We start from the raw sequence: 72,089 nt of genomic DNA on the forward strand, positions 1-72,089 counted from the left end.
CTATTCCAAAGGTTAGGGCTTTTCTTATCTCCATTCCAGGGAGTAAAGATTATGTAGCTTAAGCATGATTGTTCATAGTTAAAGTGATTAATTACCCACCTGGCACTTAGTTAAGGGGTTTTATTCCCTCCCTAACTTCAGGGGAAAATCCCTACCTGGGGAAACAACCTTTCTCAGAGAGGTGACCTTGGTTAAAACACATAGTGCCAAGAAGGTGAGCAAACATATTAAGAACAGTATGCCATATATGCCAGGTCCCTTGAAACAGCAAGGATGGACCGGCTCCCGGCAGGCATCTATAGCAAAGAATGATTTGTCTTTTGAGAGACAGCTCCTGGCATTGTACTGATTTATAACAGTGACAAAATTCTATACTGTAGGGCACCAAATGACCATGCATCCAGAATTGCCAATTATAAGACAGGGCTGTTGGATTTACCAAGTCAAAAATTCAGACAGATGCAGCAGCTGTCCATCATAAAATGGAAATTATCATTTTGGAGTCAAGTCTGAGCAGAACCAGAGGGTATACATAAGCTGAATAAATAGGTAGCACAGACCTCTGTGTTATGCAATGTACTTGTATCAGCACCTTTCCTCAGCTTGTACCTACCTATCTATCTAATAATAGACAAACATGGTAATTAACTGTACCTCCGACATGCTTCCCATTGGCTAATCAGGGCAATATGTGAAAGGGCGAGACCTCAACCTAGAGGCCCTGATGCCCAGCGCTCCCCGCAGTCGGTCCCGGCGTTCCGCGCGGCGGGCTCCCGCCAGCCTGTCCCTGCCCGTGTCCCGGCATCGGTGCTGGGTTGGCCGCCCCCGGTCTAGTTTCCTGCCCGGGAAGGCCGAGGGCAGTGGAGAGGGGGCAGGCCTGGGGCTCTAAGGGAGCAGGGGTGGCCCGAGCCCCCTCCAGCAGGGGAACGGTGCCCCTGACTCCTGGGTGCTGGGGAGCGGCCTGCGGCCTTTGGGGAAGGACGCCTATCGAGGGGCGAGGAGGCGGGCTGTTGGCACCGGGGTTGTGGTGCAGGGCCAGGGAGCTCGGGAAGGGGGGAACAGGACAGTTTGCCGGAGGGTCGGTGCACTAGGCTCCCACGAGCGCTTGAGCTGGGAGGCCCCGCATGGCCCTGCGGACAGGGGGACGGTGGGGACCGCCCAGGCTGCAGACGCCCAGAGCTGCCGGCCCATCCCAGGACGGCCTCCTTTCCCATGCGAGCGGAGACCTGCGGACGCATGGCCCCTGCCCTTCCCCGCATTCTCAGTGGAGGGGCGAGGACTGCGCCCTCCATCTTGCCCTGGGTCCTCCATTTTTGGGCAGAGCCATGTGCTCAGCAGGGCTTCTTCCCAGAGGCCTAGGCCTCTGCTGGCCACGCCCAGGATTTCTCTGGACTAACCAATGATAATCAAGGGAAGTGCACACCATCAATATGACTACATCCTGTGTAATGAGACACCGACTCGTGCCTGGCCAATCGGCGGGGCCCACAGTCCCCTCTCCTGCCCTTACTCCACCCCCCTATAAAACCCCTCATCCCATCAGGCTTCGCTCTCTCTGCCACTGGGCTTACCGTTGCATCGGTGAGTGTGGTTGGGGAGCCGAACTAGTTCAAAATAAAGGAATCTTTGCTTTTGCATCGGACTCGCTGGCTGCCTGGTGGGCTCTTGGGAATCTTAAAATCTGGGCATAACATATGCAAATTAACTGCAGACCAAGATGGTGGCCGGCAGCCAGGCAGCTGAAGCAAACAGGAGGCTTGCGTGCTCCAGTGATGGAGGAAGCCAAGGTTCCCCGCCTGCCACTGCCGGCCTCTGAGCTGCAGTCTAAGAAACAATGTTGCAATTATAGAAGCTAAACAAACCCCAGAAACCTGCTTTCAGCCAGCCGGGCCTCAGAGCTGGAGTTGCAGCAGTGTTTCAATTATAGAAGCCAAACAAAGTGAGGTCTCAGAGCTAGAGCCGAGCCTCAGAGCTAAAACCAGCTCTCAGCTCCAGTGAGAGCCATAGAAGCTAAATAAATCCCAGAATTAAAAAAAAAAGAAAAAAAGGAGAGTTTGGGAGTTTCATTCACCCGCCAGCCTGAAAATGGCCCTCAGCCCCTCACCCAGACTGGCCAGGCACCCCAGTGGGGACCCCCACTCTGAAGGGGATGTGACCAGCTGCAAACAGCCATCAGCCCGTCATCCAGGCTGGCCAGGCACCCCAGTGGGGACCCCAACACTGACGGGGGTGTGACCAGCTGCAAACAGCCATCATCCCCTCATCCAGGCTGGCCAGGCACCCAAGCAGGACCCCCATCCTGATCCGGGACACCTTCAGGGCAAACCAGCCAGCCCCCACCTGTTCACCAGGCCTCTATCCTATATAGTAAAAGGGTAATGCGCAAACTGACCCTAACAGCAGAAGGACTGGGAATGACTGGTCACTATGACACACACTCACCACCATGGGGCAGACGCTCAATGGAGGAGCTGCCCTCTAGTGGTCAGGGTGCTCTCACATGGGAAGAGCTCTGTTCAGCCACAAGCCAGGCTGATGGCTGCCAGTACAGAGGTGGTGGTGGGAGCCTCTCTTGCCTCCTCAGCAGCACTAAGGATGTCCAACTGCAGTTTAGGCCTGCTCCCCGCTGGCAAGTGGACATCCCCCAAGGGCTGCCGGGCTGCCAGAGGGATGTCTGATTGCCATCTTAGGCCCAATCCCCTGGGGAGCGAGCCTAAGCCAGCAGGTAGTCATCCCCTGAGGGATCTCAGATTGCGAGAGGGCACAGGCAGGGCTGAGGGACCCCCCTCGCCCCCCCGAGTGCACAAATTTTTGTGCACCAGGCCTCTAGTCTACACTAATAAAAGAGAAACATGGTAATTGGTGTACGACCGCTACCCTTCCCATTGGCTAATCAGGGCAATATGCAAATTAACTGTCAGCCAAGATGGCGGCTGGCAGCCAGGCAGCTTGAAACTAACATGAGGCTAGCTTGCTTCAGTGATGGAAGACTCCAACGTTCCCCGCCGGCTGCTGCAGGCCTCTGAGCCTGCAGTTTAAGGAACATTGTAACAAATATAGATGCTAAACAAAACCTCAGCCAGCTGGGATCTCAGAGCTGGAGTTGATACAGAGTTTCGAGAAATGAAACAAACCAGATACCTGCTTTCAGGAGCCGAGGCCTAAGAGCTGGAGCCTCAGAGCTAAAGCTGGCCCAGAATAAAAAAAGAAAAAGAAAAAAAGGAGCAGTTGGGAGCTTCAGTCCCAGCCTAAAAACAGCCCTCAGCACCTCACCCAGACTGGCCAGGCACCCCAGTGGGGACCCCCACTCTAAAAGGCTGTGAGCCCAGCTGCAAACAGCCATCATCCCCTCATCCAGGATGTCCAGGCACCCCAGTGGGGACCCCCACCCTGATCCAGGACACCCTTCAGGGCAAACCAGCCTGCCCCCACCTGTGCACCAGGCCTCTATTCTATATAGTAAAAGGGTAATATGCCTCCTAGCACTGGGATCAGCGGAGCTGAGAGGCCTCCCATCACCGGGATCAGTGTGACAGGGGGCAGCACCCAAACCCCCTGATTGCCCTACGGCTCTGTGTGTGACAGGGGGCAGGGCCACAACCTCCCTATCAGCCCTGCTCTGTTCGTGACAGGTGAAGGCGCCCCAACCCCCCTGATTGGCCCTGCTCTGTGGGTGATAGAGGGCGGCCCCCCCTCCCCACGGGCCCTGCTCTGTGTGTGATGGGGTAGAGCCATAACCTCCCCATCAGCCCTGCCCTGAGTGTGACAGTGGCGGTGCCCCAACCCCCTGATCCACCCTGCTCTGTGTGTGACAGGGGGCAGTGTGCCAACTCCCCTATCGGCCCTGCTCTGTGAGTGACAGGGGGGAGCTCCCCAACCCCCTGATGGGCCCTGCTCTGTGCGTGATGGGGCGGGAGCTCCCCAACCCCCTGATCGGCCCTTCTCTGTGCGTGACAGGGGGCAGTGCCCCAACCCCCTGATTGGCCCTGCTGTGTGCGTGACAGGGGGTGGCGTGAAAGCCTCCCCATCAACTCTGCCTTGAGTGTGACAGGGGGTGGTGCCCCAACCCCCCAATCGGCCCTACCCTGAGCGTGACTGAGGGTGGCATTGCAACCTCCTGATCCACCCTGCTCTGTGCATGACAGGGGGCGGTGCCCCAACTCCCCAATCGGCCCTGCTCTGAGCCCAACCAGGGGCTGCACCTAGGGATTGGGCCTGCCCTCTGCCACCCGGGAGCAGGCCTAAGCCAGCAGGTCGTTATCTCCCAAGGGGTCCCAGACTGCGAGAGGGCACAGGCTGGGCTGAGGTCCCCCCCCTCCCCTCCGAGTGCACAGATTTTTGTGCACCGGGCCTCTAGTATATATATAAAAGCCTAACAACCATTACAACCAAACAACAGGAATGGTCAACCAGTTGCTATGATATGTACTGACCACCAAGGGGAAGACACTCAACACAGGAGCTGCCTGAGGGTGGTCAGTGTGCTCCCACAGCCAACCTCCGATGCTCCCCCCACACCCTCCTGGCCGCCTGGCCAACCTCCCATGGCCCCTCCCCCCCCACCTAGTCAGCCTTCCTGATCAGCCCCGATTGGGGGGCAAGCTGGCCAACCTTCTGTGCTTCCTATCCCCACCTAACCAGGCCCCCATGACCCAATTGAGGGGCCAGCCAGCTTCCCAGGACCCCCCTGCCGGCTGGCCAACCTTCCACAATCCCTTCCCCTGTTCGGCCAAACTCCTACGGCCCCCTGCCCCTGCTGGCCAGCCAACTTCCCAGGGTTCCTCCCCTCTGCTGACTGGTCCCTCAATAGGCCTTGATCACTGGCCAGGCCAAGGGACCCCACCTGTGCACAAATTTCTGCACTGGGCCTCTAGTGAACATATGGAGGAGGAGAGAAAAAATGGCCTTGATTTATAAATAGGTTGGCTTGGTGGGTTCAAGCCAAAAGTGAATTGCACTTACATTACAGCAGCACATAGGTTACCTTAATGAGTGTAGTATCTGACCAGTGTATCCACTTCACAGTAAAGGATGTGTGGGAGTGGGCAGCACCTGATCATACAATTTGCTGGATATATTGCATATTGCACTCTCCAGAAGCAGTGGCCTTAAAGAAAGCTTAAATGGACATTAAATGTATGATGAGTTGCTTGGATTCAATACAGGGCAAGATTGGTTCTATCTTTTTAGATGCAATATATGCTTTAAATCAAGAGTCTTCTACAGGAAAAAAACAAACAAAAAAAAACCACTTGTACCCAGAAACCTAGGGGTATGCTCAGGAGTGGCTTCACTTACCATCACTTCGAATGATTAACTGGTGGCTTGTGTTCTTATACAATCAGTTCTGGTCCCTGCAGAGATTAGATCTTGATCCCCACAAATGGACATATTCTTGCCAGGAGATCAAGCAATAGTCCCAATGAGTATAAGTTTTGGCTACTGTCAGGACACTTTGAATTTCTAAGCCTAGAGGCTAGCTGTTATGAAGAAGAGTCACCGTCTTGAAAGGGTAATTTAACCTGATGAACAGGAGGTAGAGTTGCTTTTCACAATATGAGATGGAAGGAATATTTGTGGAAGTAAAAGTAACATGATCCATGTGGGCATCTCTTGGGCACCTCTTGGTGAATGGAGTTTGAGGAGGGTATGCTTACTAAAAGATCTGACCCTTCAGAAATGAAGTTTGGAATCATACTTTCAGGTAAGGCATCAACACCTGTAGATGTTAGAATGGACAGTGTAGAAGGCTGACCAATTGTGGCCCTAAAGTCAACTTCAGTAATGGAAGATAAGTTTTTTTCACTATCCTTTCTCTTTTAATTTTCTTCTAAGGAGGAGAAGCCCTTGGGAAATTTGGAGGAGTGAATATGGATAGAGAAATGGATCTGTGTAGTGACAACCATGGGAGCTTGCTGCTTAGCTCTCACTTAAAAAGAGATCCTAATGTGAGGAAAGTAATCACCTGACAGCCTCTATATTCTGCAAATTTGAGATCCACCAGCATGCAAGCTGGGGACACACTCACACTAGATTGCCCCAGGTCAATGATTGAGCATTATGCATTACTAAGGCCAGGTTATCCCTATACAATACAGACTCCTCTAAAGAGCAATGTTTGTTCATGGCTCCTCATTGGCCTGCTTGAGACTTTCTCTGAGCTGTAACATGTCTGAGGCTCTTCTTACCCAGCTTTCCATTATTCTCTTTTCTTCTTTCACAGGGGTCAGAATTGCTTGGGAGTCTCAAAGCTCACCCCACGACTCTTGCTCCCTTCCTCTTTCACCCTTCACCCATGTTTTCTTTAAAAAAAGTCTTTTATATTTCTCATTATGTTTTATCTTTTGATACCTAGAGGATCCCTGGTGTTCCAGGGGAGAAAACCAGAGTGACACTTAAGGCGGAGGGTGAATTGTATAGTTGCCATTTACCAACTGTTTGGGAAGTACAATTAACCGTTGAACAACACAGGGGTTAGGAGACCCAAAATCCCATGCAGTTGGAAATCCACATATAACTTTTGACTCTTCCAAATCTTAACTACTAATAGCTTATTGTTGACTGGAAGCCTTACTGATAACATAAACTGTCAATTAACACATTTTTGTTATATGTATTATATATTGTATTCTTTAAAAAGTATGCTAGAGAAATGAAAAAGTTATTAAGAAAATTGTAAGGAAGAGAAAGTACATTTAAAGTACTGTACATATTTATTGAAAAAAATCCATGTATAAGTGGACCCATGCAGTTCAAACTCATGCTGTTCAAGGATCAAGTGTATTTTATCAATCAGTACAGCTCTATCAATTCATATTGGATTAATATCAGTATCCTTCCAGAGCTTCTTTAAACAAAGACAGGATATGTGTGTGCATATATATATATATATATATATATATATATATATATATATATATATCTCCTATATAATAAAAGCATAATATGCAAATGCAAATTGACCGACAGTGGAATGACCGGTCGCTATGATGCACACTGACCACCAGGGGGCAGACGCTCAATGCATGAGCTTCCCCCTAGTGGTCTGTGCACTCCCACAAGGGGAGCACCACTCATCCTGAAGCCAGGCTTACAACTGGTGAGCCCAACAGTGGTGGAGGGAGCCTCTGCCCTCTCTGCTGCAGGTGGGTGGTAAGGAGTGAGGGGTCCCCAGGCTGCGAGAGGGGTCAGGCCTAAAGTGGCAGGCAGACATCCCCCGAGGGGTCCCAGACTGTGAGAGGGTGCAGGCCAAGCTGAGGTACACCCCACCCAGTGCACAAATCTCATGCACAGGGCCTCTAATATATATATCCTATATAATAAAAGGTTAATATGCAAATAGACTAGACCTAATGGAACAACTGAGCAACTGGTAGCTATTACGTGTGCTGACCACCAAGTGGCATATGCGAAACATGGCAGCTGTTGGCTGTGGCAGGATAGTGGGACAGGTGAGCAGGGGCGCCAGACCAAGGCGGGGTGCTGGTCGCTGTCATCAGGGCAAGCCTCTGGGGGTTACTGAAAATTATTTGCTCCCATGTGCCATGGTCATGCCTGGCTCTCTCACCTGCTGCTGGCACTGGACCCAAGCATTCTGTGCCGTCAATGGGTGCGAACGTGGTCAGTGCCAACAGCACATGGGAGCGACAGCGATGGGGGCAGGGCTGCTGGCAGACAGGGGACCAGGAGCTGTGGCGGGAGGGACTGGGCAGGGGTGTGGAGGATGGGCCGAGACCTGCTGCTTTTTCTACTGCAGCCTTTCAGCCCACAGTTTCTTTCAAGGTGCACAATTCATGCACTGGGCCTCTAGTCCTATATAATAAAAGCCTAATATGTTAAGTGTCCGGTCGTCCAGTTATCTGTTCAACTAATCAAAGTGTAATATGCCAATGAAATGCTAAGGCCACTCAGCCGCTTACTATGATATGCACTGACCACCAGGGGGCAGATGCTTCGACCAGTAGGTTAGCTTGCTGCTGGGGTCTGGCCAATCGGGATTGAGACGGGCCAGACACACCCTGGAGCCCTCCTGCAGTCCCTCCTGCGCTGGCCAGCCTCCTGAATCCCTCCCTGGCCCCAATTGTGCAATCTGGGACTCCTCAGGGGATATCAGAGAGCCAGTTTTGGCCTGATCCCACAGGCCAGGCTGAGGGACACCACTGGTGCACAAATTCGTTCACCAGGCTTCTAGTATATACAGTATATAAAAGTCTACGCGACTGTTACAACCAAATGACTGGAATGACAGGAACGACTGATCACTATGATGCACACTGACCACAAAGAGGCAGATGCTCAACTCAGGAGCTGCCCCCTGGTGGTCAGTGCACTCCCACAGCAAACCTCTGCCATCTGGCCAACCTCCTGTGGTCCCTAACCCCTGGCCAGCCAATCTCTCATGGTTCCTCCCCCTGGTTGGCAGGCTCTGATCACCCAATTGGACCCTGAGCTGGGATGGAGAACTGGGGGTGGGTGGTGGCAGACACAGCCCCTTTCCCAGGGGTCCGAGGGTCAGCTCTCTCCTCAAGGCTGGTGACCAAGCTTCCATGCCCTATCTCTCCCCCTGGCCAGCAGGCCCCTATTGATGCCCACCCACTGTGGTGGTGGCATGGCGGTGAGAGAAGGAGTAGGGTGGGAGGCAGGGTACCATGATGGTGGCATCGGCATTGGGCGTCCGTTCCTTCCTTGCCCAGACCATTGCCTCCTCTCTCGACCCCACTGGGGCCTTTGGGCCCCAGGCTGGGTTGGGGAACTGGGGATGGGTGGTGGTGGATACAGCCCCTTTCCCAGGGGTCCAGGGCCAGCTCCTTCCTGGGGCCAGCAGCCAACCTCCCGTGGTCCCTTCCCCCATCTCTCCAGAATATATATGTTCTTCACCACCTTGATTTTTTTTTTTTTACTTAAATTTATAATGGAGATCTTTTCATCTCACCACATAGAGAGCTTCCTTATTGTTTTTCACATTCACATGGCATTCCATTGTGGAGAATTACTATTATGTTTTCAATCAGTCAGTTATTGACAAACAATTGGATTATTTTTAAACCTTTTCTACTTATAATGTTGCAATGAAAAACATTTTATTTGTAAATTAGGACATGTGTATGTGATCAAATGGGCTAGAAAAATGACACCTCTTTAAAATTATTTCAGAAATGTAGTCATTTCTGAGAGTAATTAGATTATACCAAAAAGGCAGAAAACAGACTTGGTGAACTGAGAGGTTTTCATATTTATATCTAGCTTTGTCTCTGTATATATTATTGCTATAGATTAAATATTTATGCCCCCCCAAAATTCATATGTTAAAATCCTAATGCCCAATATGTTGGTGTTAGATAGGGCGTTTGGCAAATGCTTTGAGAGGGTGCAGCCCTCATGAATTAGATTAGTGTTTCTATAAAAGAATATCCACTGAGATCACTAGTACTTTTCTACCATGTGAGGAAACAGTGAGAAGGGCTGTGTATGAACCATGAGGTGGGCTCTCATGAGGCATTAAATGTCCTGGCTCCTTGATCTTAGAATCCCCAGGCTCCAGAATTGTGTGAAATAAATTTTTATTTTTACAAGCTATCCAGTTTATAGTACTTAGACAATAATCTATGACTTTTCTTTCTTTCTTTCTTTCTTTCTTTCTTTCTTTCTTTCTTTCTTTCTTTCTATCTAGCTATCATCTATCTATCTATTTATCTATCATCTATCTATCTTCTATCTATCATCTATCTATCATCATCACCTGTTATTTAGCTTTCTTTCCAAAGTGCTTTCCTGATCTCAGGAAAGAATATGTCAAGCATAATCATGGAAATATGTAAAATAATTGACAAATGTCTATTATTATTTTAGGGACACTTTTAGGTTATTATTTAAAAAAGTAATAAACTAAAGGGAAATTGTATAAATGTAAATTATTACACTGAAAACTCTGTATGTGCATATGGGAAGTGAGAATTGCTATATACATAAAACTCTATTTCTTTTTTTAATATATTTTTATTGATTTCAGAGAGAGGAAGGGAGAAAAGAGAGATAGAAACATCAGTGATGAGTGAGAATCATTTATCGGCTGGCTCCTGCATGCCCCCTATTGGGGATTGAGCCCACAACCTAGGCATGTGCCCTTGACTGGAATTGAACCTGGGACCCTTCAGTCTGCAGGCCAATGCTCAATCCATTGAGCCAAACCAGGCATTGGTTCTCAACCTTCTGGCCCTTTAAATACAGTTCCTCATGTTGTGACCCAACCAAAAAATTATTTTCGTTGCTACTTCATAACTGTAATGTTGCTACTGTTATGAATCGTAATGTAAATATCTGATATGCAGGATGGTCTTAGGCGACCTCTGTGAAAGGGTCATTCGACCGCCAAAGGGGTCGCGACCCACAGGTCGAGAACCGCTGACTAGGGCAAAAAACTCTATTTCTTTTAAGGGTATGAAAAATATGCTCACTTCCTTCCATTCTATTTACTCTTTTTTAATTGTTGTTAATCCTCACCCAAGGATATATATTTTCCATTGAATTTTAGACAGAATGGAAGGGAAGGAGGGAGGGAGGGGAAGGGAGGGAGGGAGGGAGGGAGGGAGGGAGGGAGGGAGGGAAGGAAGGAGGGAGGAAGAGAAGGAGAAGGAGAAGGAGAAGGAGAGAGAAACATCAATATGAGACACATTGATAGGTTGCTTCCCACAGTTACCATGACCAGGGCTGGGATCAAACCTGCAACCCTTCCGTGCATAAGAGGATGCTCCACTTAGAAAAACTGTGTAGGGCTCTATTTACTCTTTTTAATAATAAATAGAAGAGAAATTTAACACAATATAAAAGGAAAATCACTAAGTTTTAACCTAAACTGAGAAATTGCTTCCAACTGGAGTTTCAGAGCATGGGGTAAAATACTGCAATACTTTAGTTCAGATATTTAATGAATAAAGTACACACCTCTACAAAGACTTCTATAAATTACACGCAAAAAATCAGATCCTGGTAATCACAGAAGACTTGTTTTTATTTATTATAGTCCCACAGAAGTATAAATGCCCATTTGAGAGTAGCTGGGGTTTACTGTGGTAAGGTCATTCTGTGAAACCAAGCGCTCAGTTGTTTTTTAAAGCAGCTTATGAATCCACTTTGCTTCAGGCTAAGAAATAAAGTAAAAGAAAAAAAAGAAATGGAAAAGATAAAATGTTATTCATCTATTCATTATAGAGAGTTTCTGGTGTGTTAAGCACTGCATTAAAAAACAGAGTACCATAGGTGGAAGAGAACTTGGATATAAATTTTAGTTATTCCTAATTAAATATACAGGTCCATGGACTCCACCTCAGACCTAGCAAGTTAAATTCTGAGATGGAGTTAGCAATGTGCATTTCCAACAACTTTCCTGGGTGAATCTAAAATCCACTGAAAGCAGAGAAGTACTGAATTCTAGTCCCACCACCAGCATTTGTGTAAGAATCCAGGCCCTAGCAATATTACATTATAAATCTGAGGTTTCATAATTATTTTAATATATTAAAACTTTTGAAATTGATAGTGAACAAAACACAAAAAATACATTAAAAATAGCTGATAGTCACTCTAAATTACACCACACTAGTACAAATATGTCTATATTTGCATGTTTTTGTCTATTTTCTCCAAAAATAGGCAGATTTTTGTTTAGTTGCAACATCATAGTATTAAATTTCCCCTCAAATTATCAAGGATTCATAATTATTTTTTCAATGAATACATACTACTCTGTCTTATGTTTTACTAAACCATTCTCTTAATTTTATACATTTAGTTTAAATTCAAAGATTTTTCTTATCATTTTTATGCCTAGAATTTGTTTTTCCTTCTGCTGATTTTTTCATTATAGTACATTTCTAGTAATGAGATTACTGAGTCAAATAGTACTGATCAAATTAGGACCCTTCTTACATAGTTCCATATAGGCCCAGAGGAAAGTTAAGCCAATTTATGTCATTCCTCTTCCACAGTCAGCAGTGAATAAATGTACCACTGACCCCGAAGTCTCAACAATTCTACATAAAATCTATCTATCCATCTTTATACAATATATCTTATATACTTAATACATATAAAAATTATATACACAATTTTTATATACATATTTACTGCATTATTAGAAGAAAAATAATCTCATGGGTTTTATTTGATTACTGATACTACATAGTAAATATTTTTCATTATTTTCTTTTTATATTTATCTCATCCTGCATAAATTCCCTATTCCTATTTCTTTTTCATTTATTATAAGGATCTTGATTTTATTCTAATATATGTGTTTTATCACTAACATTCTTGGTTCATAGTTCAATGTTCTTTCTTTTTAGATGACACTTAACAAATATTTGGATATATGGAACAAACTGACAGCTATCATAGAGAACTGATTTTTACAGAAGACCATTAAAAGAGCACTTTTCAAGAAACAAGACTATTGTATATATGAACCATTCTTTTTAACAAACCTAAAGGTAACCACACACATAAAAACACCCTGAGATACATAACTTAAAAAAAGAGGAAACAGAGGAAAATGATAGAATATCACCAAACAAAAACAACAGAGAAACACAAAGGAAAAGAACCAATGGAGGCACAGAACTGGCACAAGTAAGAAAGAGAAATGACTATTGGAAATCCTCATACACTGAATAATAACCTTAAATATAAATGGGCTGAATTCACCAATGAAGAGGAACAGAGTAGCAGATTGGATAAAAAACAAAACCCGGCCATATGTTGTCTTTAGGAGAAATATCTAAGCTGCAAATGAAAAGATAGACTCAAAATAAAAAGGTAGAAAATGATTCTCCAAGTAAATAGCATCCACAGAAATGCAGGTGTAGCCATACTTATATCTGACAAAACAGATTTCAAGAGAACAAAAGACTAGCAAATCATACACAACAATACATTAAAAAATATATCACAATCAAGTGGATTTATTCCACAGGCACAGGGATGGTTCAATATACCCAAATCAATCAATGTGATACATCACACTAACAAAACAAAGGGTAAAATAATCTTATCAATAGATGTAGGGAAAACATTTAATAAGATATAATGTCCATTTACGATTAAAGCACTCAATAAAATGGGTATAGGAGGAAAGTACCTCCACATAATAAAAGCTATATATGACAAACCTTCAACTAATATCATACTCAATGGTGAAAACCTGAAATCTTTTGCTCTAAAATCAGGAACAAGGCCAGGATGCCCACTTTCACCACTCATTCAACATAGAACTGAAAATTCTATCCAGAGAAATCAAACAAGAAAAAGAAATACAAGGCATCCAAATTAAGAATGAAAAAGAAAAAGTGCCACTTTTTGCAGTTGACATGATTCTTTATATAGAAAACCCGACGCCCTAACCGGTTTGGCTCAGTGGACAGAGCATCAGCCTGCGGAATGAAGGATCCCAGGTTCGATTCCGGTCAAGAGCATGTACTTTGGTTGTGGGCACATCCCCAGTAGGGGGTGTGCAGGAGGCAGCTGATTGATGTTTCTCTCTCATTGATGTTTATAACTCTACCCTCTCCCTTTCTCTCTATAAAAAAAATCAATAAAAATATATTAAAAAATAAAAAAACCCAAAAGACTACACCAAAAAAAAAACAACTATTAGAAACAATGTACAAATACAATAAAGTTGCAGGATACAAAATCAGTTTATGAAAACCCACTGCATTCCTATATTAACAATGAAATTTCAGGAAAAATAAATGAAAAAAAAGAGTTCCTTTTGAAATTGAAACAAAAAGAATAAAACACATAGGAATAAACAAAGAATGCGAAATATCTATATACTGAAAACTACAAAGCATTATTAAAAGATATTTAAAAGGACACAATGAAATAAGAAGATGTTCCATGTTTATGGATTGGAAGAATCAACATAGTTAAAACGTCCATGTTACCCCAAGTGATACACAGGTTTAGTGCAGTCCCCATCAAAATCCCAATGACATTATAAAAATAGTGTAAAAAATCATCAGATTTGTATGGAACTACAAAATACCCCAAATTGCCAAAGCAATCCTGAGCAAAAAGAACAAAATTGGAGGTATCACACTATCTGATTTCCAATTATACTACAGAGCAATGATAAACAAAACAGCATGGTATTGGCAGAAAAACAGACACACAGATTAATGGAATTGAATTGAGAGCCCAGAAATAAATTCACATGTATATGTACAAAAAATTTTTGAACAGAGGAGCAAAAACATACAATGTAGTAAGGAAAGCCTCTTCAATAAATGGTGCTAAGAAAATTGGCAGGCCACATGCAAAAGAACAAAACTAGACCACGGTTTTTCCCCATGGAAAAATTAATTCAAAATGGATCAAAGACCTAAATATTAGATCTGAAACAATATATTATATAGAAAAAAAAAACAAGTACTAAATGTATGGGTATTGTTCTTAGAGAAGATTTTATGAATTTGACCCCAAAGGCAAGGGAAGTAAAGGCAAAAATAAATGAATGAGCCTATAGCAGCCTACAAAGTTTCTGAACAAAAGAAATTGCTAACAAAACAAAAAGGCAATCAATTAAATGGGAGAAGATATCTGCAAACAACAGCTGCAACAAGGGGTGAATATCCAAAATATATAAAGAACTCATACAAGTCAAAACCAAACAAACATTTATCCCAAGAAGACATAAAAATGGCCTACAGATATATAGTATGAAAAATACTCAAATTCACTAGCTAGGGAATGCAAATCAAACTACACTTCTTAGAATGGCTATTATAAACAAGACAAGTAATATCAAGTTTTAAAGAGGTTGTGGAGAAAAAGGAACCCTTATTCACTGCTAGTGGGAATGTAAATTGGTATAGCCACTATAGAAAACAGTAAGGAGAGTTCTTAAATTTTGAGCATAAATTTACCATATGACTCAGCAATCCTTCCTGTGGGTATCCACCCAAAAATTTGAAAACATTTCTCAATGATATATATGCACCCCTATGCACATTGCAACATTATTCATGGTGGCATCCATGAAAATGCATAACACACACAATGCCAGATACTATCCAAAGCACTATACATGCTTCAATTTCCTATAAGAAAGGTTTTATCGATGTCTTATTTTATACTTGACAAAATTAATGTCTAAATAATTTAGAAAATTCCCCAAAGATATCTGGTTGTTAAATGGTAGATTAAAAATTTAAATCAAAGTTGTCTGATTCCAAAATTGTAGATAGAAGCTACTCGATTATACAACATACATGAGGCTTTCCATTTTCAAACAAGTTATTTAGTTCTTTTGGAAGACGTTATGGGATCTCTTTTTTAAAAGAGTACAGTACAATAAAACCTTGATTATCACAATACTTGGAGTTGGGGAGTTGATTAGAGTTTATTTTTTTCTAAGGACTAGGGTTTTTTTAGGCCCTGTTGAAAACTCCACCATTCGGAATATAACTTTCACCACTGTAGAAAGCCAAGAATAAATAAAATGAATTATATGCATACTATTTAGTTATATACATTTTAAAAATCATTGCACAGCAAAGTAAATCCTGAAAAAGCCAATAGACACATGAGACTTGAGGAAAATACAACAAAGAAGATAGATGAAGTGATATCTATAATATGAAGATAATATTTTATAAATTGACAAAAATATATAAATAACTCATTAGAAAAATGGATAAAAAATATAAAGACATAATTCTCAAGCAATCAAAACCAAGTGACCAAAATATTTCACAGGATATTCAAAATCACTAGTAGTAAGGGAAATGCAAATTAAAGCCTGAATGAAGTACCATTTTGCATCCATGAATAGCAAAAGGAAGATATTTAACATCTATTGCTGGCTGTGATGCATAGAAGTATGTATTATTTCATGGTCTTTAAATAACACAGTAACACAACTTCATTCTCTCTCCTGTTTTCTGCACCACTCTCGTGTGTGTGTGTGTGTGTGTGTGTGTGTGTGTGTGTTTAAGGGTTTAATATGGTAAAGAAAATCTTGGAGAAAAGTATAGAATAATAAAAAGTATGTTTTTAAAAAGTGTTATGTGGGGCGAAGATAAGAGATAGCAATGGTGAGTATAGAAATGAGGAATGTTCGTTACATGTATGAGTCTATTTCTATTTTGTTTGTTATTTACGAATGTCACCCCAATAAATGTAATCCTTAAAAAAAAAAAACAAAAAAAACAGGAAATGAGGAGTGGAGATACAAGCAAAAATAAAAAATAAAGTACTGATGTAAAACTAATCTAGAATGTATGGTGTCCTGTTATATGAAATTATGTGTGTGTTTTCATAAATGAGTTGGCAATAAGAACAATAGCATTAATTATATATGTACTGACTTATAAGGATGAGCAGGATATTGTCAAGTGAAAAGACAAGATATAAAATACTGTCACCATGCCACAAAATGCATTTTAATTTTATTCAAAACAAATTATCTATATGTCTATCTGCTTACATATTTTGTATGTAAGACATTATAAAAGAAAAATAGCAAGCTGTTAACATTGCTTACCTCCAAAGGATGGAATTTTAGGGGAGTATGGAGAGAAGGAGTGGGTACAAGGATCTAAATAATTTTATTTACACTTTTGTATTGGTTCAGTTGTTATAAAAATTGTAACATTTGTTAGTAAAAACTACATATAGAAGTTAATTGTATAGACAAAAAAAACAAACTATAAGGAATCATTGTCCTTAAATTACACATTAAACCTTATAGACTTATCAAATATATACAGAAAATTCCACACACAAAAAACAAAATCCACATTACTCTCAAATGCACGTGGAACATTCTCCAAAACAAGTCATATGTTAGGCCATAAAATAAGTGTTAGTAAATCTAAAAAGATTGAACTCATATAAAGCATCATTTCCAACCACAATAGTATGAATCTAGACATCAATTACAAAATAAAATCTGGGAAACCTAAAATTGTGTTGAGATTAAACATGCTACTGAATAACCACTGTGTCAAATAAAGAATCAAAAGGAAAATTAATCTATCACTTCAAACAAATCAAAATACAACTTACCAAAACTTATGAAATGCAGTAAAAGCAGTTCTAAGAGAGGTTTATAGCAATAAATGTTAGCCTCAAGAAGCAACGAAATCTCAAATAAAAAAATTAATTTTATACCATAAGGAATTATTAAAAAAAGAAGATATAAAGCTCAAAGTTTGTATAAAAGGGAAATAACAAATATCAGAGCATAAATAAATGGAATAGAGACTAAAAGGCAATAGGAAGAATCAATAAAATTACATTGAAAAAATAAAAACTGTACACCTTTGGCTACCAGTGGTTCTCAACCTTCCTAATGCCACGACCCTTTAATACAGTTCTTCATGTTGTGGTGAGCCCCAACCATAAAATTATTTTCATTGCTACTTCATAAGTGTAATTTTGCTACTGTTATGAATTATAATGTAAATATCTGATATGCAGGATGTATTATCATTGTTCGCGACCCACAAGTTGACAACCACTGGGCTAGACAGTCCAAAAAAGGAAGAAATGAAACAAATAAAAATAGAAATAAGAGAGAAAATGTTACAACTGATGCAACAGAAATACAAAGATGATAAGACAACTATGAACAATTACACAAAAACAAATTGCACATCATGGAAGAAGTAGAAAATCTTAGAAACATACAACACAGCAAGACTGAATTGTGAAAATATAAAAAATCTAAACAAGCTGATTACTAGTAAGTAAATTGAATTAGTAACAAAAAACCACCCAACAATCAAAAGTCCAGGAAAACAGGGCTGTCATATACTTTAAAATTAATAGAACAGAATAGAGAGCCCATAATTCTAGCAAACAAAAATTACTACTAATCCTTCTCAAACTCTTACAACATATTGAAGAAGAGAGAACACTTCTAAACTCATATCATGAGGCCAACATTAACCTGATAAGAAAATCAGAAAAAGACACCACACAAAAAAATCGTAGGCCAATATACCTGATAAACATAGACATAAAAATCCTCAATAAAATATTACCAAACCAGGGAGAACCAAGATGGTGGCATAGGTAAACACCTGTACTTGCTGCCTCTCACAACCACATCAAAATTACAACTAAAAAACAGAACAGCTATCATCCAGAACCACGGGAAAGCTGGCTGAGTGGAAGTACTACAACCAGAGAGATGAAAAAAGTGCAATGAGACTGGAAGGAGGTGCAGAGGCGCAGGAAGGGCTGGCACCTGCGTGAGCTGCTTTTTTAATCAGGAGGTAGATACAAACTCCCGATTGCTCTGAACTCCAGTTCTGGGTGAGACTCTGGGGGACCCAGACACATATGGGAAGAAACTGGACTGTCTGACACTGGGGCAGGAACACGAGGGTGGCTTTCTTTCAGAAAAAGGTGCTCACAGCAGTCATTGTTCCTGTGCTGGGACCTCCCCAGTGCAAGGCTGACTGACAGCCACTGCTGTTTGTTTCGCCCTGGTGATCCCCTTAGACCTCACCCATCCAATTTACAACCCAACCCAAGCTGTGTGCAGTGGCTTTTGCATATGACTGGCCTGTCCTTTCTCAGCCTAAAACCTGTCAAATAGGCAGCAGCTGGGTCAGGGAGCCCCAAACCTATTAAAAGAAGGCCCAAGGCCAGCAACAGCAGCCTGCCTTGCTTCACAGCTGGGCCTCATCTGGGCACTTCCAAACCCCAAACAAAGAGGAGGAATCCACAGATCTCTCTGTAGCTCCTGATGGGTGGTCCCAGGCAGTGGCTGACTTTGCAACTCCTTGGAGATCCAAGAGTCAGAGTACCCAGTGGTCAATATGAGACCATACCAGATCACAACTCTTCACATCCATAAGTGACACACTCAAGGGGCAGACTCAGTGAGCACCAAAGCCCCACTGAAGCAAGTCCTGATGCAAAAGTTTTTCTCCTTCACAGCAGCTCTTCCATTGTAGACAAGGCTGGTCCTCACAGCCAAGTGGCCTGGAGGTCAATTCCTCCCAGTGATACCAATAGCAATCAAGGCTTAACTACAACAAGAATGTGCACACAGCCCACAAAGGGGTCCACCAAGAGTGTCCACCTCAAGTGATTGGGGAGGCTTAGCCACTGGACCCTATAGGACACCTACTACACAGGCCACTCTATCAACTCAAGGAGACCTAGCAGCTACCCAGTACATAAAAACAAACACAGGGAAGCAGCCAAAATGTGGAGACAAAGAAACATGTCACAAATGAAAAAAATGGAATAATACAAAATACTGGATAAAGAATTCAAAACCACAGTTATAAGGTTACTCAAGAATCTTCTAGAAACCTCCAAGGAACTTAGTGAGACCTTCAAGTATCTTAGTGAGAATGCCAAAAAATAGAAAAGGACCAGTCAGAAATTAAGCATACACTGATTGAAATAAAGAATAATATACAGATATTCAATAGTAGACCAGAGGATCCCAAGAATCAAGTCGAAGATTTGAAATACGAGGAAGCAAAAAACACTCAACTGAAAGAGAAAAAAGAATAAAAAAATATGAATATAGTATGAGCTTCAAGTGTACCACCATCCGAATTATGGGGGTGCCAGAAGAAGAGAGAGAGCAAGATATTGAAAACCTATTTGAAGAAATAATGACAGAAAACTTCCCCTACTTGGTGAAAAAAAAATAGACTTACAAGTCCAGGAAGTGCAGAGAATCCCAAACAAGAGGAATCCAAAGAGGACCATTCCAAGACACATCATAATGAAAATGCCAATGGCAAAGACAAAGAGAGAATCTTAAAAGCACCAAGTGAAACACAGATAGTTACCTACAAAGGAGTACCCTTATGACTGTCAGCTTATTTCTCAACAGAAACTATGCAGACCAGAAGGAATTGGCAAGAAATATTCAGAGTGATGAATAGCAAGAACCTACAACCAAGAATACTCTACCCAGCAAAGCTATCATTTAGAATTGAAGGTCAGATAAAGAGCTTCACAGATAAGAAAAAGCTAAAGGAGTTCATCACCATCAAAGGAGTTCATCATCACCATCAGCATTATATGAAATGCTGAAGGGTATTCTTTAAGAAGAGAAGGAAGAAGAAAACGGTAAAGATAAAAAATTATGAACAAAGTGATAACAAATACATATCAACAAGTGAATCTAAAAATCAAATGAATACAAAATCTGATGAACCGAATAAACTGGTGAATGTAATAGAATTACGGGTGTGGAAAGGGAGTGGGCTGACAATTCTCGGGGAGAAGGGGGTGTGGATGGTTTGGGAAGAGATTAGAAAAGATCTTACACCTATGGACGAGGACAGTGGGGGAAAGGGCCTGAAATGGGGTGGGAACAGGGTGGAGGGGAGCTATGGAGGGAAAAAGAGGAACATCTGTAATAATCTGCAAAATAAAGATTAAAAAAATTACCAAACCAAATGCAACAGTACAGTAAAAGGATCAAACACTATGATCAGGTGGCATTTATTCAAGAGATGTAAAGATGGTTTAACATTTGTAAATCAATACATTAGATACACCATATTAACAAAATGAAGGATAAAAATAATCTCTTTAAATCCAGAAAATGGATTTGACAAAATTCAACATTAATTTATGAATAAAAATATTTCACAATAATGTGTATAAAAGGAATGTACCTTAACATAATAAAGGTCATATATAACAAACCCACAGTTAAAATAATACTTAATGGTGATAAGCCTTTTCTCCAAGATCAGGAACAAGACAAAATACTACTCTCACCAATTTTATTTAATATAGAATTGGAAATTCTAGCCAGAGCAATTGGACAAGAAATAGAAATATAAGGCATCTAAATCAGAAAAGAAGTAAAACTGTTACTATTTGCAGATGACATGATATTATATATAGAAAACCCTAAAGACTCCCCCCAAAATTGTTAGAACTAATGATCACATTCAATAAAGTTGCAGGATACAAAATAAATATACAAAATATGTTGTATTTTTATACACTAAGAACAAATTAGCGAAAAGGAAAATTAAAAAAAATATTTACAATTGCATAAAAAATGATAAAATACATAGGAATAAAATTAACCGAGGAGCTAAAAGACCTGTACACTAAAATCTATGACATTGATAAATAATTGAAGACACAAATAAATACAAATATAGATTGTGTTCATGGTTTGAAAGAATTAATATTGTTAAACAGTCCATTCTACCCAGGAAAAACTGCACATTCAATGCATTCATATAAAAATGCCAATGGCGTTTTCATAGAAATATAACTTGCAAACTTACAATTTATATAGAATCATAATAGATCCCAAGTAGCCCAAGTTATCTTAAGAGAACAAAGCTGAAAGCACCACACTCCTTGATTTTAAATTATATTCTAAAGCAATAATCATCTAAATGGCATATTAAGAGAATTAAAAACAGACATGTAAATTAATGAAACAGAATGGAGAGCCTAGAAATAAATCCATATATGTATGCTCAATCAATATTTGACAAAGGAGCCAGGAAAATACAAAGGTGAAAGGACAGTTTCTTCTGGTGTTGAGGAAACAGGACAACTACATGTTAAAAAATGAAACTGGACTGTTATCTTATACTATACAGAAAAATTAATTAAAAATAGATCAAAGATTTGAAGATATGAAACCATAATAGTCTTAGAAGAAAATATAGGCAATAGCTTTTGTCTGGTAAGCTTCTGAGACATCATTGGTGTTGGTAGTGAGTTTTTGGATTTAACACCAAAAGCAAAGATAACACAATCAAAATAAAAATAAATAAGTGGGACTATATCAAACTAAAAAAGTTTTATAGAAGAAGAAACAATTTACAAAATGAAAAAAAAACACCTAGTAATTGGAAGAAATTATTTGCAAATCATATATAAGATAAGGGGTTAATATCAATAATATATAAATTATTTTTCCCCTTTCCAAATGCCTTGTTCATTTTAGTCTGATATTGCTGGAGGAGAAATGATTGGAAAAATGGACGTCAGAACGTTTACCAATGTGCTATGATCTGCAGCTATTTAGAGAGACCAAATTCTTAGCCAGCCAAATGTAGCCTAGTTGCTGATTTTTGGAACTGGAGATACAGGAAAACAAAACAAAACAAACAAACAAAAACATATACTTTTTATTGCTTGGATGTAGCCTGAATCCTATTGGTGAACGTAATTAATAAACAAATGAATATATAATCCTATATAATAAAGAGGCAAAATGCAAATTAACCCTCACACCCTTACAAGATGTCTGCCTACCACCAGGCTGGCATGGGGATTAGTGAGAGACAACCAAATGGCTGAACAAGCAGGCTGTGTGGGGCAACCAGAATGGCAGGGGGGTTAGTAAGGAACAACCAAATGACTTAACAAGCAAGCTGTGTGGGGCTACAAGGCCAGTGGGGAGGGGGGCATGGTGAGCGATTACCAGGCCAGTAGGGGGGGCAGTTGGGGGCGACCAAGCTAATGTGAGGGAAGCAGTTAGGGACGACCAGGCCAGCAGGGGGGTTAGTGAGGGATGACCAAACGATTGAACACCAGGGTGTGTGGGGCAACCAGGCCAGCGAGGGTGCAGTGGGGGCAATCAGGCTGGCAGAGGGGGGCAGTTAGAGGTGACCAGGCCAGCAGAAGGGGGCAGAAGGGGGTGACCAAGCTGTTAGGGGAGGCAGTAAGAGGTGACCAGGCTGGTGGGGAAGCAGTTAGGTGTGACCAGGCCAGCTCAGGGGGGGTACAGTTGGGAGTGACCAGGCTGGCGGGGAGGGGCATTGGGGGCAATTAGGTTGACAGGGGGCCAGGGAGGAGCGACTAGGCCATCAGAGGGGCAGTTGGGGGTGACCAGGTTGGCGGGGGTAAGTTAGGGGTGATCAGGCCAGCATGCAGAGGCAGTGAGGGGCGATCAGGCTTGCAGGCAGGTGAGCAATTAGGAGCCAGCAGTCCAGGCTTGTGAGAGGGATGTCCCACTGCTGGTTTATGCCCAATCCCTGGCAGTCAGACAAACCCAAGGGGTCTCGGATTAGAGAGCATGAAGGCTGAGCCGAGGGGACCTCACCCGTGCACAAATTACATGCACCAGGCCTCTAGTCCTATCTAATAATAGACAAACATGGTAATTGACCATACCTTCACTATGACTCCCATTGGCTAATCAGTGAGATATGCAAATTAACCCAACCAAGATGGTGGCCTGCAGCCACACAGCTGAAGGGAGCAGGAGGCTTGCTTGCTCCAGTGATGGAGGAAACCAAGGTTCCCCATCTGCCGCGGCCTGGCTCTGAGCTCCGAAAGCAACAAAGTTACCATTATAGAAGCTAAACAAACCCCAGATACCTGCTTTCAGCCGGCAGTGGCCTCAGAGCTGCAGCGAGCAGAAGCCTAGCTCTCAGCTCCAGTGACGGCAACAAAGTTTCAATTGTAGAAGGTAAATAAATCCCAGAATAAAATAAAGAAAGAAAGAAAGGAGAGGCTGGGAGTTTCAGGTGCCGGCCAGCCTGAAAATGGCCTTCAGTCCCTCACCCAGACTGTCCAGGCACCCCAGTGGGGACCCCCACCCTAAAGGGGGTGTGGCCAGCCTGAAAACAGCCATCAGCCCCTCATCCAGACTGGCCAGGACCTCAGCGGGACCCCCACCCTGATCTGGGACACCCTTCAGGGCAAACCAGCTGGGCCCCACCTGTGCACCAGGCCTCTATCCTATATAATAAAAGGGGAATATGCAAACTGACCCTAACAGCAGAAAGATTGGGAATGACTGGTCACTATGACACACACTGACTACCAGGGGGCAGATGCTCAATGGAGGAGCTGCCCTCTGGTGGTCAGTGTGCTCCCACATGGGGGAGCTCTGCTCAGCCACAAGCCAGGCTGATGGCTGCCAGTACAGAGGTGGTGGTGGGAGCCTCTCCTGCCTCCTCAGCAGCGCTATGGATGTCCGACTGCAGCTTAGGCCTGCTCCGTGCTGGCAAGTGGACAACCCCCGAGGGCTGCCGGGCTGCCAGAGAGAGGTCTGATTGCCAGCTTAGGCCTAGTTCCCCTGGGAGCAGGCCTAAGCCAGCAGGTGGTCATCCCCTGAGGGGTCCAAGACTACGAGAGGGCACAGGCTGGGCTGAGGGAACCCCCGCCCCCGAGTGCACAAATTTTTGTGCACCTGGCCTCTAGTTTTAGATAAAGATACATTCTATGAAGAGAAACAAAATAGCATCCAGGGTCTGGAGAATGACTGGACAGTTATTGGGGGAGGAGATTGCATAAGATATGGAAATCAATGAAAGCTCTTCTAAAGAGATAATATTTAAGGTTAAAAAGCAAATGACAAGAAGGACTAGTAATGCAAAGATCTGAGGAGGAGCATTCCAAGCAGAAGAAGCAGCCTATGCAATGACTTTGCAAGAAAACAATCTTGGCATGTATGAGAAACACAAAGGATGCAAGTTTAGCTAGATCAGTGATGGCAAACCTATGACACAAATGTCAGAGGTGACACACAAACTCATTTTTTTTGTTAAATTGCATTTAAATATATAAAATAAATATCAAAAATATAAATCTTTGTTTTACTATGGTTGCAAATATCCAAAAATTTCTATATGTGACATGACACCAGAGTTAAGTTAGGGTTTTTCAAAATGCTGACACGCCGAGCTCAAAAGGTTCGCCATCACTGAGCTAGATCTTAAAAGAAATGGGGGGAAGTGGTACAGATGAGGTGGAAAACAGATAGGCATTGAAAGCTTGGAAAAGAAGTTTTAGTTTCTTTCTGAATGTAATAGGAAACTTCTATAATGCTTTAAGCATAGAAGAGTAGAGATAGCAAGTCTACTTAGTGACTTGCAGAATTTTCAGGAAAAATGGTAGTGATTGGGACCATAAGGTAGTAGTTGTGATTGAGTTGGAGGAAAGTGGGCTGATTCAGGATAACTTTGGAAGTAAGTGATATTAGTCTTACTAAGGAAAAGAGAAATATATATTACTAAAGGCACAGTGCACAAAAATTTGTGCACTTGGGGGGATCCCTCAGCATGGCCTATGCCCTCTGGCAGTCTGGGACCCCTTGAAGGATGTCCACCTGCTGGCTTAGGCCTGCTCCCTGGGGATCAAGCCCAAGCTGGCAGTCAGTCATCACTCTGGCAGCCCGGCAGCCCTCGGGGGTTGTCCACTAACCAGCAGGGAGCAGACCTAAACTGCAGTCACACATCCTTAGTGCTTCTGAGGAGGGGACGGAAGTTGAAACTTTAACTGGCTAAGGGTCTGAGTCTGGTCTGCCTTTGAAAAAGGTAGAAGAGAAGCATACCTAGGTAATTTTCTACTGCCTCTGTTCAGGGACTTGTTCTGTATCTCTGCACAATTGAAACTGATTTGGTGAATGCAGGGTATTCTGTGTTGTAAATATGGCATGCACTGGTGTAAAAGTGTTTATTTTTATGTTTGTTTCTGTTTTGTTTTTAAAAAACCCTTCTAAACCTCTCCCACATTTCCGTGGTGATTCAAAGTTTTTAGTGGGGAATGTTATCTGTCTTTATTGTTTAAATATGTCTCTTTGTTGTTTGTTTAAATTGTTTGGCTAGTAAAATTTCTGTTTGTGTCTCTTAAAAATATGACATGTCACCTAAAAATTAAGGCTTAAGAGTTCTAACTGGAAAGAAAGTATGGCTTTGGTGTAATGGAGAAAGGTAAAGAGAAATGTTGAACGAAAGTTGAATGGATGACAGGCCAGTAAGCCAGGACAAGTAGAATAGGGAAACTGAGGAGAAATCCTGTCTTCCGTAAGTCTTGTAAACCATGTCTTCCCTAAATCAAGGCATCTTGTGTACCCTGTCTTCTCTAAATCAAAGAGCCATATTGTAAATCCTGTCTTCCCTAAACCAAGCACACTTGGGAGTCAATTATTTGCATTTTGCCTCCTTAAACAGAGGTTAAATAGCTTATGTCAATGTACTCAGGGAGACTGATAGCAGAAATCTGATTAGTGCTATTTTCTGTCCACACCGAGAACAAATGAAGTTAGAAAATAAGTCTTATTTTGATTAATTCTTTTATTTAGCTATTTTTTTTTAAGAGGAGGCAACCCAGTCCCTCCCTGCAACATGGGTAATAGCTCCTCCTCAAACTCTACTGTCATAGAATGTATGTTAAGAAATTATAAAAAGGGGTTTATTGGGGACTATGGGTTAAAACTAGTCCCCTGGGAGTTAAAAAGGATGTGTGAAATAGACTGGACATTTTTAGGGTAGGATGGCCACCGGAGGGCACATTGGATGTCCTCACTATCAGGAATGTTCACAGAATTATCACAGGAGACCCGAGTCATCCCAAACAGTTCCCTTATATTGACCAGTGGCTAGAAATAGCAGAGCTTAAGCCATTTTGGATTCGGTTTTGTGTATATAAGGAAAAAGGGAAGGCCCCTCAGAAGGAGAATAAGCTTCTTATTCTGCAGGAAACCCCTGAGGAAGCCCTGGCAATTCTACCACCTCCATATGTGCCTCAAGTAGTACCCAGTACCCCTTTGCCTAGCCAGGGAATCTTAGATACACCACCTCTTCTATCTCCCGCCAACCAGACCCTCTAGAGCATCAGTTCTCAACCTGTGGCTCCCAACCCCTTTGGCAGTCGAACGACCCTTTCCCAGAGGTCGCCTAAGACCATCCTGCATATCAGATATTTACATTACGATTCATAACAGTAGCAACATTACAGTTATGAAGTAGAAACAAAAATAATTTTATGGTTGGGTCACAACATGAGGAACTGTTTAAAGGGCCAGAAGGTTGAGAACCACTGCTCTAGAGCCAGTTGGATGATGTTTGTGATCAGCTGATCAGGGACCCAAACCACTCCTAGCTTTCCAGATGCCTCTCTGAGAAATGTGGAGTCCTCATATAATTGGAGAAAATGGGATGCCACAAGAAGGGAGGATCAGTCTTTTAGTACGCAGCCTTTCACTATGACTGACCTCTTAAATTGGAAGCATCACACTCCCACTTATTCTGAGAAACCTCAAGCTATAGTTGACATTCTGGAGTCAATTTTTCAGACCCATAAGCCCACATGGGTCAACTGGAAGCAACTCCTTCTCATGCTTTTTAACACTGAGAAGCTCAGAAATGTCTCCAGAGCCAGGCCCCACCAGAGACAGACAGATGGGCCAGGGAGGCTCTCCCAGATGTGGAACCCAAATGGAACCTGAATTCAGAAGGCAAGAGGGCCAGTTTAGAGAGATATTGCCTGGCCTTCCTCCAGGGGCTCTGAGCCCACTAATATGGCCAAGACCTCTGAGGTTTTCCAGAGGCCTGATGAAAGTCCAGCAGCCTTTTATGAGACACTCTGTGAACCATATCAACTTTACACTCCCTTTGACCCAGAGGCCTCAGAGAATCAAACTATGGACAATGCAGCCTCTGTTAGTCAGGCTCAGCCAGACATAAGGATAAAGCTACAGAAGCTTGAAGGTTTTGTGGGAAAGAATGCAACCGAGCTACTAGAAATAAATAGCAAATAAGGTTTTCATTAATCAGGACAATGCAGCTAAAAAGGAGGCTGAGGATAAACTAAAAAGGAAAGTGACTCTGATTGCTGTGGTTGTTATAGAAGTTAGCTCCCAGAACAGGAAAGGGAGACAGCAAGGAACCAAGTTAGGAAAAGGGAGGATGGATCTTAAATGGGACCAGTGTGCCTATTGTAAAGAATTATGACACTGGAAGAATGAGTGTCTGAGCTGCCAGAAGAAGCAGGCAAGGCCATCCAAATCACTCAGTCGATATCAGCCAGAGCCACCTAAGGCAGACCGAATCGGACTGGTGGCAGTGACTCAGACTAGGACAGATGGGGCTCCTTCCAACTGGGCCCCCATGAGCCCATGGTCAAAATGAAAATTGGGGGGCAGACTGTGAACTTTATGGTTGATACAAGGGCAGAGGACTTGGTAGTTACTCAGATAGTAGCTCTCCTCTCAGGACAGGAAGTCACCATTATCAGAGCTACTGGGGACCACACCTGAAGACCATTCTACCACCCCCACCAGTGTCAGTTAGGCAGCCACCAGGTGGTTCATGAATTCCTGTACTTGCAAGATTGTCCAATCTCTCTAGTGGGCAGAGACCTTTTAGCCAAAATGGGACCAAAAATCACCTTTGCCCCAGATGGCTCAGCACAACTGCGCTTAGGTGAGGAGACCTCTCTAATGATCCTGTCCATCGCAGTGCCCAGGGAGGAGGAATGGAGACTTTATACCTCCCAGTAAAAGGACTCACCATTAAAGCCTGGACTAGAGAAGGAATTCCTGCTGGTCTGGGCAGAAGACAATCCCTTGGGTCTGGCTAAGAACCATGCCCCAGTGCTAATTGACTTGAAGCCTGGAGCACAGCCTGTAAAACTTTGCCAGTATCCAATTCCAAGGAATATATGCCTAGGTATCTAGGGCCACCTAGAATTACTGCTTCAATGGGGACTTCTTAAGCAGTGTCAGTCTCCATGGCACACCCCTCTCTTACTGTCAAGAAGCCTGGGACCAATGACTACCACCCGGTACAAGACCTGTGGGCTATTAATGAGGCTGTTATAATCCTGCATTCGGTGCTGCCAAATCCATACACCCTCCTGAGACTCCTTCCATCAGAAGTGGAATGGTTTACATGTCTAGATCTAAAATATGACTTTTTCTGCCTTCACCTGGCACTCTCCAGTCAGTCCCTGTTTGCCTTCGAGTGGGAAAACCAACCATAGGGGCTAAGGAATAATTCACCTGGACCAGACTGCCATAAGAGTTCAAGAACTCCCCAACTTTTTTAGTGGAGAATTAGCAGCAGATTTGTCCAAATTTCCAGAACAAGACATAGGGTGCGTTCTACTCAAATATGTAGATGACCTCCTACTGGCTAGCTCCATGTGAACTCAGCATTGGTAAGACACATGAACCCTTCTTAGATTCTTAACTGAAACAGGTTACTGGGTGTCCAAAAGGAAGGCTCAAGTCTGTCAGAGGGATTTCTGAATTGCCCAAGGGAAATGAAGACTAGGGACAGAAAGAGAACAGGCAGTATGTGCCATACCAGTCCCCAGCACCCGGCAACAGATTCAGGAATTCCTAGGGGCAGCAGAGTTCTGTCAAATTTGGATCCCAGGATTCTCAGATCTAGCTAAGCCCCTCTATGAAGCCTTAAAAGGAGAGGAAAAGGCACCCATTAACTGGGGTTCTGAACAGGAAAAAGCCTTCGCGACCATAAAGATAAAGCTCACCGAGGTGCAGCCCTAGGGCTCCCAGATATGACATGGGACTTCAAACTTTTCATTCACGAGAACAACAGGGTAGCCCTAGGAGTTCCGACTCAGGAGTTGGGACCTTGGCAAAGGCCAGTAGCCTACCTCTCCAAACAGATTGACCCAGTTGCCTCTGGGTGGCCCCCATGCCTCAGGGCCTTTGCAGCCATGGCCTTATTAGTGAAAGAGGTAGACAAGCTCATTCTGGGACAGAACTGAAATGTTAAAGTGCCTCATGCTGTTGTCACCCTAATGGAAGCTAAGGGGCAACATTGGCTGACTCATGCTTGAATGAGTCAATACCAAGGGCTCCTATGTGAAAATCCACAAATAAGATTAGAGGCAATAAGAACTCTTAATCCTGTCACTTTCCTACCCATCACAGAGGGACACAATCCCTAAGCATGATTGTTTAGAAGTCCTAGAGGAGGTTTACTCCAGCCAGCCAGATCTAACAGATAGGCCTCTACAGAATCCAGACTTAGTATTATTCACGGACAGCAGTAGCTTCCTAGATGAAGGAAAAAGATGAGCCAGGTATACAGTGGTATCAAACTTTGAGATAATAGAGGCACAGACCCTGCCTGAAGGTTAGTCAGTGCAGAGGGCAGAACTTTGGGCCCTAGTCAGAGCCTTAAATCTCAGTGAGGATAAGTGCACCAACATCTACACTGATTTGTGCTAAGCCTTCACTACCCTGCATATCCATGGGGCCATATACAAGGAAAGGGAGCTCCTGATGGCCGGAGGAAAAGGAATAAAAAATCAGAATGAGATCTTGAAGTTACTAGAAGTAGTCTGAGACCCCAAGGAAGTAGCAGTCATCCATTGTGAGGACACCAAAAAGGAAAAGACTCAGTGTCAGAAGGCAACCGTCAAACAGACACAGTGGCAAAGCTAGCTGCTAAGGAGTGGGCAGCGCCATTGCGGATCATGCTGGTTCCTGAATTACCTGAACCTACGAAATACACCCCTCAAGAAAAAAAATGGACCAAAAAGAAGGGAGTAAAAGAATGAAGGAGGTTGGTGGATATTCCCAGATCATAGGGTCTACGTTCCAGAACAGTTAGCTCATAGAGTAGTCCTCCAGCAGCATGAACTTTCCCATTTAATGAACACAGCTCTAGAAGCTTTGTTAAGCAGATACCATCTAATTGCCTGTCTCCCCCTCCTTATGCACCTCAGTCTCTCGGGGCTGCCTCCTCTGTGCGCAGAACAATGCAAGGCAGGGTCCTGTAGGACCCATAGGAATTCAGCGCTGTGGGCAGGCTCCCTTTGAAGATCTAGAGGTAGACATTACATAAATAGGACCTAGTAGAGGAAATAAATATCTTTTAGTTTTTGTTGCACCTTTTCAGGCTGGATTGAGGCATATCCTATCCACATAGAGAAGGTGAGAGAAATCACTAAGGACATAATTCCACAGTATAGAATGCCATTAACCATAGAGTCAGATAATGGCCCAGCCTTTATAGCTGAGGCAGTATATCAGGTAGCTAAGGCCTTAGGAATTAAGTGGAATTTACATACAGCCTACAGGCCCCAGAGTTCAAGGAAAGTAAAACACATGAACCGGACTCTTGCAGGCTATGGCTAAGCTATTCCAGGAGACGAACTTATCCTGGACAGATATCTTACCACTTGTGCTCCTATGGGTGCACTGTGCCCCGAGAGCCAGGGTAGGGTTCTTTCCAGTTCAAATTCCATATGGCAGACCTCCTCCCTTAATTCAGCCAAAGGGAGATTTGGGGAAAATAAGGAACTTAGAAATTCAGAAACAGCTACAAGGATTTTTGAAAACTATTCTTGAAGTCCACAGATGGGTTACTGATCGATTGCCCATCTCTCTAGGAACAGCTGTGCACGCTCACAAGCCTTGGGACCAGGTTTGGGTAAGAGATTGGAAAAAGGAACCCCTTAAGCCAACCTGGAAGGGACCTTATCCAGTCAATAGTAATTACTCTCTCAGCTCTCAAAGTTGCAGGACTAAACACCTGGATCCACCACTCCCAGATAAAAGCAGCCCACCAGCTAGACAATCAGCATCCAGAGTGGAAGGGGACCTCTGACCTGAACCACCCCCTGCAGATCATCTTCAAGACGGTGGATCCAGCTGACCGACCTGAATCTTCTTATCCCTTCCTATCTGGATAATTATTGGTGGTTTTTTTTTTTTTTTTCCTAACAGTTTTATTCTGTTTTCATACAACTGCTGCCAGAACCTCAGACTGGTACAGGGAGGAGAACTTCTCTGCCCTTGCTACTCCGATGAACACCTTGGGGAAGATGGTGAATACTTGGGATACTGAACCCCCTTTTTCATCACCCCCCTTCAGCAGAAAGTAGCTAGAGTGGTCGTTGACCTTATCCCCAATTCCTGAGTCTTTTGCAATCCCCAGGGCTAAGAATAGCTTGTGGAACAAGAGAGGGGAATGAAAAGGAAAATGGGGAGGGGGCTTGCAACCTAGTTCAGTATCTGATTAAAATTGTAGTCTTACTTCCCCACTCTGACTAACTTGGGCAGAGTTGCAAAGTCTTAACCCCAGGGCCCTGCCACAGCTGACTTGGGCAGAATTGCGCGGACCCCTAGGGGCCCACCACAGGAGGAGATATATAGGTCAGAGCCTCCCCACGAGTTCAGTTCAGACTTTGGATCTGGAATTTCTCTGGACTAGCAGATCTGTGAAATAAAGGTTAAACTTTCCTCCCTCAGAGTGTTGGCTTATCATTCTCCCATGCATTCTGTCACAACAGTTAGATATAAGAATTTAAAACTCAATGGGAAGATCGGAGCTACATGTAATAATTTTGTACTCTTCATGAGTAGACAGATGGTATATGGAATCATTGCATTTAATGAACTCACCAAGGAAGGATTATAGATAGAGAAAATCAGGACTAAGTGTTAGGTCATTCCATCATTAAATGTTAGGTAGAGGAGGATACAATAAAGATAGTGAAAAGCTATAAATAAGCAGGAAGAAAAACAGGAGAGCATGGAGTCAAGTAAAGTAAGTGCTTTATAAAAAGGGAGAAACAAGCATAAATGCTACCAGATTATAGAATAAGATGTGATGAAGGCCTGGGGTAGGGCAGGGGCTGGGTGGAGGTGGGTAAAGGGGGAAAGGGGGGCATCTCTAATACTGTAACAATAAAAAAGGATGAGGAGAGAGGAGAGACCAGTTGATGTGGTCCCAAGAAGATATTTTACAAACGTGAAAAGTGGTAAGGATGGAAAAGTCTGACTAGATGGTAGCTAAGCATATGGAAGTTTTTAAAGACATTTGGTGGTGAAGGGGTACAAGCCCAGAATGTATCCGGAAGTGGTTTTCCATAAATAAAACTTATCTTTGGCACCAACTTGTTTCCTTACTTTTACTCATTTTTTGTAATATCTGCTTGTGGGCAATAATACAGCTATTTGAGGTTACTTTTTTTCATTTACCTTAAAATTATCCAGCAATATATATTCATTCTTGTAGTCCCAATATATATTCATTTTAACTACCCACCCATTGATTCAACCTCTATGATTGACTTCTAAACAAGGGCATTATTATTTCAGCTTCCAGTCTCAAAGCTGACTTTTTGAATCCAGTAGGACAAAATGGACATAAAATTCCACACTTTCTGAAAGAAATAAAAGAAATGTGTAAATTCCAAAATAATGTATGAAAAACAAATGGAGATTCCACCATGATTAGAAGAGGAAATTGAAGGCCTTTGAGAAAGAAGAAAAAGAAGAATAGGAAGGCAGTGAAGAAGTAGAGAAAGGGGAGGAGGAAATTAAAATTAGAAGCTCAAGGTCAAGACCCATCCACATCTACATATTTTCTCATTTTAGCAGATTTAGCCATACCATACTGAAAACAGACCAAAAACAAAACAAAACACTGTGTGAGAAAGCAGAGAAACACAGGCTGATACACTGTAATAATGCATATGTGCCACACCTCAACCAATGACCAGAGAAAAGTATAAAGGGAGGGCAACATGGGATTCAGAAGCAGCTCTAACAGAGATGTCTACTTAAGCTTCACCTTACAGACAGATTTTGGGTGAAGGAGGATGAAAGAGGTGGTCAGAAATGGAAAATTTAAATTTATAGACTATTTATCCCAAGAGACTGAGCTAACTTGAAAGAAACATTTATAAACCAGAGGAGATCGAATTACTTCTTGCAAGTTAACTTTTTTTCTGATCATCGGTAAGAATAATGTCTCATGAAGAAGTTTAGTTCAGCTATGATTTAAATAAGTAATATTTTGCCTATCTGAATTCTGGTATGTTTTAGTTCCAACAAGCTCTGTCTGGCTATTGGTTATGTTTTTTACTATATTCAGATATTTCCTAGAAAATGTATTTATATTTTACTCAAATCTGCCTCTGTACAAGTTTTAGTCAACTTTCATTTTTGTTTTTTTCTTAAGTATAGACCAGTTAACTACTTTTACAATGTGACTCCCCTTACAATTAATTTTAAGTATTTTTTCAAATCACAAACAAGTTCTCTATGCTCCAGTCTATTATTCTTAACTTTTGACAATGGTTTTGCAACTATTTTTAGTGTTTTTGAAGTATTCTTTGTCTTTCTTACCTGAGAGTCCCAAACTTGTCAATATTCTAGTAAAAGAAGACTATTCTTTAGAGAAAATAGGAATTCAAATCTTTAAAATACCTTTCATTTATAATACGTGTCTCTAAAATAAAATGAGTAAACATACCAAAGGAGCATATCTTGGTTTTGGTTGCGGAGGATCCATCTTGCACTGACAGAGATGTTTGATCTTAGGTGATAGTTGGAAAGGCTCACAAAAAGATGGTAGTGAACTTTCTCTTGATGGAGGAACTCTACCTGTAACTGTGCTTGTTCCTCTTCCTTTAAACGTGGTCTTTTTGGGTGACATTTTAAGACTTCTTTTTGTTTCCAGTGCTTCCTTCTTTGATTCTGTAGATGTTGCATCTGATTCATCAACTTCTTTCTTTTTAGCCCCAGCTTTATACATTGACTCTTCAGATTCAGCATCTGAACTTTTGCTTATTCCAGGCTTTTTGGTGTCTTTCTTAAAAGGCACATTAGATTCAGCACCAGTATATTCTACGTTTTTCACTGCATCCTTTCTCTTGGGATCTTTCTTTGAAGTTTTCTGAGCTTTCTTTGAATATTTCTTATCCTTTTTTGATTCCCAATCAGATTCAGTTTCAGTAGACTCTTCAGCCTTCATTGAAGACTTCTTTTTGTCACTTTTCTTTGACCCTTTCTTATTAATTTTTTCATCTTTTTCACCCTTTTTTAAAATCCCTTCAGATTCAGGATCATTGTCAGTTGACAATGCTTCCTTCTTGCTATCCTTTTTCTTATCATCTTTCTTTGAAGCTTTCTTACTTTTCTTTGACTCTTTCTTACTTTTTTTTGACTCCAATTCAGACCCAGATTCCACATCAGTAGACTCTGTATCCTTTGTATTCTTCTTCTTCTTGTCTTTCTTTGAACCTTTTTTATCCTTCTTTGAACCTTTTGAATCTGAAGATTCAGCATCAGAGCTTTTTGCTTCCTTCTTTGAAGACTTCTTTGAATTATTCTGTGAGTAATTCTTTAACCACATATCAAATTCCTTAGATTCAGTGCCAGACTTCTGTAAATATAGCATGAAATCCATATTGGAACTATTTTTTGAGCAAGCCTCAGATTTGGCATTAGAATTGTTCTTTGAGCTCTTAGAACCCTTTTTTGTACATATGGGTTCAATATCTGTATCCTTGGAATTTTTGAGAGCTCTACTATTTTTTGGATGCATCATTAAGACTGTCTGAGAATCTTTGGATTTTGGATTTGTTCCAAATTTGTACTTTGACTTCTTAGATATTTCACTTTCATGTGATGATTTTGATGGAGTTTTATCTTCTTTGTCTCCTATTTTAGATTTTTTATCATTTCCTGTTTCCTTGGATTCTACAATTGTCTCATGTGGGCGAGTATTTTTCTTGGAATCTCTCTTAAATGTTATTTTTTTGTCATCTTCCAATTTTTCAGGATGGGCTTTAAGAGTACAAGGATGTCTAAATGGAGCCTGTTTCCTGAGAGTGAAGTAATTAGATGGCCTTTGGAATTTTTTTCTTAAAAAATGCCACATCCATAGATGAGCTGGCTTACGGACTTCCTCTAATTTTCTTTTATTATATCTCTAAAAAGATTGGTTAGAATAACAACAAGAATTTTTGACAGTGCAATATACAGATAATGTATCATAGAATTGTATACTTGAAACCTATATACTTTTATTAACCAATGTCAACCCAATAAATTTCATTTAAAATTTTTCATGAAATAAAAAACAATTATATATTAAAATCGAAAATAAGTCTGGCTTCTTATTAACCATCCATTTAAAACTTATTTTTGGTGGGTTTTTTTTCAATTTCTTATATGTGTTTATATGAGCTAACTCTACTTTGCAAATAAAATTACTTTAGGAGAAATGTTATTCATATATTGATTTATATTGGGATTGAAGCAGGTCAACAATGATCCATGATATTTCAGGGCCTATATTTACAATTGATAGTGGGATCATTTTGGACCCCAATATGGGAAATATCTTTTGGAACATTTGTGTACCTTTTTCCCTCAAGTTAGTTAATAAATAAGTTTATGCCCATCAAGATTGCCATGCCAATTCTTGTGATAGCTGTAGGCTTCAGGCTAAGCATCATTTCTAATCCTGCTTTCAAGGTCTCTGATCAACTTAAAAGCCTATGAGCCCCGCTGTGAAGTATTGTCAAAAGCAAAGACATAGAATAAAACAAATGTTTGATTCACATTAATTTGTGTAGCAGCAGTGTAGTATTTTTTACCTCCCACCCAACATGTGTCATAGTGGATTCATAGATTAATATTACATTTACTTCTTATATTCTTTCAACTATTCAGTAGAGTCATCACCAGTCAATGAACTGGTCATAAGTAATTAAAGGATGATGATAAAGAAAAGCATACACTTAAATCATGACAGATGTAATGAATAGTTCTTGAATAAATACATTGGATGTAATGCTGCTTTTTAGATATGTTTTTAAAACATATTTTGATAACAACATGGATTGACCTCTGAGAACTAACTAGTCCTTCTTATGGCTGCTGATAACTCCACTTTATAAAAGCAGTAAACAACTTGATCCTCCCAGTATCTAGTATCCTTAGCTCCAGATTAAGGTAAAGGGAGAGGCTCTGAAACCTCATCAAGAGAGCAGCTCCTGTTCTAAGTTTCGAAATTTTTGTTTTTGCAGCTGGTAAAAATTTTCTGAGATATCCCACCATTTGCAACATTTGATTATCTAGCTTGCCTGTTTCTTTAGCTATAGAATGCTGTTGAAATAGAGAGCCATCTACACTAATAAAAGAGAAAAATGGTAATTGGCGTACAGTGCTACCCTTTTCATTGGCTAATCAGGGCTATATGCAAATTAACTGCCAACTAAGATGGCAGTTAACTGCCAACAAAGATGGTGGCTAATTTGCATATGTAGGCACAATGCAGGGAGGTGAAAGGGAAAGCAGGAAGAAGCCCCCTGCCACTGACAGTGATCAGAAACCCAGGGGGGAGCTAAGAGCTGGGGGGCAAGGCAAAGGCGGCCCTGGGGCCGCCTTTGCCCTGCCCCCCAGCCATGATCGGAGAATCAGGCGCCTTTGCCACCCTGGAGAGATAGCAAGAAGTAGGGGTGGAGCCAGCGATGGGAGCTGGGCACGGTTGAAGCTGGCAGTCCCAGAAGCTAGGGGTCCCTTGCCTGGGCCTAAAGCAGAGCCCACGATCATGGGGCCGCTGCAGCTGCGGGTCCCCGCTGCCCGGGCCGGACGCCTAGGCCAGAGGTGTTAGGCCTGGGCAGGGGCGGAGCCTGCAACCGCAGGGAGCTGGGGGTCCCCTGCCCAGGCCTAATGTTTCGGCCAGAGGCATTAGGCCTGGGCAGGGGCAGAGCGGGAGATCGTGGGGAGCTGGGAGTCCCATGCCCAGGCCTAATGCCTTGGCCAGAGGCGTTAGGCCTGGGCAGGGGCAGAGCCTGCAACCGCGGGGAGCTGGGGATCCCCTGCCCAGGACTGACACCTCTGCTGGAGGCCTCAGGCCTGGTCAAGGGGCTGATCCGGTGATTGGTGATCGGAGGGTGATGAGGGTCAACTCCTCTGGCCGAGGCATCAGGCCTGGGCGGGGGCCTGGGTGGGGGGCAGAGCCGGGGATTGGGGGGATATGATGGTCCCCTTGCCCAGGCCTGAAGCCTCGGTCAGAGGCGTCAGGCTTGGGCGGGGGGTGGAGCAAGCGATCAGAGGGAGATGGGGGTCCCCTGACCAGGCATGATTCCTGGGCTAGAGGCCTCAGGCCTGGGCGGGGGTCAGAGCCAGTGATCGGGGGAGATGGGGGTCCCCTGTCCAAGCCTGACACCTCTGGCGGAGGCATCAGGCCTGGGCAAGGGGCAGAGCCAGCAATCGGTGGGGTCTGGGTGTCCCCTGCCCAGGCCTGACGCCTGGGCCAGAGGCATCAGGCCTGAGCTGGGGGCAGAACCAGTGATGGGGGGAAATGAGGGTCCCCTGCCCAGGCCTGACACCTCTGTCAGAGGCTGGGCAAGGGGCCGATCCTGCAATGGGAGGGTGATGGGGGTCAATGCCTGAGGGCTCCCAGTATGTGAGAGGGGGCAGGCTGGGCTGAGGGACACTCCCCCACACACACCCAGTGCATGAATTTCGTGCACTGGGCCCCTAGTATATAAATAAAAGTTTGATCTGAAAGAGATGAGGGGGCCCTGATTTATGGAGAATTACACATTTTAAAATATCTACCACCAATAGTTAGTAAACTTCAAATTACATATGTTTATCTATATTTAAATAATGTATTATCTTAGATTTAGTTTTAAAATACCCTTTTCAGTACTTACAGGAGCTGTGATTTGTAATTCTGAAGGTCTTGATCTCTTTTTTCTACCTGGCTGAGGTGGTTTGGGAAATGTTAAAGTGAAACATTCTTGATTCCATAATTTTCTGTTTGATTCTCTGACTAACATAAGAGAAGGCAATAAATAATTTACAATTAGCAGGCATACTTTCATAAACACTGAGATATTCATGAGTAATAAATAGTTTAAATTAAACTAAGTTATAACTAAAAATAACCCTTTTCTTTCTGGAGTTTGTAGTTTCTTTGAATATCAATTAGGGACTTCAATGAGATTTTTCCATAAAAGATTATGTCCCTATGTGCAATAACTATGTTTAAAAATGGCATTTGTAATTTAAAAAATAATTAAATTTATTGGGGTGACAGTGGTTAATAAGATTATATGGTTTTCAAGTGTACAATTTTATGATACATCATCTGTATATTGCATTGTGTGCCGACCACATCATTTAATCCTCAAATCTTCTTCCATCACCACATATAATTTAATTTTCTAGATTAAACCCGTTTTACAGATAGATATTTAAATAATAGTTAAAATAGTACTACAGTAGGAATGGAAAATAGAGGAAGATTCACTATTTTCAAACATCTTCATGATAGCCTCTATTTTGGTTTACTTCTTTTGTGTCTTTTTGGTTATGTTGCAGACAATATGATTACTTGTATAGTTCCCATAATAGCTAGCACAAGGCTGAACATAAAGTAAATAGTAAAAATCTCAATTGATTAAATCTAAGTGTTTATTTCAGCACTCCTCTGACCTCAGTGTTATTCCAAGACACAAAAATTAGGGCAACAGACCAAAATACTCCATTCAGTTCTGTGAACTCTATTTTCAAAAAAGGAGATTTGACATTGTGCGGTGAATACACAATGTAATATAGAGAAGATGTATTATAGAATGTGTACTTGAAACCTATATAATTTTATTAACTATTGTTGCCCAAATAAATTTAATTCAATTTATTAAAGGAACATATACACATTTTAGGGTATCCTGAATAGTGATCAGGAGGATCACATTATGGGGTAGCTCTGCGAAAAGAAGCACTGGTAAGGTAACTAAGGACAGTTTTGAAGATGAGGACACTGTGCTCCCTATTTTTAAATATTTAAGGAGACGTTATATAGAAGAAGAATAAAGCATTTATAGAATAGTTGTACTGCTAACTTAAAATAGTGCTTACTATGTATCAGACAGTGTTTTAAGCACTTTATACAGATCACCTCATTTAATCCTCAAACAACACTTTGTATTAGATAATCCTATATAATAAAAGGGCAATATGCAAATTGACCCTAACAGCAGAATGACTGGGAATGACTGGTCACTATGACACACACTGACCACCAGGAGGCAGATGCTCAATGCAGGAGCTGCCCCCTGATAGTCAGTGTGCTCCCAAAGGGGGAGCTCTGCTCAGCCACAAGCCAGGCTGATGGCTGCCAGTACAGCGGTGGTGGTGGGAGCCTCTCCTGCCTCCTCGGCAGTGCTAAGGATGTCCGACTGCAGCTTAGGCTTGCTCCCCACTGACAAGTGGACATTCCCCGAGAGCTCCCGGGTTGCCAGAGGGATGTCTGACTGCCAGCTTAGGCCCAATCCCCCGTGGAGCGGGCCTAAGCCAGCAGGTGGTCATTCCCCGAGGAGTCTCAGACTGCGAGAGGGCACAGGCCGGGCTGAGAGACCCTCCCGAGTGCACAAATTTTTGTGCACCAGGCCTCTAGCATAATTTATAATTGCCTCTGTTTTACAGATGCAGAAAAATAAAGCACTGAGGGAGTTTAAATTATTTGATCAAAATCATAGAGTATAAGATTTAAAATTCAATTCAAACAGATATTTTGGGTCCAGTGTTTATTCTCTTAATAACAAAGATAGAGACTTATTTTATGCATTTCTTAAAGGAAGAACTAGAACAAATGGGTAAACATTGTAGCAATGAAGATAGATTTAAACTCAGTTTACTAAGAAGAACTTTCCTAAAGTTGTATTTGTATAACAAATGGATCATCCACTTTCACCTTTCTAACTGTATTTTCCTTTTCTATTTTTCATTTTGTTATAATGAATTTTAAACACAAAGGAGCCTTATGAAACTAAGTTTGTTTTTTTATAATGAAGAAGAGCATATTAAATATTATATTTTAAAATAATGTGTACAAACTCACATCAAAGCCTGAAATATTTTACACATATACACATACCAACATGGACATACACATTCACACATATGACTTTCCTAAATTTTAACAAAAATTCAAGACATTTTATACTTTATCATATTGAATGGAAGATACTAGTAATTTATCTATAAATTTATTTTCAAATATAATCTAAAATATATTGAACTCCAAAGACTAAAATTTCTTACTTGGCATGGAATTATCATATGCTTTGATGTTTACTTTTTGTCTGTTAAAAAAAAGAAAATGCTTTAATTGAATTTTTACTATGGATGATAATAGTACTAATTACTATCAGTAATTATTAATACACTCTCAATAATAAAACAAAAATTTTATGAATTATTTGATTTCTATTATCTAAAAATGTATACTTAAAATTCATATCACATTTTTCTTCTAAATCAAGTTATATATGAATAAAAGTATATTTTTAACAGAAACTTCAACAAAAATAATGGAACAAAAGATAAATAAAAACACTAATTTCACATATTCTAAAATATTTAAAATATTTTATGTAATTACATAGAACAGTAAATCCAACCAGTATACCTCCAATTTTTCAGTGAAAAAGTCTAAAATGGTAAGAAACCCACATATTTTCTACATTCACTAAATAAGTTTTGAAAAAATCTTCATTTTGTAGTTTTCTCAATACTTACATAAAATCAAACCACTAATGATGTGTGATAGTGGCATATGTAACAGTTTATCTGTATTTTTAATTGTTCTTACACACAGAAGAAGTTGATCCATGATATGTTCCATTTGGAAAGTGCAAATTTGATCTGGTAATAATTATGTTGTCTACTAAGGCTATACATTATAAAATTTATTTTAAAAATAATACTTTTTTATTAGTTAGCAAGGATAGTGAGTTGTGAAAATTCCTTAATCTGATATTATATTTATATACATGTATGCTCCCGAGCTTTTTAAATTTACTTTTCTACACCATAAAATTAGTAAACAAAAAAGAAGCAAAATTAGTCAAATGTATTTATGTTTGAGTCAAACATATTTTCATTTCCTAAGTAAAGCTATAGTCTCCAGTAAAAAGCCTGGTCTATACTCATCATTTAATAACTACTGACTTACTTAGGAAAGATTTTGGAGACACTGAGTAATTAACATATGCAGTCCAGTTGTTCTCAACTGAAAGTTGATGTCAGAATTAACTTAGAAATTTTCAAAATGTAAACATTCTTGAGAACTACTGTATTCATGAAGCAGAATCTCTGGGTGTGCTTAATCAAGTGTGCATTTACATTTTTTCTCTGTTAATTTGGATACTCAGTTCTGGTTAAGAATCACAGCTCTAAATGGTCTTGGGGGGGAAACCTTCATATATTGCAAATCCTCTGCCAATATCATACCCAAAGGTGAAAAAAATGAAAGCTTTTACTCTAAAATCAGGATGCCCACTCTCACCACTCCCATTCAACATAGTTCTTGAAGTCCTATGGAGAGCTATCAGGCAAGAGTAAGACATAAAAGACATTCTAATTAAGAATGAAAAAGTAAAAGTGCCACTTTTTGCAGATGACCACAAAGATTCCACAAAATGTTAGAAACAATAAACAGATGCAGTAAATTTGCAGGAAACAAAATCATTATAAAAATATCCACTGCTTTCTTCAATACTAACAATGAAACCTCAGTAAAAATACTGAAAAAAAAAATTCCTTTAGCAATTGCAACCAAAGAATAAAATACCTAGAAATAAACTTAACAAAGGAAGTGAATGACCTATATACTAAAAACTACAAAGCATTATCAAAATATATTTAAAAAGACACAATGAAAATAAAAGATATTCTGAGTTCATTGATATGAAGAATCAACATAATTAAAATGGCCATACTACCCAAAGCAACATACGATTTAATGTAATCCCCATCAAAATGCCAAAGTCTTTTTTTGAAGAAATAAAACAAACAAAAAAAACATCAGGTTTGTAAGGATCCACAGAAAAACCCGAATAGCTAAAAAAGCATGAAGACAGATGTATCACCCTATCTAACTTCAAATTATATTATAAAGCTACAATAACCAAAATAGCATAGTATTAGCAGAAAAACAGAAACAGAGATCAATGGAACAGAATTGAGAGCCTTGACACAAACCCACATGTACATGGGCAAATAATTTCTGACAAATGAGCCAAAAATGTACAATAAAGAAAAGAAAGCTTCTTCAATAAATGGTACTGGGGAATAGGAAAGTCACATGCAAAATAATGTAACTAGACTTCAGTTTGTTCTCGTGTACAAAAGTTAACTCTAAGTGGATCAAAGAACTAAATATAAAATCGGAAACTAAATTACATCGAAGTAAATATAGGCACTAAACTATGGACGTTGGTCAGAGAGAACATTTTATGAATTTGAACCCAAAGTCAGGGGAAATAAAGACAAAAATAAATGAGTGGGACTATATCAATCTGAAAAGCTTCTGCACACCAAAAGAAATAAAACAAAAATAAAAACACAACCAACCAAATAGGAGATGATATTTACAAACAGCTCCAACAAGGTGTTAATATCCATAATATATAAAGAGCACATAGAAGATGGAGAAAGTGGCAGCTGAATAGCCAGCAATGTCATGCAGCTCCTCCTAGGGCCAGCCCAGAAAACCAACTAAATCAGAGAACATCCACCCTGAATTAGCAAATTAGACACAGCTCAGGAGACAATTTTCAATAAAGAAGGGCACCTAGAGAATATCACTTGCTGGCCATAACCCACATGGAACCACTACCATGCCCCAGCGGAGAGTGGTACAGTACCTGCTGGCAGGCTCAAAGACATCTTCAGGGAACATGCACCACCAGAGTGGGCTCCCCCACCAGGACTCCTCACCAGCTCGTTGGGACCCAGAATTTTAGGATCTGTCTCCAAGACAGCACAGTGAGTGCAAGTCAGGGGAACCCTTTGCCCCACTCCCACGCTGGACCCCAGAACCATGCAGTTAGCCTGACCCAGAGCCACCTGGTGCCTGTCCCACCCCAAGACCTGGGACCTGCTACTGGGATGACCCAGAGTAACCCAGTGCATGCCCCACCCCGGCCCGCTGAACAGATCTGCTGGGGTGACCTGGAGCAACCCACACATGCTTCACCCTGAACAGTGAGGGGAACCCAGAGCAACCCAGCACAAGCCTCACTAGGACCACAGGGGAACTCTGACTGTGAGATCCAGAGCAACCCACACCTGCTACACCCCAGACTGCAATTCAGTCCTGCCAGGGCCATCTGGAACAACCCAGCACACACCTCACTCTGGGCTACAAGAGAGCATGACTGAGCAACCCAGGACAACCCACCCATGCTCCACACTGAACCCAGTGTGCTTCTCACTCAAGTTATAAGAAAGTGAGGACTGTGCAACCCAGAGCAACCTGTGACCACTCTACCCTGAGCCCAGGGTCTTGCTGCAGAGGCAACCAGGAGCAACCCAGCACACACCCTACTCAGCCCATAGAGGAGCACTGACTTTGTGACCCAGAGAAACCCACACCCACTTCTCCCTGGCTCCTATAACACCTCACACCAGGTCAAAGGAGAACACTACTGGGGTGACACAGAAAAATACAGTGTGCTCAGCCAGAGGCCACAGGACTCTGCTACAAGTGCACAACAAGAGGGACCTAGGGTGCCACCCTGCCATGGGTGCCAGGGCCACTCCTCGAATTGCATGCCAGAGGGCTTTGGGTCCTCACAGAGAGTAGCACACCAGAGAAACTTTGCACATGGTCCCACCACCACAAGCATCTGAATCAGACAACTGAGGGACCAGATCTGTGGGAGAAATGGATACAACTCAGAGCAGAGACAATAAAGGCATGAGAATCAAGGAATACCCACACTCTGGGCCAATGATTTCCATAGCATTGCCTCAATAGGGTCTTCAACCTCTCACACCCCAAACAGGGTGCCCAGGGACAAAAGGAGACAACAAAAATGGAGACAAAGAAACAAGCCCCAAAGAAAGAAAAGGAGTAATCACCAGCAAAGAAACTAAATGAAATGGAGGTGTGCAGTATGCCAGGAAAAGAATTCAGAGTAAAAGCCATATAGTTCATAAACAGGATGGATGAGAAAATCAACAACTTATGTAAGAATCAAGAGGAGCCTTAGCCAGTGTAGCTCAGTAGATAGAGTGTCGGCCTGTGGAATGAAGGGTCCCTGGTTCGATTCCAGCTAAGGGCACATGCCTGGGTTGCAGGCTCAGTCCCTAGTAGGGGCGTTCAAGAAGCAGCCAATCAATGATTCTCTCTCATCATTAATGTTTCTATCTCTTTCTCCCTCTCCCTTCCTGGCTGAAATCAATAAATATATATTTAAAAAAATCAAAAGGAAATCAAGAATGATATATATACAATAAAAAATACAATAGAAGATTTCAACAGTAGACTAGAAGAAGCTGAGGACCAAATTAGTGAGTGAGAAGATAGGGCATAAAACATGCTCAATCTGAACAGCAATTTAAAAAAAATTATTCATAAAGCAGGAGGAGAGCCTAAGGGAGATTTGGGACAACATGAAATGAAGTAACATACATATAAAAGAGGTGCCAGATAGACAAGAAGTGGAGCAAGAATTGTAACACCTATTTGAAGAAACAATGACAGAAATCATTCCTGATTTGGGCAAGAAAAAGGTCACACAAGCACAGAGACTCCCAAACAATATGAACTGAAAATGACCAACACGAACACATGTCATCATTACAATGGCAAACATTAATGAAAAAGAGAAAAATCTTAAAGGCTGCAAGAGAGAGACAGAGAATTAGATACTAAGGATCCTTCATCAGATTATCAAATTATTTCTCAAAAGAAACACATCAGGCCAGAAGGGAATGGAATGAAGTATACAAAGTTATGAAAAGCAAAGAACTGAATCCAAGAATACTCTATCCAGCAAGGCTATCATTCAAAATTGAAGGTGAAATCAGGAGCTTCATCGACAAAAGAAGGCTAAAGGAATTATTCACTACCAGTTCAGCAATGCAAGAAAAGGTAAAGGAACTGTTGTAAAAAGAAGAAATAGAAATGGAAGAAGAAACACAAGCATGAAAAATAAAAATAACTACAAACAAGTACCTATCAATATTAACCCGAAACATAAATGAACTAAATACTGCAATCAAAAGACAGTGTGGCTGAATAAATAAGAAAACATGACCCATATATATGTCATTTACAAGAGATCCACCTCAGAACAAGGGACTCACACAGACTGAAAGTGTAGGGATGGAAAAATCTTTCTCAGGCATATGGAAATTTAAAAAAAACTGAGGTAGCAATAGTTATATCTGACAAAATAGACCTCAAAGTGAAGACCATAAGAAGACATAAGTAAAGCCAATTCATAATACTGAAGGGATCGTTAAAACAAGAGGACATAACAAGAGTAAACATATATGAACCCAATATAGGAGCATTCAAATACATAAGGAAACTTCTGGAAGATATCAAGGGAGCAATCACCAACAATACAGTCATTGTAGGGGACTTAAATACCCCATTAACATCGGTGGATAAATCTTCTGACAAAAAAATCAACAAAGAAATAGCAATCCTAAATGACTCACTAGATCAGATGGAACTAATTGACGTCTTCAGAACACTTCACCCCAAAGCTACAGAATATACATTCTTCTCAAGTGCACACAGGATATTTTCAAAGATAGACCACATATTGGGACACATATTGGGACATTTTCAGAGGTAGACACATTAGAAAGTCTCTTCGATTTCAAGAAGATTGAAATCATATCAACCATCATCTCAGTCATAATGGCATAATATTAGAAATCAACTACAACAAAAACAATAAAAAATTGAGCATTTGGAGGCCAAAAAGCATGCTATTAAAGATGACTGGGTTGCCGAAACTGGTTTGGCTCGGTGGATAGAGCGTCGGCCTGCGGACTGAAAGGTCCCAGGTTTGATTCCGGTTAAGGGCATGTACCTGGGCTGCAGGCACATCCCCGGTGGGAGATGTGCAGGAGGCAGCTGATCGATGTTTCTCTCTCATCGATGTTTCTAACTCTCTCCCTTCCTCTCTGTAAAAAAAAATCAATAAAATATATTATATAAAAAAAAAGGATGACTGGGTTACCAAAGAGATTAAAGAAGAAATAAAAACTATGCTGGATAGAAATGACCATGAAAACACAACAATTCAAAATCTATGGGACACAGTGAAAGCAGTCATGAGAGGTAAATTCATAGTACTACAGGCCTACCTCAAAAAACAAACAAAAAACCGTGGTAATAAATTTATATGTCTACAATTTAATGATTTAGAAAGAGAGCAACAAGAAAAGCCCAGAGTAAACATAAGGAGGGAAATAATAAATATCAAAGCAGAAATAAATGACATAGAGGCCAAAAAAAATTACAAAAGATCAATAAAACCAAGAGCTGGTTCATTGAAAAGATAAACATGACCAATGAACCTCTGGCTAGGTTCACCAAGAAGCAAAGAGAGAGGACCCAAATACACAAAATCAGAAATGAAAGAGGTGAAGTAACCATTGACCACACAGGAATAAAAAGAATGTTAAAAAAGTACTATTCCAACAAACTGGACAAACTAGAACAAATGGGAATATTCCAGGAAAAAATACCATCTTCCAAAACTCAATCAAGAAGAATAAAATATTATGAATAGGCCAATAACTCTGAAGGAAATTGAAGAATTAATAAAAAAAATTTCAGCAAATAAAAGCACTAGTCCAGAAGTTTTTACAGGATAGTTTTATCAAACATTCAGAGACATACTAAAACCTACCCTCCTCAGACTATTCCAAAAAATTCAAGAGGAAGGCACACTTCCAAGCCCTTCCTATGATGCCAGAATTACCCTAACTCCAAAATCAGATAAAGACACTACAAAGAAAGAGAATTACAGGCCAATATCTCTGATGAACATGGATGCTAAAATTCTCAACAAAATTCTAGCAAACTGGATACAGCATTACATTAGAAAGGTCACACACCATAACCAACTGGAATTTATTCTGGGGATAAAAGGTTGTGACAATATCCGCAAATCAATAAATGTAATACATCATAAATTGAGATACAATAATCATATAGTCATATCAGTTGATGAAGAAAAAGCATTTGACAAAAATCCAACACCGTTTCTTGACAAAAACTCTCAGCAAAGTGGGAATGTACAGATGATACCTCAAAATACTAAAAGCCTAATATGAAAAACCTACAGCCAACATTATACTCAATAGGAAATATCTAAATCATTTCCCCTAAGAACAGAAACAAGATGGGGTTATCCACCTTCACCACTCCTGTTTTACATAGTACTGGAAGTGCTAGCCACAGTGATAAGACAAGAAGAAGAAATAAAAGGCATCCTTATTAAGAAAGAAAAAGTAAAACTGTCATTATTTACTGATGAAATGATATTGTATACAGAAAGCCTTAAAGAATCCATCAAACGATTTTATTTAATAAGTAAATTTGGTAATGTAGCAGGAAAAAATATTAACACCCAGAAATCTATGGAATTTTTATACACCAACTAGAGGCCCGATGCACAAAAATTTGTGCACTTGGGGGGAAGGAGGGGTCCCTCAGCCTGGCCTGTGCCCTCTTGCAGTCTGGGACCCCTCAGGAGATAACGCTCTGCTGACATAGGCCTGCTCCCAGGTGGCAGAGGGTAGGCCCAATCCCTAGGTGCAGCCCCTGGTTGGGCTCAGAGCAGGGCCAACTGGGGAGTTGGGGCGCCGCCCCCTGTCATGCACAGAGCAGGGCAGATTGGGAGGTTGTGATGCCACCCTCAGTCACGCTCAGGGTAGGGCCGATTGGGGGGTTGGGGCACCGTCCCCTGTCACACTCAAGGCAGGGTTGATGGGGAGGTTGTGGCGCCACCCCCTGTCATGCACAGAGCAGGGCCAATCTGGGGGTTGGGGCGCTGCCCCCTGTCACGCACAGAGCAGGGCCCATCGGGGGGGGGGGGTTGGGGCTCCTTACCCTGTCATGCACAGAGCAGGGTTGATCAGGGGGTTGGAGAGCTCCCCCCTGTCACACACAGAGCAGAGCCCATCAGGGGGTTTGGGGAGCTCCCCACTGTCACGCACAGAGCAGGGCCCATCAGGGGGTTGGGGAGCTCCCCCCTCTCACTCATAGAGTAGGGCCAATAGGGGAGCTCGGGCACCGCCCCCTGTCACACACATAGCAGGGCCCATTAGGGGGTGGGGGCGCCACCCTCTATCACCCACAGAGCAGGGCTGATCATGGAGTTGGGGTACTGCCACTCTCACACTCAGGGCAGGAGGTTATGGCTCTACCCCATCATACACAGAGCAGGGCCCGTGGGAGGGGGGGGTTGGGGTGCCACTCCCTGTCACACACAGAGCAGGGCTGATCAGGGGGTTGGGGCACCGCACCCTGTCACACACCGAGCCGCAGGGCGATCAGGGGGTTGGGGAGCTCCCCCCGTATCAGGAACAGAGCAGGGCTGATCAGGAGGTTGGGGTGCCTTCCCCTGTCACGAACAGAGCAGGGCGGATAGGGAGGTTTTGGCCCCGCCCCCTGTCACACACAGAGCCACAGGGTGATCAGGGGGTTTGGGCGCTGCCCCCTGTCACACTGATCCTGGTGCCAGGAGGCCTCTCAGCTCCGCTGATCCAGGTGATGGGAGGCATATTACCCTTTTGCTATATAGGATAGAGGCCTGGTGCATGGGTGGGGCTGGCTGGTTTGCCCTGAAGGGTGTCCTGGATCAGGGTGGGGGTCCCCACTGGGGTGCCTGGCCAGCCTGGGTGAGGGGATGATGGCTGTTTGCAGCTGGTCACACACCCTTCAGGATGGGGTTCCCCACTGGGGTGCCTGGCCAGTCTGGGTGAGGGGCTGAGGGCTGAAGCTCCCAACTGCTCTTTTTTCTTTTTTTTTATTCTGGGCCAGCTTTAGCTCTGGCTCCAGCTCTGAGGCCTCTGCTGCTGCTGAAAGCAGGTATCTGGTTTGTTTAGGTTCTTTTTTTTTTTCTTTTTACTTTCGTATACATATTTTTTATGTAAGAAAAACAAATTGGTAAATTAAGAGTTCAGACATCTTGGACAAGACTTGACTTCTGGGCTTCAGAAAGATGTGGAAACTTTTCCTGAAGAAGTTTTGCTTTCTTTTTCTCTAAATTTCTCTTCCTTATTTGGATCCGGGCGTGTTTCTCCCGTTTCAGTCTGTCAAAATGTTCCACATAGGGCATTGCAAAGAATCGTTTCCTGTTGTACCTTTTATTTAGGTACCAAGGTATAGGCCACTGTTTGAACTTGTGCCAGATGATTCTTCCAAAGATGTATTTTCTCCAGGCACCAGGTCTAGGTTTTTCTTGATCCGTCTGAAGGAGCCTTAGGGCATCTTCTAGTTCCTGGACAACTTTATCGAGTGCATCCATGGATTCTATTACTTTTTCTAGCCGCTCCAGGCTTGGCATTAGTAGTATCTGCCGCTTGGCCTCCTGCTCTAGAGTTAGGAGCATGTTTCTTTCTTTCAGTAGGACATACCAAAGTTTATGTAAATCTTCATTACTTTTGTTCCTTAACTGCTGACAGGTCCATGCAGCTCCAGATTTCACTTTTTCTTCTCCCCAGTTCTTTGGGTCATCAAAAAATTCTTCCAGTCCTTTCCTTGATAATGTGGTATGAAGTATTCTACACTGGTGTAAAGATGTGACACTTGGTATATTCTTAGGCGACAGAATAAGAGAAAACCCTGTGCCAGCAGGGACCTGAGGGCTCATGAATGACCTGGAAGTCTGCACGGCGGCTGACACTTTCCTGCAAAGAACGGCTAACCTGGCAGCAGAAATTTTTTTTCTCGCTTGTTTAGGTTCTATAATCGAAACAATGTATAACTCCAGCTCTGAGATCCCGGGCTCGCTGAAAGCAGGTTTCTGGGGTTTTGTTTAGCTTCTATATTTGTTACAATATTTCTTAAACTGCAGGCTCAGAGGCAGGCGGGGAACGTTGGAGTCCTCCGTCACTGAAGCAAGCAAGCCTCATGTTAGTTTCAAGCTGCCTGGCTGCCGGCCGCCATCTTGGCTGGCAGTTAATTTGCATATCGCGCTGATTAGCCAATGGGAAGGGTAGCTGCCGTATGTTAATTACCATGTTTCTCTTTTATTAGATAGGATAATGAATTCACAGAAAGAGAAACTAAGCAAACAATCTGATTTACCACTGCACCAATAAAATTAAGATACCTAGGAATAAACTTAATATAATCTAATAAAAGAGAAACATGCAAATTGACTACACCTCCGCTATGTTCCAAGCCACTCCCAACAGCCAATCAGAGCGACTATATTCAAATTAACCCAACCAAGATGGCACCCGGCAGCCACAGAGCTGGAGCAAGCAGGAGGCTTGGTTGCAGCGGCAATGGAGAAAGCCAAGCTTCCCACCTGCCCTGGCCAGCTGTGACCTCTGCTCAAGGCAACCAAGTTTCAATTATAGAAGATAAATAAATCCCAGATACCTGCTTCCAGCCAGCCTCCTCTGGGAAACTGGGTGGCTGGAGACCGTGGCCAACCTGCAAACAGCCATCATCCCCTCACCCAGGATGGACACACCTTCATGGGGTGAGGGTCCCTGCTGGGCAGCTTGACCAGCCTGCAAACAGCCATCAGCCCCCCACTCTGAAGGGGGTGAGGCCAGCCTGAAAACATCCCTCAACCCCTCACCCAGGTTGGCCAGGCACCCCAGTGGGGACCACTACCTTCAAGGGGCTGTGGCCAGCCTGCAAACAGCTATCAGCCACTCATCCAGGCTGGCCAGGCATCCCAATGGGACACCCACCCTGATCCGGGACACACTTCAGGGCAAATCAGCCAGCCCCCATCCATGCACCAGGCCTCTATCCTATATAATGAATGGGTAATATGCAAATTGACCCTAACAGCAGAATGACTGGGAATGACTGATCACTATGACACGCACTGACCACCAGGCGGCAGATGCTCAATGTAGGAGCTGCCCTCTGGTGGTCAGTACGCTCCCACAGGGGGAGCTCTGCTCAGCCACAAGCCAGGCTGATTGCTACCAGTAGAGCAGTGGTAGTTGGAACCTCTCCCGCCTCCTCAGCAGCACTAAGGATGTCCAACTGCAGCTTAGGCCTGTTCCCCTCTGGCAAGTGGACATCCCCCGAGGGCTGCTGGGCTGCCAGAGGGATGTCTGACTGCCAGCTTAGGCCCAATCACCTGGGGAGCAGGCTTAAGCCAGCAGGTGGTCATCCCCTGAGGGGTCCCAGACTGCGAGAGGGCATAGGCCGGGCTGAGGGACCCCCCGCCCCGAATGCACAAATTTTTGTGCACTGGGCCTATAGTTAAGCTTATAAAAGACCTGTACTCAGAAAACTACAGGATGTTGAAGAAAGAGATAGTGGAATATATAACCAAGTGGAAAAATATACCTCATTCATGGGTTGGTAGACTAAATGTCTAATAAAATGTCCATACTATCCAAAGCAATCTATAGTTAGAATGCAATAACCATTAAACTATCAACGGCATACTTCACAAACCTATAACAAACTCTCCAAAAATATATATGGAATAAAAAAAGACCCAGAATAGCTGCAACAATCCTGAGAAAAAAGAACAAAGTTGGAGGGATCATAATACCAGACATCAAATTATAGTACAAAGCCAATTTCTCGAAACAGATTGCTACTGTTGTAAGAACAGACATATAGACCAATGAAACAATAAAAAGAACCCAGAAATTGACCCAAATCATTATGTTCAATTAATATTTGACAAAGGAAGCAAGAGCACACAATGGAGTCAACACAGTCTCTTCATTAAATGGTGTTGGGAAAATTGGACACATACTTGCAAAAAAAATGCAATTTGACTTCCAACTTACACCATACACAAAAATAAACTGATAATGGATTAAAGATTTAAATATAATACTGTAAAACACTAAAAATCTTAGAAGAATATATAGGCAGCAAAAAATCACACACAAAAACAGCTGGTACCAATATATTTACTGACAGATCTTCTAAGACAGTGATGGAGAACCTTTTGAGCTCAGCGTGTCAGCATTTTGAAAAACCCTAATTTAACTCTGGTGCCATGTCACATATAGAAATTTTTTGATCTTTGCAACCATAGTAAAACAAAGATTTATGTTTTTGATATTTATTTTATATATTTAAATGCCATTTAACAAAGAAAAATCAACCAAAAAAATGAGTTCGTCTGTCACCTCTGACATGCGTGTCATAGGTTCACCATCACTGTTCTAGGATAATGGAAATGAATGGGAAAATAAACAAATGGGAATATATCAAAAGAAAAATCTTCTGCACAGGAAAAGAAACTACCAATAAAATAACAAGAAAACACACTGCATGGGAGAACATTTATGCCAATGTGACATTTGATAAGAATTTAATCTCCAAAATTTATAGGGATCTCATTCAACTTAATGAAAGGAAGATAATCTAAGAAAAATGGCCAATGGGCCTAAAAAGACACTTTTTGAAAGTGGGCATACAGAAGACCAAGGGACATATGAGAAAATGCGCCAAGATACTAATCATCAGACTGATGAAGTAAAAATGACAATGAGGTACCATCTCACACCTGTCACAATGGATATCATCAACAAATAAACAAACAATAAATGCTGTGGAAGATGTGGAGAAAAGGAAACACTCATGCACTACTGGTGGGAATGTAAACTGGTTCAGACGCTATGAAAAACAGTATGGAGTTTCCTCAAAACATGAAAAATGCAACTTCCATTTGACCCAGTAATACCACTTCTAGGAATATATCCCAAAATATCAGAAGGACCAATCCAAAAGAATATATGCACTACTATGTCCATAGCAATACCAATTGCTAAGATTTGGAAACAGCCTAAATGCCCATCAGCAAATGAGTGGATTAAAACACTGTGCTAATCACTGATAATAGTTTAATCTCCAACATTTATAGTGAACTCATACAAGTTAACAAAAGGAAGATAAACAATCCAATCCAAAAACGGGCAAAGGACATAAATAGACACATTTCAAAAGAGGACATTTAGAAAGTTAAGAGACATATAAAAACATGCTCAAAGTCATTAATCATCTGAGAGATGCAAATTAAAACAACAATGAGGTACTATCTCACACCTGTCAGAATGCCTATCATCAACAAACGACAAGTGCTGGTGAGGATGTGGAGAAAAAGGAACCCACTTGCACTGCTGGCGGGAATGCAGACTGGTTCCGACACTGTGGAAGACAGTATGGAGTTTCCTCAAAACGTTAAAAATGGAACTCCCATTTGACCCAGTGATCCCACTTCTAGCAATACATCCCAAGAAACCAAAAACACCAATCAGAAAGGATATATGCATCCCTATGTTCATAGCAGCACAATTTACCATACCTAAGATTTGGAAACAGCCTAAGTGGCCATCTTCAGATGAGTGGATTAGAATACTGTGGTACATCTACACAATGGAATGCTATGCTGCTGTAAAAAAGGAATTCTTACCATTTTCCACAGCATGTATGGAACTGGAGAGCATTATGTTAAGTGAAATAAGCCAGTAAATGAAAGAAAAATACCACATGTCTCACTCATATCCTATCTAATAAAAGAGAAACATGCAAATTGGTCATCACTTCGCTATGCCCCAAAGCCATGCCCACAAGCCAATCAGAAGCGAGTATGCAAATTAACCCAACCAAGATGGTAGCAGCCACGGAGCTGGAGTGAGCAGGAGACTTGCGTTGTCCCCAACATTTCAGGAAGCCAAGCTTCCCGCCTGCCCTGTCCAGACCTGGCCTCTATTCAAGGCTACAATGTTTCAATTATAGAAGATAAATAAATCCCAGATATCTGCTTCCCTCCACTCAAGAGGCGCTGAAAAGAAAAGAATAAAAGGTGGGGCTGAGAGCTTGGGTCACTGGGGGCCATGGCCAGCCTGCAAATAGCCCTCAGCCCCTCACCCAGGCTGGCCAAGCACCCCAATGGGACCCCCCCACCCTGACGGGGGTATGGCCAGCCTGAAAACAGCCCTCAGACCCTTACCCAGGCTGGCCACCCCCCAATGGAGTAAGAGTCCCCACTGGGGGGGCATGGCCAGCCTGCAAATAGCCATCTGCCCCTGGTCCAGGACATCCTTCAGAGAAAACCAGCCAGTCCCCACCTGTGCACCAGGCCTCTATCCATACTAATAAAAGGGTAATATGCTAATTAGACTGGGAGACCTTTCAGGAGACCTTCTGGACCTTCTTCTGGACAAAGTCATGGTGGCGGGGCCAAGGTAGAGGCAGTTAGAGGCCAAGGGGGGGCAGTTTGGGGTGATCAGGCTGGTGTGGGGCAGAGCCATTGGGGATAATCAGACAAGCAGGGGGGCCAGTTGGGGGCAAGCAGGCCATCAGTGGGGGTCAGATGGATGTGATCAGGTCAGCATGGGGGCAGTTTGGAGTGAGCAAGCCAGCAGGGGGGCAGTTGATTTCAAGCAAGCCAGTGGGGAGGTTAGGTGGGAGTGAGCAGGCCAGCAGGGGGGCAGCAGTTTGGGGTGAGTATGCTGGCAGGGGAGGCAGTTGGGGCAAGCACACTGGCACAGGGGGCAGTTGGGGGTGATCAGGCTAATGGGGGGTCATTTGGGGGAAAGCAAGATGGAGTAGGGGGCCAGCTGGGGGCAAGCATGCTGGCAGGAAGAGTGGTTGGGGCAATCAGGCAGGCAGGCAGGCAGGTGAGCAGTTAGGAGCCAGCAGTTTCAGATTGCGAGAGGAATGTCCAACTGCTGGTATAGGCCCGATCCCTGTAAACCGGCAGTCAGACATCCTTCGAGGGGTCTCAGATTGGAAAGGGTGCAGGCCGGACTGAAGAACATCCCCTCCCCCTGCACAAATTTCATGCACCAGGCTACTCGTATGGATAATAAAGACCATTATAAACTGTTGAACGAAAATAGATACAGAGTCAGAGTAGCATCAAACAGACTGTTAAATACAGCGGGACGGCTCGGGAGGGTTGGGGGGTAGTAAGAGATTAACTGAAGGACTTGTATGCATGCATACAAGCATAGCCAATAGACACAAGACACTAGGGGGTAGGGGAGGCCAGCGGAAGGTCAAAGGGGAAAACAAGAGACATATGTACTACTCTTTGAAATACTTTAAGCAATAAAACAAAATTTAAAAAAATTAGGGAGAGAATATGTCCAGAATAGACCCACACATATATAGTCAATTGATTTTTAATAAGGTTCAAAGGCAATACTATAGAGAAAAGTGGTTGTTTCAATATCTGATGTGGACACAACTGACATCCATATGCAAAAAATAAACCTCAATTTCTTCTCTTCAAAACACATCTTTAACATCTCACACCCATCAGGATAGTTACTATCAAAAAGACAGAAAATTTCAAGCATTTGTGAAGATTTAAAAAACAAAAACAAAAACAACAAAAAAAAACTCTGTGGTAAATCTATACAATAGAATACTACACGGCTTTAAAAAACAAAGAACTCTTTCCATTAACAACAACGTGGATGGATCTGGAGAGCATTAGGCTAAATGAAATAGGCCAGTATGAGAAAGATAAGTATCACATAACCTCACTCATTTGTGGATTATAATCTACACTAATAAAAGACAAAGATGCTAATTGACCATACCTTCGCTATTCCCTAAGCCACGTCCACCAGACAGTCAGAGTGACTATATGCAAATTAACCCAACCAAGATGGCGGCTAGCAGCCACGGAGCTAGAGCGAGCAGGAGGCTTGGTTGCCTCGACGATGGAGGAAGCCAAGCTTCCCACCTGCCATGAGCCGGCTGTGGCCTCCCCTCAAGGCAACAAAGTTTCAATTATAGAAGACAAATAAATCCCAGATACCTGCTTCTAGCCAGCCTCCACTGGAAGCTTTGGTGGCTGAAGCCGTGGCCAGCCTACAAACAGCTGGGGATAGAGAAGGCCTATTCTTGCATGAATCTTTGTGCATCAGGCCTCTAGTTTTTCTATATTAGCTCAAAGTGTGGTGGAGAGAAGATATTGTAGATGTGAGGAGCAAGGAACATTTAAAAAATGTTCAAGAGTAAGAATTCTTCAAGAGTAAAAATTCTTTTAACAGAAAGGAGAAGTTTAGTACCATTGCTAGGTAACATTAATGGCTCATTTGCAGTTTGTCATAATACTTTTAAATTGAAACCAGAATATCACAGAATTTTTCCTCAGCCACATTCAGCTAGCAATGGTACTACTGTGAATCAATAGGAGAATTTGATTTAACTAAAATAAAAGTTTTGCCAGCAGGTGTGTCAAAAGAGAGAGGGGAAAGTGAATTGAGTATGCATACAGAAAAGAATTTGTGCTGATTTATCCTAAGTCTGTAAGAATTTAAAATAGGTAAGGATGTAAAATTGGTAAGGATGTAAGTAAGACCATTGGGAGGGGATTGGCAAGCAATAGTTCAAAGATGCTAAAATCAATGGCTGATTTTAGAGGGATGGAAAAATTGTTGGAGTAAGAGTATTAGAGGTATCTGAGGCAGTACTGGAGAGTGAAATATTTAAAACTGAGATTTTTGAGTGTTATATATGGGAATGAGTCACTGAACTAAGATGGAATATAAGGTCATTAGAGAATATAAAGTCAAAGAATTGAGATTTTAGTGTATGAGAATGATTACATATAGAGTAAAATAACCAGGTATTAGGTAATAGTATTAGAGGGAATGGGAGTGGGTCAGACAAAAAATCATGGCAACATTAAAGGAAGTGACCTGTGAGTCAGTAAATGAATATAACAAGGTAGCAGGTGATATAATCTGTTGACATGATATTCATAACTGGCTAATTTTAAAGAATAGAGGAGAATGACTTAGAAATGTCATTGAGTAGCCAAGCAGATAGCTAGTTCACCTCTGGGTCCAGAGGTAAGAGGGAATGTCAGAAGGAAAACATTCTCCACTAGACAGGGCCTCTGGAAAACAGGGTATGTAAGAGAGAGCCAAATTTCAGATAGAACAAGAAAGTGAAGGTATCATCATTCAGATAGGAGGCAAAGGATTTTGAAGATGGCAGTGTGTTTCAAAGAGGTAATGCCAGTGGGTTAACATAATCCTGAGGCCTTTATGATGTAATCAGGAGGACCAGATGTGGACAGCATCAAACTGAAAATATATTACAAAACCATTAAGGAACTCAATTTTAATTTGTAGATCAAATCATTCTTTTTTAACTTTATTTTTATTGTTGACACTAATACGGATGTCCTCATTTTCCCATTATTTTTCTTTCTTTCAAACTTACTGAATTTTCTCGTTCTAAAAGTGATATATACACATAGAAAATATCCAAACATTGCAGGATGTATCAATTAAAAAGGAAATAGCCTTGGTAATATTTGGAATGTAAATTTTGGAGTCAAATATTGCCTATGTTATTTTCATTATTGAAGTTGTATACCATTGTATGTGTTTACTGGTCATTCACATATCTTTTTCTATAAATTACTTGTTTGTATACTCTATTTTTATACCACCTTAATTGAATCGTTATTATTGTTTTATTTACAAGCTTTCTGTATTAGATTGTACCTTAAGACATTTCCATTTTTATAAGTCAAAATGGTTGAATAGTAATAATCTCACCTTAATTGTATCATTCATCTTAATGCACATGGATATTGATTAGTAGCTCCAATGTACCCTATATTATCTTACTTTTTTGTGTTACTTTTATCACAATTTTTAGAGGACATTGTCTTTTAAAATAATGACCAACATTGAAAGATACAGCCACTAAAAACTGCAGAAATACTGTTGTTTAATTTCCTACAAATAACATTTTATTATCCACTTAATTACTCCTTTTAAAAAGTCAACTCATTGTCCTTTCCTTCATTGGAAATAATACTAAATTTTCCATTTAATCAGGACATGGAAGACTCTAATTTTCCTTACACACAGTTAAGTGTATCAAAGTATAATAAATTCTTACTGTTTTATCCTGTATTGCCTTTGAAAGTGCTTTTACACACATTGATTACTTCTTTCTAAAATAAGATGTGGTTACAAATACACACACACACACGCACACATACACACATATAAAATAGTCAAGGGCAGGCAGCTATTTTATGAAATAGTCTGGACTAGCCAAATTTCAAGGAAAAACACTCAAGATATTGATGGGAATTTCATTTCTCTGTTTAAAATAAACATTTTAATCTATAAATAAAATTATGATGAAAAAAACATTATATTAAACATAAACATGTAGCTAAATTGAGCATGTTACTAATTAAAAACACTAAAAAGTATTAAAAAGAGTACTTACAATCTTAGAAGAGTCATTTTCTCTGCCTATATGTTGCCAGGACTACAGCAATGTAAATTTCAACTGGTAATGTTTAATGATGACATCATAAAGAGATTGTGAGTAACAGGAATTTAAAGGGAAAGGACAGAGTAATTATACTTTATAGTGCATAGGTGCTTCTGAAATTTAAAATTGTAGCTCTTTTCATACACAGTGTTGTACAGCTTGAATAGGAGAATTGGTTTTTCAATCATTTAATCTATCTGATTGTTTAATAAACATATACATTTTTGATATTCCATTTTAACACTGATTTGGAGCATGCATATGTGCACACAGATGGAAAGGGACTTGACTTGAGGTGGTAAATACACAATACAATATACAGATGATGTATTGTAGAATCATATACATGAGACCTGTATAATTTTATTAACCAATGTTACTCAAATGAATTCAGTAAAAAACATGCATATAAATGTGTGTATGTGTATGCAAACTAGCTATATAAGCTGAAAGGAAAATAGAAGAATATAAACATTTCACTACAAAGAGCAACTGTATTTCTGTACATTTTTTCATATTCAGGCTTTTCCCCCTAAAAACTATGTATATGTTCATGATGATTTTCCCTTAGAGTAACTTGAATATAGTTTATTCTTAGACTTTAAAAATGAGCAAAGATAAAATATATATATAAATAGTACAGACAAATCATATGTTATAGAGTACACATGTAACTTGTATGATTTTATTAACCAATGTAACCCCAATAAATTCAATAAAAATAAAAAATAAGTAAATAATAAATAGTACTGTCAAGTCTGAAAAATATGTTTTTTTTTCTCCACAAACCTGAAAACAACTGTTGTTATGTACAGGGTAATGTTAGAACAAGTTATAAAATGCTAGTTGGTAGGAAATTTGAAAATCTGAACTTTCCATTATATGAAATTTAAACCCATGTGGGAGGTAAAGATTTGTGCAAATGATTGTCCCTTATGTATTCTAAATTACAGATAGTGAGCATCTTTTGGCCTCAGGAGGAGAAGCAATTCATTATTTACTCTCAACTTCTTAGAACTTTTTTGACACTAAATTTTTCTTTATTTTTGAACATTTATATTATGTAATGCTGACTCTATTTCATTTTAGAAAATGGAAGGAAAATATAATCCAAGACACTAAATTGGTATCTACTTAAGAATTGCTACATAATATAATAGCTCAGAAACCTTCAACTGGCCAAACTAACTTCACTGACCTAGTGTTGCCTTTTGAAGGAAAATACTGCGAAGTCATTACATTTGTAAGTAATAAATGAACCACGAGCATATAAAGGAACAATTATGTGTAAAGAGTCTTGAAAAATCTTCCTATCCTCAGACCCAGGTTTGAGTAATCACAAGATTAAAACTCCATGAGGGCAGGAATTGTGTCTTTTTTACACTCACTTTATCCTTAACATTTGCATGAAAAAAGGAACATAAAACTGTACATGCAGTTTGATATCTACTATATAAAGCAAATATATTTATTGTGTAAAGAAAGGAAATGAACAAAAATATTAATAACATTATAGTTTTATTTTTCCCATATGTTTTGCATTTTAAAAATTTCTACAAAATGTGTATATATAAAGAAGCAAAAATTATATTAACAATATATGTGAAAAATTGCAAGTAAAAATAGAAATAATATTCACATTTATATTGGATTATTGGTGCTGATAAAAAATAAGCATTACTTTTTTTCATTATTTTTTTTAATTTATTGCTTAAAGTATTACAAAGGGTATTACATATGTGTCCATTTTATCCCCCCGCCCTAGACAGTCCCCTAGCCTCCCCTATCCCCCAATGTCTTATGTCCACTGGTTATGCTTATATGCATGCATACAAGTCCTTTAGTTGATCACTTACCCCCCTACCTCCTGCCCCCCAACCCTCCCTGGCCTTCCCGCTGCAGTTTGACAATCTGTTTGAGGCAGTTCTGCCTCTGTATCTATTATTGTTCAAAAGTTTATAATGGTCTCTATTATCCATGAATGAGTGAGATCATGTGGTATGTTTCCTTCATTGACTGGCTTAAAAAATAAGCATTACTTTTAAAAACTGTTGAGGCAAGGTGGTCAACATGGCAGTCTGAGAGAGAGAGTGTGAGTGAGTAAGGGAGTGAGAGGGGTGTATGTGAACATGGTGTGTGTGTGTGTGTGTGTATGTGTGTGTGTATGTGTGACAATTAGATTATGCAGGAGTCTCGGGGGCTGGCAGATCAATCTGTCCTGGACAAAGAGCACCTGCAACACCCACAGGCACTCCCCTGGCAGGCATGGCTCTGGCACAGAAACCACACCATTTTGAATGGGGAAACAGCAGAGGCTAGGAGAGCAGCCTCACCACCACCCAGACTAACCTTGGATACCACCCTGAGCATGAGCAGTGAGTCACAAGCCACCCCACCTTGAGTTGCATGCCATACCTGCTGCAGACTCTGGGACCCCCCACAGTGAATCACATGCCAGTGGGACCTCACAGGCAACCCTCGCCACATGAGTAGGGACCCTGAGGTGAGTCACACACCGAAGGAAATTTCTAAGCGACCCCACTGTGACTTTGGGACCACACAGTGAGTCACACACCCATGGGCTGTGGTATCTCACAGGGAGTTGCACACCAGAGGGATGTGTGCATGCCCCCACCGAACTCAAGTGTCTTCAGCTGACACCTGTAGGACCAGATCCATGGGGGAAGGGAATGCAACCCAGAATAGAGACACTAAAGATGTGAGACTCAAAGGAGACCCAGTTTCTGGGCTAAGGATTACCTAACTACTGGGCAAATAGGGTCTTCAACCTTTCAGACTTCAATCAGGTTGCCCAGAACCAGAAAGGAACAGTGCCTCACATTCACATTCAATAGAGCAGCTTCTAGGAGACCCAGGATAGATACACCAAGGGACCAAATTCAGCAACATCAGAGCAAAATCCAGCCACCCCCAACCTTACTGGCAGCAAGTTGGAGGGGAGATGCTTCCCACGAATAGGACATCAATGATCAATTGGGACAGGAAAATACACTCACCATATTTCCTGAAAGCTAAACAACACATCTCCCTCATAAAGACCTGTCAGAAACAGACTTTTGAGTGATTAAGATTGACAGCTAGCTGACAGGCAAAGAGGGCAGAGGCAAAGCCTGGGGAGCCAGAGGAACTTTGCTGAATGAGCCCTGAGCCCTATGCGACTAACAAGCCTATTTGAGAGGGCAGATTGATCCCTCCTGCTTGTGGCAAAAGGCTATGAAGACAGACACAAGCAGTGGATTGGTGGATTGGTGGATGGCCTGGTACACTAAGTAAGCACATCCACAACAGCTTGCTGGTGAGGTCAGGAGTGAGCCACGTGGACAGACAACCTGTGAGGATATTCCATCCATGAATGGAGCAATAACATTCAAGACCCAACTACATCAAGAGAACCCAAATAACTCAAGTAGGGGGATTTCCTAGAACACCCAGCTCAGGAGATCTGAAAGACTACATCAATAGGTCCCACAAAACAAATACCTACTGCATAGGACCACTCCCAAAATTTCTGGGTAGCATAGTAGTTTGCTCTAAGACATAGAAACAAATACAAAGGGACAGAAAAATGGGGAGGCAAAAATACAATCCCCAAAGAAAAGAAAAGGATAAATTGGCTAGAAAAAGAATTAAATGAAATGGAGGCAAGTAATTTGTCAGATAAAGAATTCAAAGTAATGGTTATAAGGATGCTCAATCATCTGAATGAGAATTACAAGCAATTAAATGAGAATTATAAGGAGCTGAATGGGAAATACACCAACATGGATAAGAGTCAAGAGGAAATGAAGAACAGCTGCAATAAAGAACACCTGGAAGTTTTCAACGGTATACTAGAAGAAGCTGAGGACCAAATCAGTGAAATAGAAAACAAAGTAGGAAAAAAATAAAAACACCCAATCAGAGCAACGATTGGGAAAAAAAAGCACAAGGAAAATTAAAGGGAGCTTTGGGACAACATGAAATGAAACAATAGCTACAAAATAGGGATGCTAGAAGTAGAGGAAGCTGAGCAAGGAATAGAAAACATGTTTGAAGAAATAATGACAGAATACTTCCCTAATTTGGGGCACAAAAATGTCACACAAGTCCAGGAAGCACAGAGGGTCCCAATCAAGATGAACCAAAAAAGACCTACACCAAGACACATCATAATTAAAATGGCAAACATTAAAGACAAAGGAAGAATCTTAAAGGCTGCAAGAGAGAGAACGTTATCTATGAGGGCTCTCCCATTAGACTATCAGTTGATTTCTCAACAGAAACACATCAGGCCAAAAGAGAGTGGCACAAAGTATACACAGTGATGAAAAGCAAGGGGTCGAATCCAGGACTACTCTATCCAGCAAGGTAATCATTCAGAATTGAAGGTGAAATCAGGAGCTTCATAGACAAACAAACAAACAAAAGGCTAAAAGAGTTTATTACCACCAAACCAGCAATGCAAGAAATCCTAAAGGGAGACACAGGGGCATAAAGAATAAACATTCTAACAAACAAAAACCTATCAATAATAACGTTTGGCCCTAACCAGTTTTGCTCAATGGATAGAGCATTGGACAGTGGACTCAATGGTCCCAGGTTCGATTCTGGTCAAGGGCATGTACCTTGGTTGCAGACACATACCCAGTAGGGGGTGTGCAGGAGGCAGCTGATCAATGTTTCTCTCTCATCAATGTTTCTAACTCTCTATCCCTCTCCCTTCCTCTCTGTAAGAAATCAATAGAATATATTTTAAAAATAATAATAACTTTTGGAAGAGGAGACAATGGTGGCCAACTAGGCAGACCTGTCCGGCACCTCCTACCAGGTCCAGGCTGGAAATACAACTAAATTGGGGAACATTCACCTGGTATTTCCAACTGTGATCCAGCTGAGGAGGTGACTTATAAAAAGGAAGAACAGAAGGCACCTGGAGACCGGTGAGAAGGGCGAGATAATGAGAGAGGTGGGGAACATGGAGAGGAGGGTGCTGAGCTACAGAGAGAAATGTTCTGGAAGCACACACATCCACCCTTGGCAGTGGCCTCATCAGCAAACTAACCAGTTGTGTTTTTGACCCACCACTGCATGACCTTCAGCACCCTTATCATCCAAAAAGCTATGAAAGGTAGTAAGACTGCTGGCAGAAGTGGAGACTAGACCCAGAAGACCAAAGCCAGTGAAGAGAGAGCAGCAGTTTTGATTGCCTTTAAATATATATATATATATATATATATATATATATATATATATATATATATAATTTAGTTTTATGGCTTAAGGTATTACAAAGAGTATTATATATGTCTCCTCCCCCCCCCTTGACATTACCCTGGCCTCCCCTACCACACAGTGTCTTGTTTCCATTGGTTATGTTTATATGCATGCATACAAGTCCTTCGGTTGATCTCTTGCCCCCCACCAACCCTACCCAGCCTTCCTGCTGTAGTTTGACAGTCTGTTCGATGCTGCTCTGCATCTGTATCTATTTTTGTTCATCAGTTTAAATAGTCTTAATTATCCATAAATGAGTGAGATCATGTGGTGTTTTTCTTTCATTCACTGGCTTATTTCACTTAGCATAATGCTCTCCAGTTCCATCCATGCTGTTGCAAATGGTAAGAATACCTTCTTTTTTACAACAGCATAGTATTTTATTGTGTATATGTACCACAGTATTCTAATCCACTCATCTGCTGATGGCCACTTAGGCTGTTTCCAAATCTTAGGTATGGTAAATTGTGCTGCTATGAACATAGGGATGCATATATCATTTCTGATTGGTGTTTCTGGTTTCTTGGGATATATTTCTAGAAGTGGGATCACTGGGTCAAATGGGAGTTCCATTTTTAACTTTTTGAGGAAACTCCATACTGCCTTCCATAGTGGCTGCACCAGTCTGCATTCCCACCAGCAGTGCACGAGTGTTCCCTTTTCTCTGTATCCTCTCCAGCACTTGTCATTTGTTGATTTGTTGATGATAGCCATTCTGACAGGTGTGAGATGACACCTCATTGTTGTTTTGATTTGCATCTCTTGGATGATTAGTGACTTTGAGCATGTTTTCATATGTCTCTTGGCTTTCTGAATGTCCTCTTTAGAAAAGTGTTTATTTAGGTCCTTTGCCCATTTTTTTTTGTTTATCTTCCTTTTGTTAACTTGTATGAGTTCCCTATAAATGTTGGAGATTAAACCCAACAAATATGTTCTCCCTTGTAGTGGGCTTTCTTTTGTTTTGTTGATGGTTTCTTTGCTGTGCAGAAGCTTTTTATTTTGATGTAGTCCCATTTGTTTATTTTCTCGTTCGTTTGCAATGCCCTAGGAGGTGTATCGGTGAAGATATTGCTTTGGCATATGTCTGAGATTTTGTTGCCTTTGGATTCCTCTAGTATTTTTATGGTTTCCCGTCTTACATTTAAGTCCTTTATCCATTTTGAGTTTATTTTTATGAATGGTGTAAGTTGGTGGTCTAGTTTCATTTTTTTTTGCATGTATCTGTCCAATTTTCCCAACACCATTTCGTGAAGAGACTGTCTTGACTCCATTGTATGTTCTTGCCTTCTTTGTCAAATATTAATTGAGCATATTGGTTTGGGTCGATTTCTGGGTTCTCTATTCTATTCCATTGGTCTATATGCCTGTTCTTGTGCCAGTACCAGGCAGTTTTGAGAACAGTGGCTTTGTAATACAGCTTTATATCTGGTATAGAGATCCCACCTACTTTGTTCTTCTTTCTCAGGATCGCTGCAGCTATTTGTTGTTGTTTTTTAAATTATTATTCCAGATGAATTTTTAGAGAGTTCGTTCTAGGTCTGTGAAATATGCCATTGGTATTTTAATGGGAAGTGCGTTGAATTTATAGATTGCTTTGGGTAGTATGGACATTTTAATGATATTGATTCTACCAATCCATGAACATGGGATGTTCTTCCATCTGTTTATGTCTTCCTCTATCTCTTTTTTCAACATGCTGTAGTTTTCTGAGTAGAGGTCTTTTTCCTCCATAGTTAAGTTTATTCCTAGGTATCTTAATTTTTTTTTGGTGTGATGGTAAATGGGATTGCTTTTTTAGTCTCTCTTTTATAAGTTCACTATTGGTGTATAGAAATGCCATACATCTCTTGGCTTCAATTTTGTATCCTGCTACATTGCCGAATTCATTTATTAAGTCTAATAGTTTTTTGATGGAGTCTTTGGGGTTTTTTATGTACAATATCATGTCATCTGAGAATAAAGACAGTTTTACTTCTTCTTATCCAATTTGTATTTCTTTTATTTCTTCTTGTTGTTGATTGCAATGGCTAGTACCTCCAGTGCTATGTTGAACAGGAGTGGTGAGAGTGAGCATCCCTGTCTTGTTCCTATTCTTAAGGGAAATGTTTTTAGTTTTTGCCCATTGAGTATGATGTTGGCTGTGGGTTTGTCATATATGGCTTTTATTATGTATGATCCTTCTATTCCTACCTTGCTGAGAGTTTTTATCAAGAAAGGGTGTTGGATTTTGTCAAATGCTTTTTCTGCATCAATTGAGCTGACTATGTGTCTTTTTTTCTCTCCAGTTGTGTATGTGATGTATCACGTTTATTGATTTGCCGATATTGTACCATCCTTGCATCCCTGGGATAAGTCCTGTTTGGTCATGATGTATGATCTTTCTGATGTACTGCTGGATCTGATTTGCTAAGATTTTGTTGAGGATTTTGGCATCTATTTTCATGAGGGATATTGGCCTGTAATTCTCTTTCATTGTGTTGTCTTTATCTGGTTTTGGTATTAGGGTGATGCTGGCTTCATAGAATGAGCTTGGATGTCTTCCTTCCTCTTGAATTTTTTTGGAATAGTCTGAGGATGATAGGTTTTAGTTCTTCTTTGAATGTTTGGTAAAACTCCCCTGTGAAGCCATCTGGCCCTGGGCTTTTGTTTGCTGGAATCTTTTTGATGACTGCTTCAATTTCTTCCATAGTTATTGGCCTGTTGAGATTTTTACATTCCTCCTGATTGAGTGTTGGAATGTTGTATTTTTCTAGGAATATGTCCATTTCCTCCAGGTTGTCTAGTTTGTTGGAGTAGAGTTGTCCATAGTATTTTTTAACAATCCTTTAACAAACACCGCCACCAAGGGGCCATGTCAGAAATAGAAGTTTGTGTAAATAGGACTGAAAGCAGGCAGAAAAACAAAGTGGGCAGATTTATCCCGCCTGCCTGAAACCAAGGTTCTGGCATGTGACACAGAGGAGTGGTGGGTCACTTGGAACTTCAACACTGTGCTACTACCTGACAGGAAACTGAGACATGGCAGGCAGAACAATAGAGAGGGGTGTTAAACCTGCTCCAATGGGACACTGAAGCTCCGCTGAAGTGAACCAACTTCACTAATTCACTTTTTTATTTGTTATCTTTTACTTAAGAAACTAAATATTGTTTCACTTTATTTTTTATTATTATATTTTTATATATTATTATTATTATTTTTAACTATTTTTTATTTTTATTTTTTTTGTATTTTTGGTCTACATTCTATTTTTTATTTATTTTTTAATCATTATTTTACTCTATCTCATTTTTTCTTTTATGGCAACACTTTCTTCCTCACTTTTCCCATTTTCATCCTGTTTCTCTTCTCCTGTTCCTGCTTTAGTTTTTCTCTATCTTTTCTTTTTACTTTCTGTTAAAAAATAATCTTCTTTTTTTAAAATTTAATTTTGTTTTATTTCTTAATGTATTACAAAGAGTATTACACATGTCTCCTCCCCCCCCCCCATTGACATTCCGCTGGCCTCCCCTACCCCCCAGTTTCTTGTGTCCATTGGTTATGCTTTTATGCATCCATACAAGTCCTTCAGTTGTTCTCTTACCCCCCACCCAACCCTCCCCAGGCTTCCCACTGTAGTTTGACAGTCTGTTTAATGCTGCTCTGCCTTTGTATCTACTTTTGTTCATCAGTTTATAATGGGCTTTATTATCCAAAAATGAGTGAGATCATATGATATTTTTCTCAGCTTGCCAGGGGCCATCGCAGCCTTGCAGGGGCCGTCTCAACATCACTGGGGCCATTTCAGCCTCACTGGCGCCATCCCAGCCTCACAGTGGCCGTCCCAGACCCACAGGAATAATCCCAACCTCACAGGGGCCATTGCAGTCTCATAGGGGCCGTCTCAACCTCACCAGGGCCGTTTCAACCTCACTGGGGCCTTTTCAACCTCACTGGGGCTTTTTCAACCTAACCGGGGCTGTTTCAGCCTCACCAGGGCCGTCCCAGCCCCACAGGGGCCATCCTAGCCTCACAGGGGTGGTCCCAACCTCACAGGGGCCGTCCCAGCCTCACAGGGGCCGTGCCAACCTCACTGGGGCCGTTTTAACGACACGGGGCCGTTTCAGCCTCACCAGGGCCATTTCAGCCTCATGGGGGCCCACTCAGCCTCACAGGGGCCATCTCAGCAACATGAAGTTTGGCATTCTGTCTTTTGTTGGGTGGCTCCTCGCTGGACAAAATCTCCAGGCGTTCTTGGTGGCTGACTATCTGGTATGCTTGCCTGCATTTCGTTTTCTACTAAGTGCACAGACTGCTTGTCTGCCGTCTCCCAGCGTCCCATGTGATACTAGATCTGGTGGACCTGCCTGTGCATTTGCTGGTACAGCAGTTCCACATTGCCAGACCAGCTGGATCCGGCTCCGGCTTCCTCCGAACCTGATTCTGCTTCTTGAGTGTGTCCCTTATGTATGTGAGGAGTTGAAATCTGCAGTTTGTTGGGTTGGTCTGCAAAAGCGCAGGTGGTTCCTATTCTGCCACTGGCACAGCTTGGGTGGGGTTGTAAATTGAGTAGGGCAGGGTCTCTGGGAGTCACCAGGGTGGAGCAAATATCAATGGCGTCTCCACGACTCCTCACCTCTCCGCGACTCCCTCCGTGTCTCTGCATCCCTGAGTGCCAGCGAGCAGCCCCGGGAGCAAGCCACCCTTGCTCTCTGACTCGATGCAAGGCCGTCCCACCTCTCCCCATAGGGGCCTGGGACCTCAGAGTCCCACCCCAAACAAGCTCAGTAGATTCATGAGTCTGTAACCCCTTCTGATTGAAAAAAAACGAGCATCCAGTTGCAGCCCGCCTGGTGTGTGACTTCGTACCTCTGTTCTTGGAGCCTCTGCATATCCTACTCAGTCTCAATGCTCTTCTTTCCTTCCAGTTGTAGATCTTCCAGTGGGCCAGCCTTCCCATGGTTCTGAATGACAGCTGTTTGTCTTATAGTTGGTAGTTTCGATGCTGTTGTGGGAGGCAGCACACACAGGTCCGTACCCTACACCTCCATCTTGGTTCCCCAAAATTAATCTTCTTTATCTGCTTTATTGACACATTTCTATCAAAGTAGTCTCTTGTCCTACTCATATATCCTGGTAACTGCAGATAGCAAAGGTGTTTGAACAGGCCTTCAGCTTCCATGTCCCATATGATGCAGTGTACGGTTAATTTGTCTACAAGTGTCAGGTGGTCATAATAATCTGGCCACTCACGTTCAAATATGTCCCACATTCAAAGGCTGTTAAATCATGTTGTTTACCCATATCTTCAGAAAAAAGTCACTTCTACTGTCGTGATAAACAACCTGCTTCCCTATTTATAATGGTCTGGCGCTCTAGCAACTTCAGTACGAAATTATAGCTTATTTGCCTACAAATGTCAAGTGGTCAAAATAATCTGGCTACTCAGTGTATATGTATATCTAATGGATACAAGCAACAGGGTGGTGATGGCCAAAGGGAGGTGGGGAGTGTGCTGTGTGGAAGATAGTAAAGGGGTGGAAAATGTGGGACATCTGTAATTATGTTAACAATAAATGAAAAATAAAATGTGATATACTAGTATAATATAATTTAGCCATGAGAAAGAAGGAAATCTTGCCATTTGCAACAAAATGAATGGCCCTGAGGGCATTATGCTAGCTGAAATAATTCAGAAGGAGGGAAAAAAGTATGACCTCGCTTATATGTGAAATGTAAAAATGTTGTACCTATAGAACCAGATAATAGAATGATGGCTTCAGGACTGAGGGTGTGAGAAATGTAAAGGTGTCAAATGGCACAAAATTCCAATTATTAGATGAATAAGTTCTTGGGCTCTAATATACAGTGTGGTAAATACAGTTAACAATATTATATTATACTAGTGGCCCAGTGCAAAAAATTCGTGCACGGAAGGAGGGTGTCCCTCAGCCCAGCCTGCACCCTCTCCAATCTTGGACTCTTTGGGGGATGTTGACTGCCAGTTTAGACCTGATCCCAGAATGTCCAACAGGCCTGATCCCAGGATGTCCGGCAGACCTGATCCCAGGATGTCTGACAGGCCTGATCACAGGATGTCCCTGGCTATCCGGCAGGCCTGATCCCAGGATGTCTGACAGGTCTGATCCCAAGATGTCCCTGGATGTCCAGCAGGCCTGATCCCAGGATGTTTGACTACCAGAATCGGGCCTAAACCGGCAGTTGGACATCCCTTTCACAATCCTGGACCACTGTCTCCTAACTGCTTGCCTGCATGCCTGCCTGATTGCCCCTAACTGCTTCTGCCTGCCAGCCTGATCACCCCCTAACAGCTCCCTTTGCTGGCCTGATTGACGCCAAACAACTCCCCTGCTGGCCAAATCACCCCCAAGGCTTTTATTAGTATAGATATGACCTTTCACAGAAAATTTCACTAACCCTGCTTTACAATAAGGGCTTGATGTTTGAATAATTGGGGTCAGACACCAAGATTTCCTTTCTTTGAATAATGGAAGGAATAATCATCTTGCCTTTAAGTTGCCCTGAACATCAAATGAGATGATGACTTAGAAAAGTATAAAGGCACCATATAAAGACAACTGTCTTTTTCATGTACTGAAAAGACAGTAAAGGGATAAAATGAAAAACACTACTTTTATTCTCCCCCTTCCTTCCTTTACAGCCCTTATTTAAACTTCGAAATTTATAAAAATTTCACTCCTATTTTCATTCATTTACATTCAATATTATTTGGTATTAGTTTCAGGTTTTATATTAGTTACAGATTAGTGGTTAGACAATCATATACTTTACAAAGTGTTCCCGATATTTCCAGTACCCACCTGGCATCATACCATCATTACAACACTATTGACTATAATCTCTATTTAAGTGACAATAGGTTTACTGGTTCCTTCCAATCTTTCTTTTGTGTTGCTCACCCTCCCTTTTCTTTCTCACATCTTCCCTCATTTTCTTTATATAATATCTCATTGGCCCTCAAAGCTCATTGTAGGCACCGGGACATGCTTAATCCATTTTACAGACCAGGAAACTGAGGCCAATTCCAGTTGGCTGTGGAACTGGACTCAGCGTTCAGGGAACCCTCACAGCCATGCGCTCCGCCCTTCCTAAGGGGCAGCCACCGAGCAAACAGAAGAAACCTCCCTGTCAAGCTTCCAAGCCTTGTTCTCAAACACCTCTTCATCATGGATGCTCCACATTCTTTCCTCTCCCCACCCCCACCCCTATTCCTTACTTGCCCCCATTCTGGGGATCAGGTGGTAGGCTTCGCACTCACCTGGCAGGCATGCACCCCCATGGGGCAGGGCAGGAACTGGGGGCAGGGCAAGAACTGGGGCTGGGGTAGGGTGGGAACTGGGTGCAGGTGGGCACAGGCTTGCTTTGGGGCCAAGGCGGGAGCAGGAGTCCCAGCCTCTCAAGTCCCCAGGCCGCTTCAAGGCCCAGTTTGTGCTGGGAGCTTCACTGAACAGCCTCAGTGGGGTACCCATCAGTGCGGTGATCCTCCACTGAGGTGGCACCGCCCCTCAATCCCTGCCTCAGGGCTGCAGGTCCGTGCCACTCCGCCTTGGCGTCCTTCCACACCGGCAGTCATTGCCTCTTGTTTCCCGTGTCTTAGGGCCACTGCAGAACCTCATCCACCAGCCCCCTACCCCAGCCTGAGCCCCCTCCAATGCACCCCACCTTGGTGCTGCTCTGCACCCCTTGGGCTGCCCTCCTCCTGGCCAGCCGTTTCTCCAAAGCCATGGCGCTTGCCCAGGAGTTGTCCCTCAGCCAGAGGCCTGCCTGAGCACCTGCGGACCCCCTGACCCCGGCTCCTGGCTGGCCTCTTTGTCAAAGCTTCCTATTCCTTCAGGCCCTCTCCTCAGACCCCCGGGAGCTTGACTCCAGCGGCCCCACCCTTCCACCCTTCCATGGATCCCTGCAGCCCCAACTCTACTCAGCTGGCTCTCCTGGTCCGCCTACGTGTCAGGACACTGCCAGGGCACCTTGCTGCGGGCAGCACAGTTCTGGGGCAGGGGGTGGGAGTG

The 72,089-nt window shown here is 41.8% G+C and overlaps 2 protein-coding genes across 2 annotated transcripts; both read right to left on the minus strand.

The window, feature by feature from the left end:
- Positions 1 to 11,107: 11,107 nt before the first annotated feature.
- CYLC1 (cylicin 1) lies at positions 11,108 to 43,369 on the minus strand (the record flags this gene model as incomplete). The annotated part of the gene is made up of 4 exons (XM_081081628.1): positions 11,108 to 11,140; positions 33,990 to 35,450; positions 38,191 to 38,309; positions 43,192 to 43,369. The coding sequence occupies 4 exons, from the start codon at positions 43,367 to 43,369 to the stop codon at positions 11,108 to 11,110; spliced, it is 1,791 nt and encodes a 596-aa protein (XP_080937754.1).
- A 5,902-nt stretch (positions 43,370 to 49,271) lies between these two features.
- Positions 49,272 to 50,223, minus strand: LOC308511365 (large ribosomal subunit protein uL29m-like). Its single transcript, XM_081081395.1, has one exon. The coding sequence runs from the start codon at positions 50,173 to 50,175 to the stop codon at positions 49,483 to 49,485; it is 693 nt and encodes a 230-aa protein (XP_080937521.1). The 5' UTR covers positions 50,176 to 50,223; the 3' UTR covers positions 49,272 to 49,482.
- Positions 50,224 to 72,089: the final 21,866 nt, after the last annotated feature.

This window comes from Myotis nattereri (assembly GCF_964212035.1).
Source record: "Myotis nattereri genome assembly, chromosome: X".
Taxonomy (NCBI): Eukaryota; Metazoa; Chordata; class Mammalia; order Chiroptera; family Vespertilionidae; genus Myotis; species Myotis nattereri.

Coding starts and splice junctions, on each gene's coding strand:
- LOC308511365 (XM_081081395.1), bottom strand. CDS start 50,175: ATGAGCCCTCAGGTCCCTGCTGGCACAGGGTTTTCTCTTATTCTGTCG.